This window comes from Rosa rugosa, chromosome 1 (genome assembly GCF_958449725.1).
Source record: "Rosa rugosa chromosome 1, drRosRugo1.1, whole genome shotgun sequence".
Classification (NCBI taxonomy): Eukaryota; Viridiplantae; Streptophyta; class Magnoliopsida; order Rosales; family Rosaceae; genus Rosa; species Rosa rugosa.
The window spans coordinates 11,247,834-11,316,548 of NC_084820.1; the positions used below are offsets into that span (position 1 = coordinate 11,247,834).

At 39.9% G+C, this 68,715-nt stretch overlaps 11 protein-coding genes and 1 pseudogene across 14 annotated transcripts in view; 6 read left to right on the forward strand and 6 right to left on the reverse strand.

Moving 5' to 3' along the window:
- The window catches only part of LOC133727212 (monothiol glutaredoxin-S6), a 1,548-nt gene extending 157 nt beyond the window's left edge, over positions 1-1,391 (reverse strand). The window contains exons 1-4 of the mRNA XM_062154827.1: positions 1,005-1,391; positions 409-482; positions 231-329; positions 1-100 (exon numbers count right to left, since the gene is read on the reverse strand). The exon at positions 1-100 is cut by the window's left edge and continues 157 nt beyond it. Coding sequence (XP_062010811.1) covers positions 45-100; positions 231-329; positions 409-482; positions 1,005-1,156 — 381 coding nt within the window. The 5' untranslated portion in view covers positions 1,157-1,391 and the 3' untranslated portion in view covers positions 1-44. The remainder of the gene's footprint in view (positions 101-230; positions 330-408; positions 483-1,004) is intronic.
- A 2,193-nt stretch (positions 1,392-3,584) lies between these two features.
- LOC133742268 (uncharacterized) lies at positions 3,585-4,796 on the forward strand. The gene has a single exon (XM_062169966.1). The coding sequence runs from the start codon at positions 3,585-3,587 to the stop codon at positions 4,794-4,796; it is 1,212 nt and encodes a 403-aa protein (XP_062025950.1).
- A 20,719-nt stretch (positions 4,797-25,515) lies between these two features.
- Positions 25,516-26,598, forward strand: LOC133742445 (eukaryotic translation initiation factor 5B-like). Its single transcript, XM_062170139.1, has one exon. The coding sequence runs from the start codon at positions 25,516-25,518 to the stop codon at positions 26,596-26,598; it is 1,083 nt and encodes a 360-aa protein (XP_062026123.1).
- A 585-nt stretch (positions 26,599-27,183) lies between these two features.
- On the forward strand, positions 27,184-29,018 carry LOC133717211 (uncharacterized). Its single transcript, XM_062143890.1, has 4 exons — positions 27,184-27,569; positions 27,661-27,843; positions 27,962-28,197; positions 28,626-29,018. Exons 1-4 carry the CDS (start codon positions 27,270-27,272, stop codon positions 28,876-28,878), a joined length of 972 nt encoding a protein of 323 aa, XP_061999874.1. The 5' UTR covers positions 27,184-27,269; the 3' UTR covers positions 28,879-29,018.
- Positions 29,019-29,156: 138 nt separating this feature from the next.
- LOC133717217 (uncharacterized) lies at positions 29,157-37,844 on the forward strand. The gene is made up of 4 exons (XM_062143899.1): positions 29,157-30,115; positions 36,775-36,957; positions 37,164-37,405; positions 37,495-37,844. The coding sequence occupies exons 1-4, from the start codon at positions 29,825-29,827 to the stop codon at positions 37,742-37,744; spliced, it is 966 nt and encodes a 321-aa protein (XP_061999883.1). The 5' UTR covers positions 29,157-29,824; the 3' UTR covers positions 37,745-37,844.
- An 11-nt stretch (positions 37,845-37,855) lies between these two features.
- Positions 37,856-42,214, reverse strand: LOC133717226 (folate transporter 1, chloroplastic). 4 transcript variants are annotated; one of them, XM_062143914.1, is made up of 11 exons: positions 41,884-42,214; positions 41,715-41,791; positions 41,343-41,436; positions 40,766-40,859; positions 40,346-40,419; positions 39,581-39,691; positions 38,838-38,909; positions 38,719-38,739; positions 38,440-38,507; positions 37,983-38,076; positions 37,856-37,902 (listed from the first exon to the last, which is right to left on the reverse strand). In XM_062143914.1, exons 1-11 carry the CDS (start codon positions 42,079-42,081, stop codon positions 37,870-37,872), a joined length of 936 nt encoding a protein of 311 aa, XP_061999898.1. In that variant the 5' UTR covers positions 42,082-42,214; the 3' UTR covers positions 37,856-37,869. The 4 variants fall into 4 exon arrangements, with proteins under 4 accessions (XP_061999898.1, XP_061999891.1, XP_061999915.1 ...); XM_062143907.1 differs by having other exon boundaries at positions 39,581-39,694; XM_062143931.1 differs by having other exon boundaries at positions 37,856-38,076.
- Positions 42,215-42,763: 549 nt separating this feature from the next.
- Positions 42,764-44,712, reverse strand: LOC133727214 (uncharacterized). The gene is made up of 2 exons (XM_062154829.1): positions 44,002-44,712; positions 42,764-43,002 (listed from the first exon to the last, which is right to left on the reverse strand). Exon 1 carries the CDS (start codon positions 44,552-44,554, stop codon positions 44,003-44,005), a length of 552 nt encoding a protein of 183 aa, XP_062010813.1. The 5' UTR covers positions 44,555-44,712; the 3' UTR covers positions 42,764-43,002; position 44,002.
- Positions 44,713-45,562: 850 nt separating this feature from the next.
- LOC133727461 (peroxidase 72-like) lies at positions 45,563-47,071 on the reverse strand (annotated as a pseudogene).
- Positions 47,072-47,667: 596 nt separating this feature from the next.
- On the reverse strand, positions 47,668-49,554 carry LOC133727215 (peroxidase 72-like). Its single transcript, XM_062154830.1, has 4 exons — positions 49,025-49,554; positions 48,743-48,934; positions 48,490-48,655; positions 47,668-48,205 (listed from the first exon to the last, which is right to left on the reverse strand). Exons 1-4 carry the CDS (start codon positions 49,253-49,255, stop codon positions 47,790-47,792), a joined length of 1,005 nt encoding a protein of 334 aa, XP_062010814.1. The 5' UTR covers positions 49,256-49,554; the 3' UTR covers positions 47,668-47,789.
- A 2,900-nt stretch (positions 49,555-52,454) lies between these two features.
- Positions 52,455-54,610, forward strand: LOC133742518 (exopolygalacturonase-like). Its single transcript, XM_062170235.1, has 4 exons — positions 52,455-52,592; positions 52,690-53,004; positions 53,601-54,116; positions 54,248-54,610. The coding sequence occupies exons 1-4, from the start codon at positions 52,455-52,457 to the stop codon at positions 54,608-54,610; spliced, it is 1,332 nt and encodes a 443-aa protein (XP_062026219.1).
- A 210-nt stretch (positions 54,611-54,820) lies between these two features.
- LOC133717250 (uncharacterized) lies at positions 54,821-60,111 on the reverse strand. Its single transcript, XM_062143938.1, has 17 exons — positions 59,966-60,111; positions 59,785-59,876; positions 59,643-59,681; positions 59,472-59,525; positions 59,123-59,197; positions 58,954-59,019; positions 58,757-58,799; positions 58,019-58,064; positions 57,300-57,393; positions 57,157-57,209; positions 56,976-57,060; positions 56,781-56,883; positions 56,611-56,703; positions 56,044-56,110; positions 55,793-55,859; positions 55,638-55,691; positions 54,821-55,277 (listed from the first exon to the last, which is right to left on the reverse strand). The coding sequence occupies exons 1-17, from the start codon at positions 60,039-60,041 to the stop codon at positions 55,137-55,139; spliced, it is 1,248 nt and encodes a 415-aa protein (XP_061999922.1). The 5' UTR covers positions 60,042-60,111; the 3' UTR covers positions 54,821-55,136.
- A 3,823-nt stretch (positions 60,112-63,934) lies between these two features.
- LOC133742608 (zinc finger BED domain-containing protein RICESLEEPER 2-like) lies at positions 63,935-65,545 on the forward strand. The gene is made up of 2 exons (XM_062170322.1): positions 63,935-64,070; positions 64,455-65,545. The coding sequence occupies exons 1-2, from the start codon at positions 63,935-63,937 to the stop codon at positions 65,543-65,545; spliced, it is 1,227 nt and encodes a 408-aa protein (XP_062026306.1).
- Positions 65,546-68,715: the final 3,170 nt, after the last annotated feature.

The window sequence follows — 68,715 nt, forward strand, 5'->3', positions numbered from 1 at the left end:
ATCAGATGCTAGTCTACTTGTGTTTCTTGATTTCCAATGCATTCTCAACTTATACTAAGAAGCTTCTGAAGTTGGCCACTCGCAACAGCGGCTTTGAGATCTGAATTGAAAAAGCGCAAGTTATAAATAGAATGAGGAAATTGTGGCAGATAAATAACTGATCGACTATTAAAGCAAAGAAAGAAGGAAAACATGTTGATTTAAAAAGCACACAGCAGATGAGAGCTAACCATCAGAACCACCGATGTGCTTGCCATTCACAAATACTTGTGGGACAGTGGATCGGCCTACCACATCTAGAAGAACACTCTGAATTTGCCCCCCATCATCTACAACACATAGCTCATTCAGAATCCTTTCCACATGATGGAAAAGCAGCTGAGTAAAACAACCATATCCATTTCTTACCTCGAAGATCAAGTTCTACAACATAAGGTTGCTCATGTAATTCACCGAATATGCGCTTGGCACGCAAGCAATACCTGGAAGCAAAAACATACACAGCTCCTCATTCCACAGGACTTAAATTTAAGTTATTTTCTGAAGTCATGAACAGTACTGTCCACTATGAGATGAATGAAAACAATCCAAGGCATGATTATGTACACAACTACATAGATATACAAAGGCAATTGAATCAACTTTGGATGTATTACGCTTATTATTCATCCCAATGACTTGCCTGTTCGTTCTGTGAGATATTTTCGACAACAACTGATTCAATTCCCTAAACAAGACAAGTTCAATAATTGAGGGAGTCTTGTTCTATTGTTCCTTAAAACTAGATTTTGCTTAAGGGTGACAAAGGGACTTTTAATTGGAAGTAAAAAAAGTACCAAAATTGGAACCCTAAATTGAAAACTCCACACATTTCTCTACCAACAACAACATTAGATTCGGCAATTTGATCGTTCTCAAATCCCAATTTGATTGGTAATAAACTTGAGCTGAAAACCCTAAATACATCAAATTCAGAACCTAAAATTGAAGAAGCGAGAACGTACGGGCAATACGATTTGGAGAAGATGGCAATCTTGTTGGAGTAGATGACGTTCTGCACAAACGCCGATGGTGAGCTCGAAGCCTCAACGACGTCGTTTCCCAACAACAGCAGAACCGCCGCCACCGTAACGATCACAAACTCCGACCCCCCCATATCCTCACCTCACCGATCGAGCTGTCCCTTTTTTTATACCAAAAATCCGCGGGCCAGGCCCATTAACAATTCATCCTTTCTTCTCGGCCCACTAAAAAAACGTCCCCAACATTGAAAAAATCGATTCACACAAATCTAGCTTATATTCATTTCAAATTTTTCAAGAAACAACAGAGGATCTACAAATATCAAATTGAATCCAATCGAAGAACAAAAGCGAATCGAAATTCTAATTTTCTAAGAGGTGGAGGTGGAGGTGGAATCACTTTTGTAGAGCTTGTTATATTCGTCGAGCTCGTCGTAATACACGTCCCAAACGCATCGGACGCAGCCGCTGCCGCAGCAATCCCCGGGCTCCGGCTTCTCCGGCGGCGGCGTGACTTCCTTTTCCGTCTCTTCGTCTTCTTTTTTCCTCGTCGGCGCCTCAATTGGTCGAGTCTCCGTCGTTGCAGCGCCGCCTTCGTCGCCCATGGAGTTGCCGAGGCACAAGGTTGGTGGTCGGTGGCGGTTGATTCTTGTTCTTTTGAGGGGGGTTATTATATTGGAAGGGATTATTAGCTTGAGAGAAAAAGGAGGAGGTCCTCCTCCTCTCATGGCGGTGTGGGCCCCGGGCAGCATTTGTTTGAACATTGAAGGTGGGGGTAATGATTGGGTGTGATGTAGCGCAGGCAATGACGATATATGAGCCATACACGGCTCCTGAAGCCAGATTAATTTGGTGTTTATAAAACGGAAAGGGGCTGGTTTCTTCGTTGACTGTTTTTATGTTTGGTCGAATGCGTTGACTGAATTGACAGCTGGCAGTACATGACGCGTTGGTTATTTTTTTCAAACGATTGTTCATTGGGTGCGACTCAGTTTTCTTTGTTCACCCTACTTGCTCATTACAAATTATATTTTAATTTCAATTATTAAATTTACTTATCTAACACATTTCTTTTTCCAAGAATATTCTTATATGATATATCCAATTGAAAAAAATATTTTTAACGAAAATCTCTCATTTAATTTATACCAATAGAAAAACTAAAATATATTAAAATTTCCTAATAAAATCATAATATATTTCAAAAAATTAAATCATAATCTAATTTACCTTCATTTTTTTAATTTTTTTTTTTTTTCAATTTCAGACTTTCAATGTTCTCTATTTCAATCCATGTAAAAAATTAATACGTTGCTTAAAAAAAAATAAAAAAATTAGTATGTCTAGAACTATGAGCAATGAAGATGAGATTGATTTTATTTTTTTTGTGTTTTAAATTTTTACTTTCGGTGTTCACAAATGGTATTACAAAGATTTTGATAAAGTTAACACTAATGGTTTTGTGAATTGAATAACGAATTAACGATGAGGAGGCAACAAAAGGACAAAAATAAATTCAAATTTGGGTGGAGAAGATAAAAATTAATGTTATCCAATGAGAAATTAAGTAATCTTTGTATTTAATTAATTACTTATGTATTTATTTTTCCTCACATATTTGGATTTTAGAAAATTAGTGTACTTATTAGTCATTTTGCACTTGGGATAATTCAAATATTTGTAGGGTGAACCTTAAATGGTAGGGTGGCAATAGCCGCACCCTTGTTCATTATGTTTCACCAATTTTTGTCTATTTGTTTTCATCTACTCTTTGTAGAGATTACAAAAAAAATATAAAAAAAATTGCTCAAATGAAATAGCTAGATGCATCATATTGCCGTATGACTGTATGAGAATAGTCGTCTTTCCACCATTCATCAATTACATCAGGTTACAAATTTGATTCACCTCCAATAACTGGACTGTCATTTAGAAGATATATACTTGCATCAAAACCTTTTAATCCTACTCTATGACTTTTATTAGTCGAATTTAAAATATAATAAGCCACGTTCGATCTAAACTTCAATATACAGAAGTGTACGTACGAGCATGCTGAAGCAGGTAGTTTGTAAGGTGTTAACTGATCCTCCACAGAGACATTTACATTCAAGTTGGATTTGCAAGTTTTAAATTGCCAATATAAATTTAGATACCTTCTAAAAAAAAAAATTAGTCTTATTTTACTAATTAATGCAGTCAATCTAGGCGAATAATAAGATATATATTGATTTTAATGAGACCCTAAAAAAGTAATGTGAATTAATCAGGAATCCTTTCGGGATTTAGATTGCGGAGCAAGTAAAGAATCCAGATCGAGGAAGGAAACCAGTAATATCACAATTACACATCGTTTCAGGAACACCAACTATTTCCAAGTTGTATAAGGAATACCAGCCTAACAAGGAATTAGACGGTCTCAGTAGCCTATAAATAACCCCAAGGGAAGACCTTCTTTACCATAAATCCTGATTGCAATCTAAGATTGCTATCAAAGTTTCTCTCTGAGATATCTCAATTCTCAGCCATCTCTCTCTGCGTTTCAAAAACCCTTTGCCAACCATGGCTCGTCTCGCCAACGCTTTTGATCTGTTGGGCGAGCAATCATCAGATGTGAGGAGAATGATTGCCATCGTCGATGCGAAAGCAGACGCTGGTTTTCTAGCAGCAGAGAAGAAGAGGAAAGAGGAGGCCAAGGAAGCCGAGAGAAAGAAGGAGGAGGAGAGGCAGCAACAGAAGAAGAAGAATATTCGAGATACCCTACTCAACTCGGTTCTTGCCTTCCCCACTCATCGCCCTTCTTCGTCTAGAAGACGCCCAAATTTTCCTCGAGAATATAATGATGAGCAAAACCAAGGCCAAGGAGTTCATGCCCCTGTCGTTAAAAAAAAGTGGGTGCCAAAGTCGGAGTTGGAGTCAAAATCCGAGAATGGTGCTGCCAAAGCCGCTGCTAGTCCTAGCTCCTCGAATAAAATTCAAGGGACTCAGAAAGAAGAAGCAAAGAATCAGATTCAGAGTCATCAAGGCTATTATCAGCAGAGACGCGGTAGAGGGTTTGGCCACGGTGCTTATCAGAATCGAGGAACAAGGACTGGATCATACTCGGAGCATAGTGACAAGAAGAATGTGCTGGAGTTGGAGAAGGAGAGGGAGACTCAAGGCTGCGATGCTGCTGCGGAAAAGCAACAGACAAAGGAAGCAGTAGATGGAGATAAGCAATCAAAGGAGGAGGGTGTTAATAATGATGGAGATGGTGGTAGCAGCAGCAAGAGTGTTGATGGGAAGAAAAGCCAAAACAAGAATGGAAGCTTGCGAAGAAAACTAAGGAAGCAGAAGGCTGCTGCTGGAGGAGAGAAAAAGGACGGGGAGGACACTAATCAAGAAGGTGATACTAGTAGCGTGCAAAACCAGTCCACTCCTCGTCTGTACACTTTGAAAGAATATGAGGAGATGAAGAAGAGGGAGAGTTTGAACGAGAAAAAAGAAGGTGAGAGTAACTCTGCCCACCCCAAGAGAGTGACTGTTGATGTCAATAAGGAATTTCGAACACCGCAGGTGGATGAGAGGCAACGCGGTTTGGACAATGGAGGGCGGAGATTTAACAATGAAGGGCGGAGATTCAACAACGGAGGGCGCAGGTTTAACAATGAAGGCCGAAGATTTGACAACGGATGGCAGAGTTCTAACAATGAAGGCCGAAGACTTCAATATAGTTTGGACAATGCTGATGAATTTCCTACCCTCGGATTCTCGGAAGAAAATAAAAAAATTTAATGTGTTTGAATTCTACCATTGTATTGCTTTGCTTAATTTGTTAGTTTTCTTGTGCAATTTCTTTCAAAGCCACAGAATTAAATTTTTTTTTTTTTTTTTTTAGGGCAACGGAAGACTAATCCATTGATGAAAATCATGACGACCTCTCCCGGTCAAGCTTGAAGGGTACAAACCACCCCTCATATTACAATGCATGCTCATCAGATAAACTGAAACGCAAAAAATCCAAAAAAGCTAAAATCCAAAACAAAGAAACTGCCAGCAAAAGCAATAAACTAAAAAAACACGAACCCTATGACTTCCAAAGTGTGACACCTTCTTGATTTCTTTGACGCCTAAGACCCTTCTGGTGTACGTCTCCAAAACCAAGAGGCCCCATCACACCCTAGTTGGCATAGAGGATCATCTCCTACTCGGACTGGGAAACAGGTAAAGCTGCCTCTCCCTTAGGCATACTGCCAGAACCCTCCTCGATTGAGGCCATGGAAGAGCTTCTGCTCACAGACACCACCTGCTTAACCTTGTTGCGTTGTCCCCTAGGCTGACCTTTCTTCTTATACACTTTGGGAGGCGATGTCACCTTCACCTCCACCAACCCATCTGAGGAGAATTCCAAACCAAAGTTTTCTGGTTGCAAAGTTGTCGGGACAAGAGCTAGGCCATGTTTAGCTCGCTTACCATCCTCAGTGTCCACCTCCTCCCTAGGGCGCTGCACCCCCACAACTGGACCAGAAGCAGTCGTGCTCTCAGACCCAGGCAAAGCCACTAGCTCCGGGATAGGACGGATATTCACTTGTTTCTTCTTCAGTAAGTTCGGAACTTTGAATGTCGAAGGCAAGGAGAGGGAGGGCTGAGAATTAGCCCGAAACACAATGCCTGGGAGAGCCGTCCCCGAAACCGGCTGCGAGCCTTCCTCCACCACAGTGTCAGTTTCCGAAGCATCCTCCCTAGGACACCGTTGCCCACCGTGGTTCAAAAGGGAGCACAGTCTGCAACGTCCCAACAATCGCTCATACCGGAAGCGCAACGTCAGAACATCAGTGGGAGAAACCCTAACCCTTCGATCCAGACGCACCGGATCGTTGATGAAGAGAACAAGCCTAACCCGAGCTTCTCCACGACGAAGAGCCAATCGATCCACTTCCAAGACCTCTCCAATCGTCCCTCCCACCAAACTGACCGTGGGTTCAGTCAAGATACCCGGTGGGATGCCCTGAAGCACAAACCAGATCCAGACGAAGTCGAGTTTCACCTCAGCAATCTCTGAAAAGCCATCATAGTCATTCAACAAAATCATAGCCCGTTGAAATCCCCATGGACCTCCCTTCTTCACCCTCGCAACATCACGTTCATGAGTGAACGTAAAAAGAAAACGATCACCCCGGGGTTGGACCTCCACCGTCCCCGTCAGCCTCCACATGGATCGAACCGCACTCCGGAACGATTCCAAAACCACCGCCCTACAAGTGTTGAGTTTCCCCACCAAGTAAAACCGGCGAGCAAGAAATTCCTTACCCGGAACCCTAAGGTTCCCCAAGTCCACCGGTTCTTCACCCTCTCTGAGCGACAACTTGGTCGCTAGCCTGGCAGTCATGGAGGCAATAGCAGCAGCCATGAAGCGGGACGCCGCACAACTCAAAATACTCGAAAACCCTAACCCTAGCAGAGCGAGAGAGAGGGGGGAGTAAAAGTCGCGGTATATTAGCTTGTATCTCCAACAGATCGAATCACAGAATTAAATTTCTTATTTACTTGTATGCATCATTTATGTATGAATTCACCAGCATAAGTCGGCCAAAAATGTTACTCCACTTGTACTTGATTTTTGGTTGATTTGGATCCTCTAAAGTTAATTTACATAAATTTCATAAAATCCTAATCCAATGAGTTTAACTGTGCCACATAAGCTAAAAATCTTTCTTGGATTTTTGTTTTTCTCAAATCAATCTTAACGTCGTTAAAATACCACAAGAAGAAGGAAAAAAAAAAACCTAGTCTTCGAACTAAATTCAGATCGAAGTTAGGGATTTCTAGTCATTTTTATTTCTCCTCTGCCTCCAATTCCTTCTTTGTGCTTCATTTGATATTTCTCTTGGCATCCATGGCTGCATTAACCATGAAACTGACTTCTTGCAGTTCTATTAATTGGAAAATTCATCAAGAAATAATGATCCTATGTATGCTATTTAATTTGTTTTCATAAGTACAAATTCGATGTATTCTGTACAACATAAGTTTAGGGCTCCTGAAAATTTTGATTTGAAGATACCCAAATTAAACATAGGAATCAATATATTTGAATAGGAAAAGCATGAAGACGAAAACTGATGGGAAGGTACACATTGAATTTGGCAAGACTGGTTTTCCCTTACTGCACGTTGTCCCTAATATATTGAATTTCCAGTCATGGTTCAAGACTATCAGTCCTCATTGAAGATCCCTTTTTGAAGCTTGGTTTGTTACACTACAAACAATCCTCATGAGGATTGGAGGTCAAAGCCAAATTATGGCGCATGACTACCTTTCTACCAAAGGATGTTATGAACGCAGCAGTGCTTTGGACGCACTGGCTGGAGAAAGATTGACCTGTTAAGAGTTAAACTTTTTTTTTTTTTTTTAAAGACTTAACGACAAGTTAGCGGTGTTTACACAAAATTTTTAAAGATTGGTGATAAGAGTGATGTGTTGAGTGTTAGGACCATTAGATTATATGGGCAGTCAAGATTTTATGAACTTGACATAACTTCACATCCTCCTCACTTTAGAGGAGACGGATCCATTTTTGGTTGCTAATGGGATTGGTGATATTGCTGGTTAATTAAATTTCTCTTTTTTAGCTTGTATTTGAGTACGTGATGGGAGTCTGGTAAATTTGGTAATCAGCACCTGACTTGGGGTTTTGATCCCTTTGCCCTTTGGGTTTTAGCGCGAAAACTTTTCATCAACAAAAATTATCTGCAGTAGCACATTACTTATCCTATTGTAATTAGTTCTAAAATGCTGCAGAAGGTGAGTAAACACAAGTAAGAAAACAGAAAAATATGGAAAATGCCCCTGCCTGCAAGAGAGAGCTAAGCACGTGAAAAGACACCATGATGTCTAACCACGTTGGAACTTATCTTGAAATTTTTTTTCCAAAAATAAAAAATTCACCAGATTTTTCCCACCCCAAATTATGATTTTTAAGCAATTAAAAAAAAAAAACTAGCCAGCTATATAATTAGCTTCATACCACTTATGTGGGAAATATGAGGCATGCATTACGTGCTTTATCTATGCACAAATGTGCAATCATGACAAAATCCAGTTTTCTTAAATTTATAAGAGATGGAAGATCACCTCCAGCACTGTGAATAGTTGGAATCTTTGGCAAACGGTATTGAAATAAATTCATGAAGTATTGGAAGAAACTAATTGCATGTAATTGTGTTAAACAACCTGCTACAATAGGTTATCCCCATCAAAAGAACGCGCCGCGTTTGGTCTAGATTTTTTCTGCTGAAGTTTCTGCTCGTCTGGTGGTGTTTCGGCGTCGGCACTGGCTTAGCCTTGTCGATGTTGTGAAGCTGCTGGACAGGTGTTGATGGTCAAGGGTTTGTTTTAGCTTTTGGATGGCGGTGCTTGGAACTGACAGCGGTGGTAGGCATGGTTTGGTCGAATCTTCTCTGCGGCTTGGATGATTGCGGGCATCGACTCAAAGCTGTCGCGGACAGCGTGGTTGGGGTGATATGGCGGCGATGTTAGCAGCCGTGATGTTTTTCTCCACAGGATTTCGCTTTTGGCGGCTTGGGTGTTGTAGATCTTGGGATTCAAGTTTAGTTGTTGACGATGTCCTATGTTGGTGGTGTCGTGGTAGTGGTGGCGGGCTTTGAGGCAGGACGGCGGTGGTTTTGCTTTCGCTCACGGCAGTGCGGTGGTGGCTTCGTTCACGGCGGCGGTGTTCGCTCGTTGTGTAACCAAGCATAGGGAAAGGGAGGCTGAATTGGGTCGGGCCAAGCTGGTTGGGCTGGGTGTTGTCTTCCATTGGGCCAATGGGCTGCTGCTAGGTTTTTCTAGTAATTCCCTCTTGTGAAGGGAGGTAGTGGGCCCTGACCCGATCTAGGCATTTTCTTGTGTCAGTCTCGGTACCTAGCATTTGATTTTCAGTCTGTTGCTATTTAAGTTTAGTTTCTCTAATTGTACACCGAATGAGGTCTCTAGGCAATTAGGGTTACTCTAGCAAGGATTTAGGTAGATTTGGATTTGTCTTCTTATGGCTAGGTCTAAAATTTATGGTCAAGTTGTTCTCAATGAGGGTTATATGTTATGTGCTTAACAACTTAGACAATCTAGGTTTTATTTAGTGTAAGACATCATATGATGTACGTGCCTTCTGGGCATGGATAAGTAATGAAATTATCTACTTCTCAAAAAACTAATTGTAATTGTGTTGGGTGCGTGTGTTTGGTGGAGTAATAATACACGGCCTTCCTATTTGAGAGGTCATGTGTTCGAGCCTCATCAAGAGCATGGACGGGTGGGGTTAAAAATAAATAAAAATAAACTATAATTGTTTTTAAATTGCCGGAAAGTTATTGTTGAAAGTGATTCGAAGCTTATTATCAATGCCATCAATAAGAGTGCCTTCTGCCTTAGTGTCTTCATACCCTCGTGAAGGACATTCTCAATATTGCTAGCAACTTTGAGGTCTATTTCTCAGATATCCCTCGTGAAGCCAACTATAGAGACGACTCTATTGCTAATATTTATTTTAGGGCATAGTTCGGATACTTCTATCACTTGGTCAAACAAGTTGTCGCTGTCTTCGTCTTCCCTCTTTGATTTTAACTGTGGAGACGATTCTATTGCTAATCTAGGACATAGTTCGGATACTCCTATCACTTGGTCAAACAAGCTATCACTGTCTACCCTCTCTGCCTTTAATTTTGAAAAGTTTAGTTCTGGTTTTTTTATTTTTTTACTTTTTTTTATTTTTATTGGAAACGAAATTTCATTCATCAATAATTGACTACATCAAGGAGTATATAGTGACCTTATTAAACCCACCACAAATCGGTTGGGAAGAGTACCACACTCCACTTAAGACTTCAGTACTAGACTCATCAACTAGAATTGGTAGAAGCCAATGCGGGGCCATTTGCCACCAATATTAAGTGGGAAACGGAAGAGAAAGAGCGGCTTTTGCTACACTATGAGCAGCTTTATTACAATTTCTAGGGATAAAACCCTAACTACAGTACTGAAAACAACTCAACAATTCCTTTGCTTCATCCACTAGGGCTCCCTCCGGGCTGAGGTCTTCAAGGCTGGAATTTAGAGCCAAGAAGACATTTTGTGCGTCACTTTGTATCTCTAAGTGAGTGAAGCCTGCTTGAATGCAGAAGTGTAAACCATTGACCAGAGCCATAAACTCACATGTTTGTGGGTTAACAAACCCCACACATGGTACTGCCAACACTCCAAGGCAGACTCCCCTATCATTCCTAACCACTGCGCCTGTACCATACACTCCTAGATTCCCATTCAAAGCCCCATCAATATTGAGTTTGACAAAGCCTGGCCTTGGTTTCACCCACCCACCTTGCCTACTACTCCTTATGCTACCTAGTCCATTGTCGACACCTTGCTACACATCCCTCCTTCCACTACAAGACACCTGTTGCCTATTACCTGCACCAAGTAGTGCATCACCACCTCCACAACCCCATTGATCATACACCTCCCACCATGCAGCTCCTTATTAATTAAGTCCTCAGCCGTCAACGCCATCTGTCCATGCATCCTATTATTCCTTTCATGCCACAACTGCCAAGCCACCACCCCAAAACCACTCTAAGTCCTTATCCCGAGCAACAGTAGATACATGTAGAAACAGGTCGAAGAAGCTTCTCTCTTTCCAAACATTACAGACTTCACTAAGAAAGGTGAGTTTCCAAACTTTTCGAGCCAGCAGACATTCCCATAAGTCATGTACCACCGATTCAACATCACATCTACAACCTATGCACCTACCATCTTCACTCACTTTCCTTCTTTTTAATTCTGCTGCATGTACAAGGAATGAAGTTATTGCTAGCTCTCCATAAGAAGACTTTAATTTTATTAGGAAGCTTTAGACCATAGAACTTTCCACCCGTTCTGAGACCCAGAACAACCACCCATTGCACTTCCCGAAGCAAGCGCATCCTCTCTTCTTGATTTCTCCTCTGCTGCAACCCAATATCCTAACTTCATCGAATACCCCCCGTTCTTGTTGTAGTGCCACATTAACTTATCTGAAGCACCATTTCTGGGCAACAGAATAGAGAGGATGGTTCTTGCTTCAAACTCAAGAAAGTGACTAAAGATAAAATCCACCCTCCACTCCTGATTAGAATTAATAAGGTCCGACACTTTAGAAGTTGAAAGAGCTAAATTGGGTGAAATTACCTTGAAAGTGGAAGGTTGAGGAATCCGCTTATCAGCTTTAACATTGATCAGAGCCCCATTTCCTACCCTCCAACGCATACCCAGTTCCAAAACCTCCTTACCCCAAATCAGGCTCCTCCAAATTAAAGAGGCTCCTCTGCCCACTCTTGCAGCTAACCAATCTTCATTCGGAAAATATTTCGCTCTTAGCAGTCTGTCTACCAACGAGTGTGGTGTCTGCATGAGACGCCAATAAGTTTTTGCAAGTAAAGCTTGATTGAATAACTCTAAATCCCTGAACCCCAAGCCTCCATCTCATTTACTTCGACAAAGCATCTCCCATTTACACCAATGCATCCCCTTCTTACCTCCACCATTCCCCCACCAAAATCTAGTAATTTTTGACTGAAAAGCTTTTTGCACTCCCTTCGGTAACCTAAAAGTGCTCATAGTATAGGTAGGAATGGCCTAAGCCACAGCTTTAATTAGTATCATCTTACCCGCCTTGGATAAAAATTTACTCTGCCACCCCACCAGATGAAGATCAAGTCTTTCATGCAATTTCTTATACATCTCCTTCTTGTTTCTTCCGGCAACCGTTGGAAGGCCAAGGTGTCTTTCATGGAAAGGAACAACTTGGACCCCCAGTATCTGCTGCACCTCCTGCTTCACGTTATTCCTTACACTAGGACCAAACGCCACAACATATTTTTCAAAATTAATCTTTTGTCCAGCAACTGATTCGTAGAGAAGAAGGATCTGCTTCAAATTAATCACCTCCTGCAACTTGGCTTTGGCAAACATGAGGCTGTCATCTGCAAAAAGTAGATGAGATATAGATAGTGCATAACTACTGGCCTGTACTCCGTGGATGAAACCCATCGTATCAGCATGGGAGAATAAGCTCGATAACCCTTCAGAGCACAAAAGAAAGAGGTAAGGAGATAGTGGATCCCCTTGTCTCAAGCCTCGAGTCAGTCGAAAAAAACCAGTAGGTTGTCCTTCCCAAAGAACCGAGAAGGACGTAGAGCAAACACATCTCATGATCAAACCCACCCACCTATCTGCAAACCCCAGCTTTGACATCATCTTCTCCAGGAATGACCACTCTACCCTGTCATAGGCCTTGCTGATATCCAACTTCAACACTATATAAGACTCACCACTCCCTGCCTTCTTCCAGATAGAGTGCACAGTCTCAAAAGCCGTAATAACGTTGTCATGGATGTGTCGACCTAGAACAAAAGCACTATGTGTGGGAGAGATAACTCTATCTAGCATGCCCTTCATTCTGTTTACGAGTTCCTTCGAAATCAACTTATAAAGTACAATGCATAAACTTATAGGTCGAAAATCAGAAGTTCTGAGCGGCTTCGGAATTTTCGGAATAAGAGTGATCAAAGTATGATTTGCATCACCCAAATCATTACTCTCATTCAAAATACCCAAGCAAAAATTACTAACCTCATCACCCACAATGTCCCAGTACTGCTTATAGAAGAGAGTAGGAAGGCCATCAAAGCCAGGTGATTTTGATGCAACCATCTGTCTAAGAGCGAACTCAATATCCTGTTTCTGAAAAGGAGCTAGAAGTTTCTCATTCATGGAATCACTCACCCTATGTTGCACCTTGTCCAATATTACCTCTTGATGACAACAGCCCCCGGTTGTGAACAATCCAGTAAAAAAGTCAACAAAAAGCCTCTTAATCACATTACTGTCCCTCACCCATTCATCATCTAAATTAAATAAACCGGCCACTCTGTTTCGATTCCCTCTGTTTTTTGCATAGTTGTGAAAGAACTTCGTATTATTGTCTCCTTCCTTCAACCAATTAATCCGGGATCGCTGCCTCCAAATTTCTTCCTCATGTCGTTCCAATTTATGGAGCTCTTTCAGGATAGTTTTCCTCTTCTGTTGAACCTCCAACTGTCTACTATCAAAAGGCAGGCCACCCAAGCTGTCCTTTAATTCTTTAATTCTTCTGGGGATGTTGCCAACTTGTGCCTTGCTTCAGTTGTCCAAACTATCCATGCAATTAACCAACTTTGAACACGCCCCATAGTTGTTAGTTTCAGTACTATCCCAAACCTCCTTCACCACATTCCTACAACCATCCTTCTTGGCCCAAAAACTCTCAAAGAGCTTCATTCTGCATCCACTTTTTTGCCTTAAGTCTTCACCATTCGTCATGATGAAAATTGGGAGGTGGTCAGAAGGGCCATAGTCAACATGGTACACATGCAACCTGTTAAAGAAACCAAATGCAGCACCATTCGCAAAAGCTCTATCAATTCGCTCCAACACTGTACCATTACTCCATGTGAAAGTTGGACCCTCGAAATCCACCTCTTCCAGATTGCAATGAGAAATAGCGTCTCGAAACCGAGATATTTGAGTCACAGACTTCTCTCCACCACCAAATTTCTCATGAACTTGTAGAATTTCATTAAAATCCCCAAACACAACCAGAGGGCCAACAACTCCATAAGTAATTCTCCTAAGTAACTCCCACGAGAAACGTCGTAACTGGATAGAGGGAATACCGTAGAAACCAACAAGCCTTATTTTTTCATTATTATGCTCCAGCACAACATCAATATGACCCTGAGAGTATCCCACAACGTCAATGTGGAGATGGTCCTTCCAAGCTAAGGCTAGTCCCCCACTTTGTTTTCTTTGTCTTTCCACGACAAAACACTTGGAAAAACCTAAAGAATTACAGTCCCGAACCATCTCCATCTCCTTTTTTTTAGTTTCCATTATAAATAGAATATCGGGGTTGCGGAGTCTAAGCAATTTGCTTAGAGCATGGAACTTGTGCAGGTCCCCCAATCCCCGCACATTCCAGCTCAAAATGATCATTGCTCGTGATGGGCTCCGGTGATGGGCCCTGAGACCGGAGCCCATCACGGTTTTCGACACACATGCCTTCCGAAACTTCGACACTTTGCTTGGGGAGTCCAAGGACTTTACAATCCTCGATCTTCTCTGGCTACCAACTACAAACCCCTTCTTCTTTCCCGAATTAGAGCCTGCTTCAAAATGCTTCCCACTAATCGGTGTGCCCAACTTACCCCCATCACATTTCTTATCTAGACACCCATCTCGTTTGGGCTGAAGCTCCCGAGGCCCGTCCTTAATACACTTACGAGGCCCAATAATAGACAGCCTACGTACTCCTGTCTTAATCCTAGATTTTGGAACTTCCAATACGGAAGACTCCCTTATTTTCTCCTTCCCTTTCAAACTCAAAGACTTCCCGTTAAATCCTCCTCCATTGAAAACCTCCGAAATCCTAGGGATTCTATCCTTCTCCTCAGATGCCTCCTCCATTAAGTCATCAATTAAGACTCGCTCACAATCAGCCCCAATCATACCATTCCCAGCTTCTTCCCTTTCTAGGGACCCCGAAAAGTCATCCCCCTTCCTCACCGGAGATCCGACAGCCGCCACCGCAGCTGCAACCCGAGAATCTGGCTCCTCCACCATCCTAAGGCCCTTACACGGTCGAGAATCCTCATCCAACTCAGAATAATTCTCCAGACTCCCTTCCTCTCAACCCCTGACCACTCCAGCATTCGGGAAGTCCGGCACGGAGCATGCCCAACCAGCTTTCAGAGGTTCTCCTCAGAGCCCGTACGACTGGCCCCTAAGCTGCCTGTCCACTCTCACATTGTACACATCCTGGATCACCATCTTCCATCGTCCATAATTAACTTCCAGTTTCTCATTGTGCTTCTTCTTCGGACAGCCAGCACTGAAGTGAGAAAACAATCCACAATAAAAATAAAAGAAAGGCAGCCTTTCGTACTCCAGTTCAAACTTCCTAGCCAATCCCTCATCCACTTTCACCATCACCCACCTGGGAAGAGGTGATGACAGCATGAGCTGGACCCTGATCCGTAGGCAACCCCTAAGAAAATCCCCATTCCTGCCTTCATCCTTCCTGACATACGATCCGATGCTATTCCTAATCCTCAGACCCATAACTTTATTAAGGAAAAGAAGAGGAAGACCTCTAACACGAACCCAGAAAGCAGACTCCTCAAAACCAACCTCTCTTAGATCAGAACGCCCATCAGTCTCCGCCAACACAATCAGAGCATTATCAAAAGTCCAGGGACATCCTTGCATCACCTTTTGCCTGTCTGATTCCGAGTCGAACCCGACCAAGAACCTATCAGACCCATCCACCTCGCACATCGAAAACCTCTCTCTAGTTCGCCACAGATCCTTCAATTTCTTAAACAAAGCCTCCTTGTTCACCGATTTCGTTGTGAGCACCTTCCCAACCATAAAGTGGCGCACACGTCCAAGAACGGGGTTAGTTTCGATCCCCTCAATCACCACTTCTTCTGCCGCCGCAGTCAGACCCGACCGGCCATATCTTCCAAGTTACACAACTTTACTCCTGCCAATAACCACGTCTCCCACAGAAACCGAACCCCTTTAAGGCTTACTTAATTGAGGACGTGGTATATACTCGCCGGCCGCACCATACACCTTGCCGGAATGTCAAACCCTAACTTCTCTCACTGAGAGAGAGAAGAGACTAAGTTCGTGTAACACACATTCAGTTTGTCAAACAAGTTTCATTGCCCGGTGAGAACTGACAAAAACAAACTTTGATAAAAAATAAAAATAAAAATAAAAGAACTGTATTAGAGATTTCAAGTTGTAATTTTCTTTTCATCCTCAATCAAAAAAAAAAGAAAAGAAAGAAAGAACTGTAATTATGTTTGACCAAAAACATGTCTTATTCTATTACTTAAATTGACTTTTGTTGTAGTATACATGAATCATATTGTAGTATATATGAGTCATAGTATAAATGTCTATATCATGTATAAATAGGCACTTGAGTGTATAGATAAGGTACTTGAGTGTATAATATAGGTATAGAGACTTGTGTGACAAGCTTTATGCCAAAGGGCAACAAACATGGCAATTATCATCATCACAGCTATCATGTTGAGCTGCAGCTGTAAATCAAGTTGATACCAAGCTTGATATTATCTTTGAGCTTTCACACTTGTAATGTATTCCTATAAATACCCTCTTGTATGAGATGAATAAACACACATGAATCTCCATTCTCTCTGAATTATTACTCTCTCTATATTTCTGTCAATTTATGCTTGTCCTCAAACACGTTATCAGCACGAAATTGCTCTAGAATTAGAATCGAAATTGTCAAAATAGAGGAAGTTCATAATCCGATTAAAGCCATTTTGCCAAACCTACAAAAAACCTCCAAACCCTAGCACATATCAAAACCCTTGATCCAAGAAGCCCAGAACCGGTTTCAGAAACGACAGAACCGGCCGGAAACAGCCTGAACCGGCCACCGGAAAAATTGAACCGCTGCCGAACCGCTGTCGAAGCCCTGCCGAGAAGCTGCCGAGCGAGCCCTGCCGAGTCCTGCCGAGACCTGCCGAGAAGCTGCCGAGAGCACCTGCCGAAAGCTGCCGAGACCTGCCGAGCGCATCTGCCGAGCAGCTACCGAACAGCTGCCGAAGCACCTGCCGAGCTGCTGCCTAGCAGCTGCCGAGCTGCTGCCTAGCATCTGCCGACAGATTCCGACAACTTTTCCGGCAACTTTCGGAACACTTTTCCGGCAACTTTCGGGACACTTTTCCGACAACTTTCCGGGCACTTTTCCGGCAACTTTCGGGACACTTTTCCGGGCACTTTTCCGGCGACTTTCGGGACACTTTTCCTGCAACTTTTCGGTCATTTCGGACAACACTATTTCGAGGTATTGCTTATTAAAAGTTCTCGTTTTTGAGTTTTTATTCATTTTTCTCCTCTTTCTTTTTATCGGGAACTTACAATCAAAAAGCGGAATTATAGAAATTCACGCTAAACGAACTAAGAGCGTTCGTGACCAATGAACTAAGAGTGTTCATAATATTCGGACTAAGAGCGTCCGCGAGCATCGATTTATGACCCTATTAAACATCATTGTTTAGGTCTAATCCAAATATTCTTGGAAATTGATTTCTTGGTAGCATAGCTCGGAAATCTGATTACTTTAGTTTTCGTGGAAGTTTAAACTCCGAAACTAATATATCTTATCTTCTTATCTTCAGGATGTCGAATGAACCTAGACTCGATTTTCAAATCCTTGACTCAACAGGTTTGGAATACCATAGTTGGAGAACCGACGTTGAGAACCATCTCACATCGAAAGGGATATTGCCCATCATACAGGCACCAATTGCGGGCCTTGTGTTCCAACGAAGATCCATAAAGTATGCACAAGCAATTATCTTGATGCGACGCCATATGGACAAAGCACTCAGATTAGAGTATATGTCCATCAAAGATGCAAGGGACCTATGGGCAGCGCTAGAAGAGCGCTTTGGTAATATCCAAGATTCCCTCCTCCCTGACTTGAAGGTTCAGTGGAACAATATACGCTTCTCAGACTTCAAGTCTGTTTCTGAATACAATTCAGAAGCTCTTCGCCTAAAGGCCATGTTGAAGTTCTGTGGAAAACCTCTCACAGAAGAAGAGCTAATTGAGAAAACTCTCTCCACCTTCCCCGTCTCAGCAATTATACTATCAAAGCAGCATCGCACTGAATTTAATGCTGGACGATTTACAAAGTTAAATGAGCTCATCAATATTTTGTCGGTAGCTGAGAAGCACGACAACATCCTTGTAAAGAATTATAATTCAAGGCCCGTTGGAACCAAAAGCGTTCGTGAGGCGAATTATAATGCACCCAAGAGAGGGCGCAAGGAGCGGTACCCTACTAATAGGGGACATGTGTACCCTAATAACAGGGGACATGAAGGACGAACGGGTCCATATAACCGCCCCAACAAAGAAGGCAGCCGCAACTATAGTGCGGGCACACGTGGTGGTAACTACACACGTGGGAGAGGTGGATATAACAACACCATAGGCCGTAACACTGTGGGCCGTGGAGGTCGCACCATACGCCGTGGTAGTAGCAGTAACAACCCGCCTAGGGAATATCCACAACGTGCACCACCTGCACCTCAAATCAAGGGAGGCAACCACAATGACATGTGTCATCGGTGTGGTTCAATCGAGCATTGGTTTAAGCAATGCCAGGCATGTACTCAACTAGCTGCACGCTACAAGGAGTACAGGGAAACAAGGGAGCAAGAAGCCAACCTTGCTGAAGAAGAAAATGGTGAAGATGTCAATCTCACCATAGAAGACTTCAAAGCTGTAAATGAAGAGCACGAGGATGCCGCAGACTTTGATTAGAATAGTCTTTTCTATTTTCCAATAAAACGGCAAATGTGCCTTAGTCAATAAATGACAATTGTATTAACTCTTTCTCATGTGGCGTACCTAATGAAGTATGATGTCTAGGAAAGTAATTGAGATCGGGGTATTTAAGCGAGCCTCGCTCCACCAACATCTCTCTACTTCCCTGGTCATATTTCATTGGAATTACCAAACGGATTGAGCAATTACAATTTGTATAAGTTTGATTTTATTTTGGAATAGACTTTGGAAACTTTGATGTAATCATTGGCTTTTTCCTTATTAATAAAGTATCGCATTATCATTCAATGTCATGGACATGTGTTAATATTCCGAACTTTATTTTTTCAGTATGTTTTCGGGAGAATTGGAATGCCTTCTTGATAGTGGCACCACACATACTATATTACGACATAGGCAATTATTCTTATGGATGACGCCTAGTCAAACTTCAGTAACTACGATGGCAGGACCATCACAATTGATTCATGGTCGAGGACCAGCTCAATTTTTGTTGCCAAATGGCACAAATATTAATATCACCGAAGCTCTATATGCTCCAAGGGCTAGAAGAACCCTATTGAGTTTTAAAGATATAAGAGCCAATGATTTTCATGTGGAAACACATAGTGAGAATGGACAAGAGTTCCTTTGCATCACCTCTAATAACTACGGAAATACACGAGTATTAGAGAAACTTATGTGTCGCTCTAGTGGATTGCACGCAACCACTATTAGAGTCATTGAATCCAACCATGTCATGAATGAAAATTTATGGGATTCTGACACATACAGGCTTTGGCACGACCGTTTGGGACATCCAGGTCGTGATATGATGATCCGTATATTAAAAACTTCACACGGACATCCATTCTTCAAAACGAAAAGAAGTACGAACCCAAGAGAGGTTCAAAGAATTACTTCTCAAGCATATCATTCGTTTTGCAAAGCTTGCTCTTTAGCAAAAGTAGGATTGAGACCATCCTATGCAAAGGACACTAAAGAAAATATACCATTCTTGCAAAGAATACAAGGTGATATTTGTGGACCTATCCATCCAACTTGCGGACCATTTAGATATTTTATGGTGTTGGTTGATGCATCGACACGTTGGTCACATGTCAAGCATATCATTCGTTTTGCAAAGCTTGCTCTTTAGCAAAAGTAGGATTGAGACCATCCTATGCAAAGGACACTAAAGAAAATATACCATTCTTGCAAAGAATACAAGGTGATATTTGTGGACCTATCCATCCAACTTGCGGACCATTTAGATATTTTATGGTGTTGGTTGATGCATCGACACGTTGGTCACATGTCATGCTCTTATCCACAAGAAATGCTGCATTTGCTAAACTCCTAGCACAAATCATTAAGTTAAGGGCTCACCACCCTGATCACCCTATTAAGTCAATTCGTCTTGACAATGCTGGGGAGTTTACATCAAAGACTTTTGATGATTATTGCATGTCCATTGGGATCGAGGTTGAACACCCTGTCCCTCATGTACATACCCAAAATGGTCTCGCAGAAGCTGCCATTAAAAGACTTCAAATGGTTGCTAGGGCATTGGTTATGCGCACCAATCTCCCTATTTCTGCTTGGGGCTATGCAATATTGCACGCAGCTGTGCTTATTCGTTAAGGCCCACTGCCACACAACCCTTTTCTGCGTCCCAGATGGTAACTGGGTATGAACCAAATGTCTCACACTTACGCATATTTGGGTGTGCAGTCTATGTGCCAATTGCACCGCCACAGCGCACTAAAATGGGTCCTCAAAGACGATTAGGCCTTTATGTTGGCTATGACTCTCCAACCATTATCCGCTACATAGAACCCTTGACAGGTGATCTATTTACCGCTAGATTTGCGGATTGTCACTTTGATGAGACAGTCTTCCCGTCATTAGGGGGAGACATGAACACTGATGTTCAACAAAAAGGACAGGAATTGTCGTGGTTTGTCCCCACTTTGTCTCATCTTGATCCCCGAACCGCACAGTCTGAAATAGAAGTGCGGAGAATTCTCGATCTTCAGAACGTAGCAGAATCGATGCCTGATGCGTTTTCTGATATCGCTAAAGTGACGAGATCACACATACCTGCTGCAAATGTACTTGCAAGGATTGATGTCCCTAAAAGACATAATGTCATCTCAAGAGTACATGAGAATGGCGCCAACATCCCCTCTATGGGTGACACATTGGCTAGGCCCACGGCTCCTGCCAGGAAGCGCGGGAGGCCCATAGGTTCGATGGATTCTCGCCCAAGGAAGAAAGCGAGTTTGGCACAAAATAATCCATTAATCATCGATACAAATAATCCATCTCATGAGAATATTCCGGACTATGGTTATGTCCAAGAGACATCATTGGAGGACGCTCCAATGACAGAACCAAATCCAGAGAATAGAGAGATCTCCATGAATTACACTAGTATACATGTGATGATGGATAGAAATTCTATGACTATTGATGATGCATTTGCATATCATATTGCAAAAGGAATTATAGAATACGATGATATCGAACCTCGCTCCGTTGAAGAATGTCAACGAAGAGCAGATTGGTCTAAATGGAAAGATGCGATCCAGAATGAATTGGATTCACTAACAAAGAGACAGGTATTTGGGTCTATAACGCTGACACCACCAAATATAAAACCTGTTGGCCATAAATGGGTCTTTGTTAGAAAGCGTAATGAGAAAAATGAGGTTGTTAGATACAAAGCCCGCCTTGTGGCGCAAGGTTTCTCACAACGCCCTGGAATCGACTACGAGGAGACATATTCTCCCGTAATGGACGTTATAACGTTCCGCTACCTTGTCAGTTTGGTAGTTTCCGAAAAACTTGACATGCAGCTTATGGATGTGGTTACAGCATATCTCTATGGGGATCTAGATTCAGAGATATATATGAAGGTTCCAGATGGACTTCAATTACCCAAATCAAGTGGCTCTAAACCACGGAGCGCGTTTTCAATAAAATTAAGACGCTCACTATATGGATTGAAACAATCCGGACGGATGTGGTATAACCGTCTAAGTGACTACTTGATTGGGAAGGGATATGTTAACAATGAAATATGCCCTTGCGTGTTCATTAAAAGGACAAGTTCCGGATTTGCAATTGTAGCAGTTTATGTCGATGACATGAACCTAATTGGAACTCTAGATGAGTTAAAGGAAACTGCTAAATATTTGAAATCCGAGTTTGAGATGAAAGATCTTGGGAAAACACGGTTTTGCCTCGGAATAGAACTCGAGCACCGTAGTGATGGGATTATGATCCATCAGTTAGCATATACTCAAAAATTACTAAGGCGCTTTAATGAAGATAAAGCAAAGCCTGTAAGTACTCCCATGATCGGCCGTAGTCTTGAGCCCACAAAAGATCCGTTTCGTCCAAGGGATGAGGACGAAGATTTATTAGAGGCTGAAATACCCTATCTAAGTGCGATAGGCGCATTATTGTATTTAGCTCAATGCACAAGACCGGATATCTCATTCGCAGTGAACTTGTTAGCTCGACATAGTTCTGCGCCAACACGCCGTCATTGGATTGGCATAAAGACAATCTTTCGATACTTAAAAGGTACGATTGATATGGGCTTGTTTTATCCCTACAGAGAGAAAAGAAAAGACGGAAGCATGGGATCAGACCCCAAGAGGCAAAAAGCCATCTTCCGTAATGTAGACGCCGGTGACACTATCCATGGTGACCGACGTTCTCCTCCTCCCATCCATCAAAATGATAATGATGTTTTGATGGGATTTGCTGATGCAGGGTATCTCTCTGACCCTCATAAAGGTCGCTCCCAAACAGGTTATGTCTTTACCATGGGAAGCACGGCGATATCTTGGAGATCTACAAAACAGACCCTTGTTGCTACTTCCTCAAATCATGCAGAGATTATTGCTCTACATGAAGCTGTGCGTGAATGCATATGGTTAAGGTCTATAAATAGACACCTTCGAGGAACTTGTGGTTTGAAGTTTACCACAAATGAGCACACATGCATTTATGAAGATAATGCAGCTTGTATTGAGCAAATGAAATTAGGTTTCATCAAGGGCGACAATACCAAGCATATATCACCGAAATTCTTTTACAATCAGCAACAGCAAACACTTCTAAAAATTGAAGTAAATCAAATCCGATCAGAGGATAATGTAGCGGACTTATTTACTAAGTCGTTACCAAAAACCCCTTTCGAGAAACATGTGAAGAGCATCGGATTAAGAAGGTTATCCGAACTCCCATGATCTTCAAGGGAAGTCTAAATCAGGGGGAGTATCCAGAAACATACTCCACACTCAAACGCGCGTTGTGCTCTTTTTGTCCTTCGACCAAGGTTGTTTTTTCCCACAGGGTTTTATTACTTGGCAAGGTTTTTAACGAGGCAATTTCGAAGCGCACGGCCTAAACAATGCTATTAAACATGAAATATCCAAGGGGGAGTGTTGTAGTATACATGAATCATATTGTAGTATATATGAGTCATAGTATAAATGTCTATATCATGTATAAATAGGCACTTGAGTGTATAGATAAGGTACTTGAGTGTATAATATAGGTATAGAGACTTGTGTGACAAGCTTTATGCCAAAGGGCAACAAACATGGCAATTATCATCATCACAGCTATCATGTTGAGCTGCAGCTGTAAATCAAGTTGATACCAAGCTTGATATTATCTTTGAGCTTTCACACTTGTAATGTATTCCTATAAATACCCTCTTGTATGAGATGAATAAACACACATGAATCTCCATTCTCTCTGAATTATTACTCTCTCTATATTTCTGTCAATTTATGCTTGTCCTCAAACAACTTTTGAATTTTTGAGAAATTTCCTATCCAGCCTATTGATGTTGAGCAGTGCGAAATTGTAAAAAATGTTCTCTTCATTCTAGACTAGATCTATTTTTAGAACATCTCCTTAAAAACATATGAGGAGTCGATATTTTGAGGCAAGATCAATGGCTAATACAATGCTCTTCAAGTTTTAAGGTTTGATGAAGGTATAAACCGTATAATGGAGATACGCCAAACTCCATGTTAATCCATAAAAAGTGTTTAGAGTAATTTGTAGTTTTGTACATAAATGAGACATTTCTTTACTACATTATACTGATAAAATTAATGTTTTACCAGTTAGTTAAATTTGTATATAATATGAATAATTTGTATGTTCTGCCATTATTAATTTCGTACTTTTGACTGTGACTACTGCAACTCAATCTCAAGGCCGCAATCTGATCATGAAATTATACAACTTACGTAGTAGATGTGGAGGAGAGAATTTGAATTTGTCTCCAACTTCGTAATCCATCTTTTTATCAGGAATTCCATTGTTCGCTTGACCGAGATTGAAGACAGAACCATGCTTGCTGTTTGAAGTATATATAAGAGGTTTGGTTTTTACAGCGGTTTCTGTTTTCATGCATGGTATTGAAGACTGAGGGACGGAGGTGGATCTGGTACTTTGATCTGTATAGGAGCTGCATCCACAGATGGGGCTGGAGCTTCACAAATACATAAGGGCATTCCCATGCACACTTACACTCTAAAACTGCTGACACAGGCTGAGACTGTATGGTCGGTTTAGTCTTTGAATCTGCATCCCCACCAATATCCAATCTACAGACTGCAGCTGTAACAGAACCAGTTCCATCGTAAGAAGCTTGTATAAATCGAAATCGATCATTCTCAGTCACAGAGAATTTGGGGATGATCCATTTCGATTTATACAAATCAATTTTCAATTCATTGCTGCCCGATCGTTTAGCAGATCGGAGGAGTCAATGTAAGTCAAAGTAATTGTTCTTTTTTTTTTTTCGAATATGATTTAAAGTAAATGGTTAAATTATTTTGTTTTTCCATGTTTGGATAGAAATTTAGGTGCTGTTCGGTATCGTTTTAGGATACCCTTTTTTGTATTATGAATCCAAAAACAGACGGAATATGCATTTGGTGCATTGAATTTTGAAAACAAGGAGAATTGTTCTCAGAGTACAATTCTGAACCTCCGTGTAAATTGTGGAAACGACTTTTTCTTGTTTTCATTATTTTACGAGTACAATCAGAGCAAACAAAAAACACGCAAGCTTCTCATACTCCCTGCCAAGCTCTCTATGTTCATTCACTTACTCTTTCACTCTCTCCCCCGACCCTTGTTCTCCTGCAGTTCTTCCCCCAATTTCTTCCTCTATCTTTCTTTGCATGCTTTTTGGATCTCTTGGATCTATAGACCTTGTCTATCAAGAGAGAGATAGAGACACCACAAAATTTCATCCTTGTGCCAGTCCTTTTCTAATTGGACTCATTGTAAGTCGAATTGATTATGAGACAGATCTACATAATCCCACAAATCTGAATAGCATGAAAATAGGAACAATGACAGCTTACTTAGGATAGAAAAATATGAATTTGAGTTTGGGATTTGTGTTTGTGCATGCTTGATAAGTTGTTGCAGACACATGGAGGTATTTGGGAGAGAGAGTAGAAGAAAGACCGACAAGTATAAAGACGACGGCGATAAAGATTTATTTATTTATTTTAATTTTATATTTCTTAGTAGTTCATGCTTCAACAAGAAAAGAATTTTACAAAATTTTCTTAAGATGACCATACAAGTTTTACTGTTTTATTTCTCATAAACTGTTTTCGAAACATTTTACCGAACACATTCTCAAGTCACAAAAATGCCAAGTACAATTCATTGTTTTTGTTTTGTGAAACAATTTTCCGAATATCGTTTTGTAGAATGTTACCGAACAGGCCCTTACTTTCTTCTTTGCTTGGGGAGAACGAAAAGATAACAGAAAAGGTAATAAAATCAGGAATTTATTTTGGGTTTGGCTTGGGGAGCAAGTACATTAATCAGCATAGATCAAGGACAACCAAACCAATCGGGAATTGTCGATCACTCTCATGAGGAGCCTATAAATACACCCAAAACGAACACCATCCTCCATCCCTTGTGATCACAAGGCATCACAAACCCTAGCACTCACTCTGTGATCTATCTCAAAAACCCTAGTAAACCCCTCATCAATATGGCTCGCCCGGCTAAGAAGGAGGTGGAGGCTAAGAAGAAGCCGGTTGTGGTGGAGGTGAAAACCCAAGAGAAGCCCTCACCACAACCCTCTCCTGCTCCTCAAAAACCCTTATCGTCGGCTGCCCTGGCCAATGCCTTTGATCTGTTGGATGAGGACTCTTCAGATCTCATCAGCATCGTCGATGCGAAAGAAGATGATGCTTTTGTAGCAGCAGAGATAAAGAGGATCGAGGAGGAGAAGAAGGCAGCGAGGGAATCCAAGATTAAGGCCAGGGAGGAGGAGAAGAAGGCCGCGAGAGAGGCTAAGAAGAGGGCTATCCAAGAGAAGAAGGTTTATGAAGCCTCGATTCTCAGGTTCCACAGCGCTCGTCCTAATCTTAGTTTTTCCAGACCATCTGCTTTGGCTAGTGATGGTGTGCAGTCCCAATTAGCCAAGAACCTGAGCGGGTTGGAGTTGCAGGCGAAGGAGAGTCAAGGTGCTCCTGTGGAACAGGAGGCTGCTAGTGTTGATGGAAGCAGCAGCAAGAGTTCTGATGGGAGGAGGAGAGCAAATATGAATGGAAGCTTGCGGCGAAAACAGAAGAAGAAGAAGGCTGAAGGAGAGAAAAAGGAGGGAAAGGATCAACAGGAAAAGCAAGACAGCAACAATGGTGCTCCTGTTGTGAATAGCAACTATCCTCGTTCTTACACTTTGAAAGAATATGAGGAGAAGAAGAAGAAGAGAGAAGAAGATGAGAAGAACAAAAAAGCCGATGCCATCAATAATGGGATGGATCATAGACAACAGAAGTTTGACAATGGTGGGCCGAGGAGGTTTGCCAATGGTGGACCGAGGAGGTTTAACAATGGAGGGCAAAGATTTGATAAACAGCAAGCCCTTGCAGAAGAAGCTCTTGTAAAAGAAGATGCTTCATTTAGCTTGGAGGATGCTGATTTTCCGGTTCTTGAAAAACAGGTCCCTGCAGTAAAAGCCCCTGCCGAAGAAGTTGTTGCCGGAAAAGCTGTTGTAGCAAAAGCCCCTACAGGAAAAACTGTTGCAGGAAAAGCTGTGGCAAAAAAATCTGGTGCAAAGAAAGCCTAATATCAATCTGCTCACTTTTTGCCATAGTATTTCTAGTTTGAATTTTGACAATTCCTACTGGAATTGAGGTAGCCTAGAGGCGATTTTGGATTGTGACGAAAACTTGTTTGGTTTAGTGAAGATTTTATGCAGTACTTCTGCTTTATTAACTTCTATGTGCAATGTGTTTCCTTTAGCTAGCCAAGTCAGCCACACTTTTCCTATTTACATATGCTAGATCATTGGACTCAGAGAGAAGCAATACAATGTCACTGAAATTCATACTTCCTGATAAGTATGTATGCTGGATCACAGGAAAAAAAATCCTGATTATGTTCCTGATTAAATTTGCTTAATGGCTAGATGTTCTGGGCCGAACTACACAAATTAATCGACTTCTTCACTAAATTTACTAAACAAGTAAAAAGCATTATCAAACCACCGTCCTCGGAAAGATGGTGCCTATTTTGGACTCTAGCTCCAACGAAGGGTGCACATAATTGGACCCTAAAGCTCGAGTTTTTTAAGTACTGGTAAACCAATAACTTTAGGTGCCCAAGTCAAATTTCTCAGCTCTGACCATTCACACCATAATATAAAGTCAATTATGCACACAGCATCATGTTCATTTTTGCCGGCTATTGAACAAAACCTCTTCTCTTCTCTCTACCTGGGATTAGAGAGAAGCAGAGATGAATATGATGATGATGAATTATCAGGTTGATCACCAAAGGATCAAAACCAATGGAATATGGATGCATGTAGCAGAGAAAGGTACGGGTCCTCTTGTTCTATTGATTCATGGCTTCCCAGAATTCTGGTATGCTTGGCGCCACCAGATCAACTTCTTGGCTGACAACGGTTACCATGTCGTGGCTCCTGATTTGAGAGGCTATGGTGACTCTGACTCTCCCCTCAGCCCCAGCTCCTACACCATGATGCACATAGTTGGAGACCTCATCGGCCTAATTGACCATTTTGGTCAACAAAAGGTGAGAGTAAAAATTCACCTTTTTGTAACTGGTTAGCTCTAGAGCGCTAGCTTCTGTATACTTATGTGCATACTTTGTGTGATTTGAGAAGGTGTATGTAGTAGGACATGACTGGGGAGCAGTTGCTGGGTGGTATCTGAGTTTGTTCAGGCCAGACAGAGTTATGGGGTTTGTCGCTCTAAGTGTTCCATACTATCCAAGGTCTCCGAACTGTAAAACTGTCCAATCAATCAAAAAAATCTACGGAGATGGATGTCATGTCATTCAATTCCAGGTACCTCATTTCCCTAGAGCCAACTTAGTCAATGATCAGATCGAATTGATGGTGTGACAAATTGAAATGTGACAAAAAATACTTAAATCAATTTATCCTTGTTTTCTTGCCTGAGAAGGAACCGGGAAGAGCAGAGAAAGCGTTCGCGAGGTATGACTACACGACAGTGATGAAGAAGTTCTTGCTTATAACCGACAAAATGATAGCCCCTCCGGACATGGAGATCATTGATTTCCTGGAGACAAAATGGTCATTGCCACCATGGCTAACAGAAGAGGATATCCAGGTGTATGCTGAGAAATTTGAGGAATCTGGCTTCACTGGTGCTTTCAACTACTACCGTGCAATGGACCTGTAAGTATGCAAAGAATAATCATTTTTGTGCTTATTCCTTTTAGGAGGAAGATGTTAAAAACATCGACAAACCTCACATGCGTTAGGTACAACCATCATATGCACAAGGAATATGGTCCCATTATATATATGTAAGTTAAGGATAAGTATTGCACAGAACTTTAAGGGCATATGAAATTCAGTCCCTAATTTCTGTTCATGGTTAAATGAAAACAGGAAGTCTTTTTCTGTGGGAGAATAATTTTTTCTAACTTGTATTTTGAATGATCCCATGTTCTTACATCATTAATCGACCACATAACGTGACAGTTGATGCATAATCAACAGATTGTTTTAAAGTTTGTTACCAATAATAGAGCCAGAGAAACTGTGCATGAATTTGGTCTTCTGTTGTGACTTGTGACTTTACCTGCTGAAATGATGAACAGGACTTGGGAGCTTCTTGCACCCTGGCAAGGATCAAAAATCACAGTTCCCGTGAAGTTCATAGTCGGTGACAAAGAATTTGGTTTCCAGTCTGGTGGCGCAAACGATTTTGTGGAAGGTGATGAGTTCAAGAGCCTTGTCCCGGACCTGGAAGTGGTTATTATAGACGGACACCATTTTATTCAAGAAGAGAACCCTCAAGAAGTCTCCAACCAAATACTTTCCTTCCTGCGTAAACACCCCATGGATCTGTGAATTTGCATCGTTTTGTATCAGCTTTGAGTGTCTAATTTTATGATATTTGTGTTTTTCTCTATCTTCTTAAGACATGTAGGAAACTCTCTGTTTATAGTCTGATGTGAATATTTGATATGAGGTACAATTAGCATTTTTCATTTGAAAACTCTGGAAGGAACATAGCCACCTATTTTCTTAACTGTACGGTGGCTTCAAAGTTGATTTGGGAGACTTTTCTTTTGGTCAAAAGTTGATTTGGGAGAATGATTCAATGTGGTGAAGGTAAGCAAAACTTTATAATAGCTAGCCATATCAGGTACTCGGACAATTCGATACAAACTTCTTTTCATTTCTTAAGAAGAAGGTGTAAGATAGAATTGACAACTAATAAAATAGTATATATAGTAATGTCAACAAATTGCTTACCCAATTGTCATAAGCAGAGTGTTAAAGCTGAATAGCAGATGAAGTTTCCCTCTGGAGCCATGGGAATAGTTAACAATGTTGATGAGAAGAGTGAAGAATAAGAAATTGAGAAGACTGAAGATTAAATGAGATAATCCAAGTCCAGCAACAACAGATAGGTCTAATCATCAGGAAATTAGCATTATATATAGGGTATTTGTAACGTCTTTGTATTTTGCAAGTAAGCCTGCAATTTCTTATCTCTAGTCTTCTTGGGTCCACTCTCACAAGTGCTAAACAAAATTGTTGGATTTTTCAGGTCAATGATTATTATCTTTCTGCATCATAACTAGTTTTGCAGCATTTGATACGTTACGCTCCTCTGTTCCAATTCAAACTTCAAAGTTATCATCTTTTGACTGTTTGACAATCAGGAATACCTAACTCGCCAAATGCCAAATCCTTTTCCACAAGTTAAAATGTAACAATGGACTATATATGCCAACACACTCGAGCATCAAGCACCCAATCATTCTTTCCACAAATCTGAGAAAAAGGAATGGTGAACATGAGTGAGGTAAGTCACCAAAGGATCAAAACCAATGGAATATGGATGCACATAGCAGAACAAGGGACAGGGCCTCTTGTGCTTCTTCTCCATGGCTTCCCCGAAATATGGTACTCGTGGCGCCATCAAATTGGTTACTTGGCTAAACATGGCTACCATGTGGTTGCACCAGATATGAGAGGCTATGGTGACACTGACTCACCTCTCAGCCCTAGCTCATACTCTCTTCTTCACCTTGTTGGAGACCTTATTGATCTTCTTGACCATTTTGGTCAACAACAGGTACTGATTGTTTAAGGACAATCAAAATTGACAGAGAGAGAGAGAGAGTTTCGATTCAGAGAGAATGAGAATTCATGTGTATTTATTCATCTCATACAATAGGGTATTTATAGGAAAACATTGTAGTGTGAATGCTCAAAGAGAAAACCAAAATGATAACAATCTTCATCATGGCTGCAGCTGCATACTTGTCTTTCAATGATGAAATCTGCCATGCTTGTTGCCTCTTGGTATAAAGCATGTCACACAAGTCTTCATACACTCAAGTACCTATGTATACACTCAAGTACTTATTTACATGATATAGACATTTATACTATGACTCATATATACAACAAGATGAGTCATATATACTACAACACTCCCCCTTGGATATTTCATGTCAATAGTATTGTCTAGGCTGTGCGCTTCGAAGTTGCCTCGTTAAAAACCTTGTCAAGTAATAAAACCCTGTGGGAAAAACAACTTTGGTCGAAGGAGAAAAAGAGCACAACGCGCGTTGAGTGTGGAGTAGTAATATCACAGCTTCGGAGATAAGTGGAGTCTTCTTATCAGCATCATAAGTAGGTAGTATATATGTCTACGAGAGGGATGCATTTAGAGTTGCTGCAACAAAACCTTGCCCGGAAAACCCAGTGGGAAAAAACCGTGGTCGAAGGGAAAAGATGAGCAAAAGCATATATGTTGAATCAAAACATCTTCAGGATGTAGTATAAGTGGGGCGACCATGCTAAAGATGTGCCTCGTTAAAACCTTGCCAGGTAACAAAACCCAGTGGGACAAAATAACCCTGGACGAAGGACAAAAAGAGTACACGATGGTCAAGTGGGTATACTTCTGGATACTCCCCCTGATTTCAACATCTCCTTTGTGTCTCCCAAACGTGGTGTTTCTCTCGTTGCCTCATTAAAAACCTTTGCCGAGTAATAAAAACCCTGTGGGATAAAAATAACCTCGGTCGAAAGGGAAAAAGAGCACAACACACTCTTCACGTTTCGAGACCATATATGTAGACATCTCCCCCTCTGATTGATCTTTGAGGAGAGTCTTTTATTGCTGATTTTATGCTTGATGTTGTCGCTTTTGATGCAGCCTTGCTTCATTTGTTTCAAAATAAGCAGCATTATCTTAAATGCTTGTAGGCTCATCTGTGGTAGACTTCAAACTACAACTGTTCGAACATGCGTAACTATGGATCCAGTCCATATACATTCACGAACTACTTCGTGAAGAGCAATACTCTCTGCATTGTTCGAATATATAGCGACTAAGGTCTATTCTGTAAACCTTCAAGATATCGCGGTCTTACCCATGGTGAACACTTTACCAGTCTGGGAAGGCCTTTGTATGGGTCAACAGATACCCAATATCAGCAAAACCTTCCAAAAACACTTATGTCATTTTGGGGTAGGGATAGAAAACGCAGGCCAGCGTTTGGCGGCGTTTCTGGTGTGTGATGGGTCTGATTCCATCATCTCTTTGTAGGGATAGAATAAGCTCATATCGATCGTACATCTCAAGTATCGAAAGATATCTTTTACACCAATCCAATGGCGTCGCGTTGGCGCAGAGCTATACCTTTTAGCTAACAAGTTTATGTCAAAACGAGATGTCCAGTCTTGTGCATTGAGCTAAGTACAATAATGCGCTTATTCACACTTCTGCCTCTTGCACATCTTTGTCTGATCATCCTTCAGACGAAGATGATCCTTTTTAGGATCAAGACTACGAACGATCATGGGGTGCTTGAAGGCTTGACCTTTGTCAAAATGCCTAAGCATCTATCAACACGGTGCTCAAGTTCCAAACTGAGGCATAATCGTGTTCCCCCAAAATCCTTCATCTCAAACTCAGATTTCAAGTGTTCAGCGGTTTCCCTTAACTCTTTAAGGGCTTCTAATGAAGATCATGTCCAACATGAAAACCGCGATAGAATCCGAAACTTGTTATGGAAACGCGCGGGCATATCCCTTCCCAATCAAGTAGTCACTTTTAGCGAGCGTTTCAACTCTATTGCAAACGCGCTCCGTGGTCTAGAGCCACTTGATTTGGGTAACTAAAGTTTCACTATGAACTTTCATGTATATTCCATATCTAGATCCTCATAGAGATACGTAGTGACCACATTTATAAGCTGCATGTTCAGTTATTTGGAAACTACCAAACTGACAGGGTAGTGGAGTGCAATGACAACCATTACGAGAGAATATGTCTCATCGTAGTCAATTCCAGGGCGTTTTGTGAGGAGCCTTGCGTCATAAGGCGAGATTGCCATCTCTTTTTCTCAACACGCTTTCTAACGAAGACCCATTAGTCAATAGGTTTTATGTAAGAAGGTGTTGGCATCACTGGCTCAACGACCTTCCTCTTCGTTAGAGAATCTTACTTAACCTGGATCGCATCTTTCCATTTAGGCCAAATTTCTCTACGTTGGTATTCATGCTTCAACAGAGCGTGGTTCGATATCATCGATCTCAACAAACTCATGTGCATCAAAATGCTCAAATACATCATCAATTATGATGGAGTTTCTATTCCACGTCTTATGTACACTAGTGTGATTTTCATAGAGCTCTATATTCTCAGAAATAGGTTCTGACGTTGAGGCGTCCCCCAACGATAACCATAATCCGGAAGATACTCATAAGACGGATGTTGAGTGTCGATGATCCAAGGATTGTGCCAAAGTATCCTTCGAATCCACAGGCTTCCCACGCATCTTAGTTGGGGCCTTGGCCTATAACGCCAGAGTGCCACTTTCTATGGCGTTGGCGCCTTGCCTACCTCTGTGTAGGGTGGCGCTACGTCCTATTTGTAGGGACATCCTTCCTTGCAGGCATGTTTGCAGCAAATGTGTGATCTCGTCACTTTTAATAGGGATCTCTCGTCACTTTTAATAGGGATCGAGATGAGACATAGTGGGGACAGACCACGACAATTCCTGTCGTTCCTGCTGAACATTCGAGTTCTTATCTCCCCCTAACGATGGGAAGACTGTCTCATCAAAGTGACATCCGTAAATCAAACGGAAAGGAGATCGCCTTGCAAGGGCATTAAGTGGCGAACGATTGTTGGAGTCTCAAATCCAACTAAGTTGCTCACTTATTGGTAAGGACCTACCATAGGCGCTGTGGCAGCGCAATTGGCACATAAATGGCTCACTCGAATGTGCGTAAGTACAAAATATTTGTACCCAGTCACTAGCTGTAACGCAGATATACATTGAGTGGCGGTAGGTCGTAGAGAAATTTAGCATAGTTGTATGCGATATTGCATCTCCCCAAGCGGATATAAGAAGATTGGTGCGCATCACCAATATCTGAACTACCATCGTAGTTATGTCCGCGAGACCTTTTGGGCGTGTATATGGGAATGTGATGTCTAACATCAGTCCCTTTGCAATAACCATCGAAAGTCTTCGATGTAAACTCTCTAGCATAGTCAAATCTATTTGACTGAAGGATGAATCTGGGGGGTGAGCCCATTGTCATATGATTTGTGCTAGGAGTATAGCATACGTAGCTTTTATAGATGGACAATGGCACAACACGTGATTAGTGTGTTTGCGTGTCAACCAACATCATGAGATATTCAAACGTCCGCAAGTTGGTTGAATAGGTCCATAAATATCACCTTGGATTCTTTGTAAGAATGGTATATTTTCTTTAGTGTCCTTTGTATAGGATGGTCTCGATCCTATCTTTGCTAAAGAGCAAGCTTTGCAAAACGAAGTAACTCTTTGGACCAATCTTTGGTTCATACTTCTTTTCGTTTTGAGGAATGGATGTCCGTGAAGTCTTTAATATACGGAACATCATATCACGACCTGGATATCCCAAACGGTCTTGCCAAAGCCTATATGTGTCAGAATCCCATAAGTCATCTCTTATGACATGGTTTGATTCAATGACTCGAATAGTGGTTGCATGCAACCCACTAGAGCGACACATAAGTTTCTCTAATACTCGTTTATGTCCGTAGTCATTAGAGGCGATGAAAAGGAACTCTTGTCCATTCTTACAATGTGTTTTCACATGAAAATCATTGGCTCTTATATCTTTTAAGTAATAAAGTTCGGAAATTAACACATGTCCATGACATTGAATAATAATGCGACACTTTATTAATAGCCAATTATTACATCAAAGTTTCCAAAATCTATTCCAAAATAAAATCAAACTTATACAAATTGTAATTGCCAATCCGTTTGGTAATTCCAATGAAATATGACCAGGGAAGTAGAGAGATGTTGGTGGAGCGAGGCTCGCTTAAGTACCCCGATCTCAATTACTTTCCTAGACATCATACTTCATTGGGTACGCCACATGAGAAAGAGTCAATACATTTGTCTTTTGTTGACTAAGGCACATTTGCCGTTTTATTGGAAAATAGAAAGGACTATTCTAATCAAAGTCTGCGGCATCCTCGTGCTCTTTACAGCTTTGAAGTCCTCAGTGGTGAGAGTGATATCTTCACCATCTTCATCTTCAGCAAGATTGATTTCTTGCTCTCTCAATTGCCTATACTCCTTGTAGCTTGCAGCTAGTTGGGTACTTGCATGACATTGTTTGAACCAATGCTTCAATTGATCCATATAGCGTCACATCAAGATAATTACTTGAGCAGCATGCTTTGTGGGTGTTCGTTGGAACACAAGGCCCTGGTCAGGTGCCTGTATTATGGGCAATATCCCTCTCGTAGTGAGATGGTTCTCAACGTCGGTTACCCAGCCATGGTATTCCGAGCCTGTTGAGTCAAGCATTGGAAAGTCGAGTCTAGGTTCATTCGACATCCTGAAAAATAGGAAGATAAGATATATTAGTTTCGGAGTTTAAACTTCCACGAAAACTAAGATAATAAGATTTCTGAGCTATGCTACCAAGAAATCAATTTCCAAGAATATTTGGATTAGATGAAAACAATGATGTTTGCGGACGCTCTTAGTCCGATTATTATGAACACTCTTAGTTCATTGATTTACGAACACTCTTAGTTCGTATAGCGCGAATCCCCACGATTCTGGTTTTAGTTGATAAATTGATACTTGCGGACGCTCTTAGTCCGAATATTATGAACACTTTTAGTTCATAGATTACGAATGCTCTTAGTTCGTTTAGCGTGAATTTCTATAATTCCGCTTTTTGATTACAAGTCCCTGAAAAGAAGAGAAAAAGGAATACAAACTCAAAACAGGAACTTTAATCTTTAAAACTTACTTGTTGAAATTCGGAGCAAATTTGCTTCTGAACAGATCGCACTTCAAATGTTATACAGGTCTCAAAACTGCTCCAACAGGGCTGAAATTTGGAGATAAGATATAAGAGACAGAGATTAACAACTTTGAAGAAGAAATGATTTTGATTAGATGTCCCGAAAAGGACGTTTCTTGGCGTGCAAGCAGGTTGATCTGCACAGGAACGATCATACTGAATAGCTCCCACTTTGAATGGTGTACATGTCTCAAAACGACTTCAAAAGGGCTGAAATTTTGAGGTCAGATAGAAAAGACATAAATGAACAACTTTGATGAAGGAATGATTTTGATCTGAGGTCCCTATCAAGATGTTTCGGGCGTACAAACAGGCTGATCTGCACAGGAACGAGCGTGCTGAACAGCTCCCACTTCGAATGGTGTACAGGTCTCAAAACGACTCCAACAGGGCTACAATTTGGAGGACAGATAGAAGAGACATATACGAACAACTTTGATGAAGGAAGTATTTTGATCTGAGGTCCCTATCAAGATGTTTCGGGGCGTGCAAACAGGCTGATCTGCACAGGAAAATCACTTAAAAGTGTTTGGCAGGTGACTCGGCAGCTGCTGCGCTGGTCGCTCGGCAGCTGCTGCGCAGGTCGCTCGGCAGCTGCTGCGCAGGTCGCTCGGCAGCTGCTGCGCAGGTCGCTCGGCAGCTGCTGCGCAGCTTCTCGGCAGCTGCTGCGCAGGTCGCTCGGCAGCTGCTGCGCAGCTTCTCGGCAGCTGCTGCGCAGCTGCTCGGCAGCACTTGGCAGCGGTCTGGTTTCTGTTCAAAAATTCCGGCGGCCGGTTCAGGCCTTTTCCGGCCGGTTCCGGTGATTCTGAGGCCGGTTCTGGGCTTCTGGGATCAATGGCTTTGATATGAGATAGGTTTTGGAGGTTTTTTGTAGTTTTGGAAAAATGACTTCGATTGATGATGAACTCTACTCTTGTCAATCTTCGATTCTAATTCTAGAGCAACTTCGTGCTGATAACGTGTTTAAGGACAATCAAAATTGACAGAGAGAGAGAGAGAGTTTCGATTCAGAGAGAATGAGAATTCATGTGTATTTATTCATCTCATACAATAGGGTATTTATAGGAAAACATTGTAGTGTGAATGCTCAAAGAGAAAACCAAAATGATAACAATCTTCATCATGGCTGCAGCTGCATACTTGTCTTTCAATGATGAAATCTGCCATGCTTGTTGCCTCTTGGTATAAAGCATGTCACACAAGTCTTCATACACTCAAGTACCTATGTATACACTCAAGTACTTATTTACATGATATAGACATTTATACTATGACTCATATATACAACAAGATGAGTCATATATACTACAACACTGATTTATTTTTCTGTCTGCATATTTGGGTTTTTGTACTATGAGGTTTTGATCATTTGTTTGTGTTATTTGAAAGGCATTTGTGGTGGGACATGACTATGGAGCTATTGTTGCTTGGCATCTGAGTCTGTTCCGGCCTGATAGAGTCAAGGCATTGGTTGCACTATCTGCTCCGTACTTTGAACCATCTTCAAGTATCAGGAGTATTGAATCTTTCAGGCAAGGTTTTGGTGAAGGATGTTATGTTTGTCAGTTTCAGGTGCTACTCTAATTCATGCATACTCTCCTGCCAATTATGTTGTCAAAACTGTGAATCAGAATTACATATCCGAACATAATATCACCTGACCAATAGTTCAGATTCATAGTTTGGTAGAACAGCAATGTCATACATTCTGGAAAGTTTAACATATCGGTGTATTAGAAATTGTGTTTTGTATGATTTTATCTTTTACATGGAGGTAGGAACCGGGAAGGGCAGAAAGATCTTTTGCGAGATATGACTATTTGACAGTGATGAAGAAGTTCTTGCTGTATAACAAGACAGATTATCTGGTAGCTCCACCTGGGATGGAGCTTATAGATTATCTGGAGACACCAGCAAAATTGCCACCATGGATAACTGAGGAGGACCTCCAAGTCTATGCTGAAAAGTTTGAGGAATCTGGTTTCACTGGTGCTCTCAATTATTTTCGAACCCTTGAGTCGTACGTTTCCAATGTATATATTTGGGTTTTGAGGGTTTTAATAGATACAACTTTGCTAATCTTACCCGGTTTGTTGGAAATGAAAACAGGTACTGGGAGCTAATGGGACCATGGCGAGGAAAAAGGATTAGTGTTCCAGCAAAGTTCATTCTAGGTGACAAAGATATTGGTTATGATGCTCTGGGCACCGGAGAATATGTGAAAGGAGATGTTTTCAAGAGTCTGGTACCGAACCTGGAAGTCGTAATTTTAGATGGTCACCATTTTATCCAGCAAGAGAAACCTCAGGAAGTCTCCCACGAAATTCTCTCCTTCATAAGCGAATTTTCTACAGAATAGAGTTTCTTTTAGTCTGAATCAGATTTTTCAGTATCAATACAATGTATGAGGATTCTTAATCTGTTTTAGATTGATGAGCATTCCCGACTTACATGTTTTACCCAGAACACCTTCCAATACTTTTTTCATTCCCACATTTTCAACCTCAAATAATGTTTCTGTAAAAAGAATACACATGATTCAGAACCAAGAGAAAAAACCTACTCATTCCTTTTAGCTATTTTAGAAATTTCAGTACATTTTCATATACAATAAATGTTATTGAAGCAGCAGGAACATTTTTTAGAAGGTTTGGTGTAATTCCCCTGTAGAAGCCTCGAACACCCTCAAACCTGCATGACCCAGCAGAGAAAAGAAAGAAGTTAGCATCCTAAAGATAATAAAAAGGAATGAATAGGAATGGAATAACAGCAACTTAAAGTCTCAAAAGAACTTTTTAACTGAAGAGTGATCCCAAATATCTGATATTAACAACATGGGACTTCAACTAGTGAACGTCATGTTGCAACTATAACAACTACAGGTTTATAGCTCAATAGTCTCTCTTTGCATTCATTAGTAATTCAATCAGATGTTAGAAAAAGAAATTCCATTTCCTTAACAAGAGGCATATGCTAGAAAGCTGGTTTTCTATGTTGGTTACTCTTTTTCTCTGACAATATCTACGACATATCAAGGCTGAATTTCATTCTTACCGTGCTGTTTCCCTTATTACATGCCAGCTATCCATATATCTTGGAATTCCCTCAGAACTAGGTCGTTGCTGGAAAAACAAGATATCATAAAGTTCAAATCATCAATAAAGTAACAGCAAAACCTATGAAACAAACAGATTGACAAGGGGCTACTGCAGAAGTTATGCTGAAAGGTTTAGCAATCTTCATGAATTGATCGTGATTAATAAAACCTCAGACAAGGAACTATCAACTGAGACCATATAAAAAGACAAATATTAAAATAATTTATAGATATACCTGCAATCGAGATCGTATAACCTGGGGGGGAAAAATCAACATAACTGCATTAGTGATAAGTAACAAATAAAACGACCACCTACAAAAACTATAAAGGAATGCAAATAATATATGCCCACCTGGAATGGATATGATAGAAGAATGGCAGCGACTTTCGATGATGCCCCTAAGGCTGCATAGTCAAGTGAATTCTGCACGAAAAGCCAGAGTATAAGAAGCTAGTTAATTTGCCAATTGAGTCTCCAACTCTCCATCCAATATGCAGACCCTTAAACTCAATTAGAAGGAACCAAAAGCAATATCCAACAAATGAATGATTTAAATAACAGTAGCTGGCAAAAAAAAAAAGTAATAGAAAGAAACTTAATAAATCATAATATTCCAATTCTTCAAGTACTATAAAAAAATAAAACAGAAGTTCCATATTCATAAAAATAGAAGAAAAGAAATTCAAAGATGGTGGAATTGATAACACAGATTTCCATTTTTTAAGTTTGTAGTACACTTCTTCCAGAATAATCATAAATCACATGGCACAATCAGCATGTTTTGAACGGTAAACAGGTATCCTGAGCAGAAGAGACACACAGTAATCTGATTCCTAGTCTTCCCCAATTGACCACATTTACAAGTGCATAAACAGATATACACAAATTTGTACACCACAAGTTGGGATTTCTTCAACCGGTGCAGTGAATACTAACCAGTGACTAGACATATTTAACAAACAGCCAAAAAGGACCTCTATATTAAAGTCTTTATGAAATGGCAATCAAAATATATAATTCTAGAGCACACAGATCTAGAGAATTTTAAAGGGCCTATTTCATACAGAACAACAAGTATATCGATAGAGAAATACCAATACAGTATCCGAACTTCCAGAATTATTTGTGCCTTGTTTAGACTTCAAGTCAACAATAACTTTACGGAGTTCTTCATATGCAGTGAATTGAATAGCACCATGGGAGACCTGCTGAAACAATACGAAAACCTTTAAGTTGCAGATTGTAAAGTAAGATTGATGTGTGTACATACTATCAGCACAATCTTCACATTCAGTAAGTGCACAAGAATCTCCAGAAGCATTTCCTTCCATCTGCTCAGCAGTGTGAATAAAGATGTCTTCTGGATACCCTCAATATTAACCTTTTATTACCAATCTATACAATTACAACTTCTTCACATGTTTCATTAATTTCTTTTGCATAAATTGACTCGACCATAATTCTTTATAATCTTTACATGACAACACAACCCAATATGCTATTACATAAAGTAATGCTCACAAGGCTGTACACAAAGGCAGTTAGGTATCTGTGGGAAAAGACTAGGGAACCTAAAATCCTATGTAAAAGACTTTCCTATAAATGATTGTGAAAACCCTTTTTTTTTATCAATCAGTTGTTTATATTGAGATGATCTAATATTTCTTCAAAGGAACTTCCAGACCGAGGAATCATAGTCAAAGAAAAAGAAAAAGACACTTTTACTCTTTGCTAAATATCCAAAATCTTCAAAAGGAATACAGTCCTTATTTACGAATCTTGATTAATGTACATTTTTGCAAGGAAACAAAAACGAACAGTTATAGAGGAATACAATAAGCTGGTAGACAACAACGTACCAGAAAAAGACTAGGACCAAGACCCTTATACAGTGCAGCAAATCCTTCCTCTCTCATTATGGTTCTCAAGGCATCTGAAATAGAAATAAAGACATTTTGTGGTTTATAAACAAGAAATAGAAACTACGAACATGAGCACAAAGAATAAAATATCTCTAACAGACACAGTTTATTTAGCAGATGTTCTAGAAACCCACAGCCCATGCTGTGGTGAAATTGAAAAGAAAATTTCTTAATGTTTGGAACCTATTCCATCTTACAAAATAGCTATCTTCAAATTCTAGAAGTCATACATTACTATGGTTTATCTTCAGCACAATCTAACTGCTAAAACAAATAAGAAATCTCTGATATATCAAGCGAGCCAAACAAAGAACCAGACATTGCAGACATCAAGTTAAGGTGAGATGTGAAGCGGACCATAAAAACCAGAATAAGGGCGTGTTTGATGGAGAGGAGTCTGAAGCTGCAGTCTTGTTTTTACAAGCCAAATAGGATTTGTGCACAAAGAAACCTGACAAAACCACAAGTTTGCTATCATCTATAGGTACCACGAGGCAAACCTATGTCTACCTTCCCAAATATTAAAAGGAAACAGAAAATGGTGTGCTACTCATCCAAAAACTTGTCAATCTTAGCTCGAAGCAAAATCAAATAGTATCATTTTCAGAAAAAATGTTCCAAAAGCAACAATATTCAGGAAGGTGCTAACCTTCCAATTAAGAGTTTGAAATATTCAAGTTCTTTTTTACTTAATCAGATAGGTAGTTAGAAAAAAACTAAAGAATTTGACAAAACAATTTGATTTCAAAATCTCTCCCGAACACTCTCGACAGCAAGTCCCTTGACTTCACATTGCTAGATACCAAGGGTTACAGACTATGGGCGCCACTTGGCAGATGTAGGATAAATAGGCAACCAGGATTTGATCAAACTTTTCAGAAGAACAAAACTAAAATTTCATTCTGGCAAAGTTATTTGAAGTCTGCAGACTCACCAGAGCACCAGCTTCTGCTGCAGAAGCAAGATGAAGACCAGGACTCAGCTTCTCATCCCCGTTTTTAGAATACCTCTGTTTGGCTCTTCCATAGCTACAAAGCGCAGAGCTTTCGGTTCATTCTCAACAGAACAGCACACATGTATTCTTTTCTAACAAGCATTTATCACGTAAAAAACCGAAATTTGTACTTGATCTTAAGGCATGTACGCTAAAGCCCTCATAAATTTCTAATATAACTACATACTTCATAGCATAGACATTTTTCTAGCGAAAAAAAATCGAAATGAACTTACTAAACTAAGGTGATCTTTGCTACCGTATGATTATATATCAGAAATTGCATAAGAAAAACAGTACATTGTTACTTACAAGAAGAAATATAAACCCCAGGAAACAGTGGAGCCAATCACAGCAGGAGAGAAACCTGCATAGAGTCCTCTCAGTCCCTGAAACACAAAGCAACACCGAAGCAGTAAATCATCAAAAACCCTAGGGAATTTAATTTTACAGGAGGTGAAAGCTAAGGATCCAACTTTACCTCCAATCGAGCAATGGTGAAGATAGCGTTCGCCGTGTTCTTGTAAGTCGGAAGATTGGAGATTCGGCCGTCGTTGACTTGAAACCTGGTGCGGACGACGTCGAGGGGATGCATAGCGGCAACGGTTGCGAAGCCGGCGACGGCGCCGGCGGTGGCGTTTTCCCACTGCCACTGCGGCGGCGACGACGACGACGACATTTGGATTTCGGAGCGGCGGTGTCAAGGGGATGGTGGTGTGGTTAGGTTAGGGCGATCAGCAGAGGTTTTCTTCTGCATTTCAAATTGAAAAAAGGCGAGCTCTTCAACTAGTAAATACTAATATTGAGCTATGTAGCACTCTAAACCGTTTTGTTCACTCTGCAGGGTCCAAGTATATTTTTAGTCCACTAAAACGGCGCCGTATTTGAGTTGTAATTTTGCATGTCACTTGATAGTGAAATTTAACCTCTGAGATTTGGTGGTAACCAAACCATGATGTGAAAATAGTGGTTAACTAGATTTTGATGATGGCTGTCCAGGTGTGGTGGTGAATTCACAATAATCAGTAAATCAAGAGTGGTCATGTTGCCTAAAGTTGCTTATTCACTATATATGATTAATCATCCAGAGTCCAAGGTTGGGGGACTCGAATCTTTAGTCACCCTGTGAATATTATTGACTGCAACCAAGCCATTCCAACAGTACTATTTTGATGAGACTACAAAAGAAACAGAGACCTAACTTCCAATCCTCTAAGCACTGTCCTTTCAAGTTTATACATGCTTTTGAACAAACATGCAGAGTACACATTGTATGGTTCAACATTCTGACCTCTTATCAAAATTTTAACTCTACAAAAATCAATTGCTGACGGTCATCGAGTGAGAAGAAAATACTCAAATGTATGAAACAGCTAACAAAACTTTGCTCATACTGTGTGTTATTCTAGTACAATGAAAGACAAGCAAAACAGTTCAATAAATGCTTTGCATCATCAAGAAACAAATTTTGATCTCCAGAACATCTACTCATCTAGTAGACTATGTCACCAGTGTGATGAACCACCACTTGCTACTCTACATTTTAACAATCCTTGAGGCTAGTGCGTTGCGCTTCTTTATGTCTCTCCGCCTCGTGAGTCTACACCAAAACATATAAACCCAACATTAATGATTGTAGTTGCATTACTGCCTTGCGACAAGAAAAAAGGCTTTAGTAACAAAGAACGATAATGAGTGCTATGAAAGATCATAGCCAAAAAACATTGACCAATACGGTGGGTGCTTATGTGATACCAGTAAGCATGTAAAATGACGTATTGCCCAGCTGCACACACATTTCAGCGTGCTGCCGCAGAACATCACATCCATGCATTTTACAATCATTGCAAATGTTGCAGATTTGTACCTCACATTGCCATTAGTAATCGGCCACTACCCATCATGCCTATAAACAGGCACAGAACCGGGGGTGGCTGAGGTGTGCTGCAGCCCACCCCATTTTTGAGAGAAATATATGCAGGGTACAGGTTATATAATAGTCTTTCGCCAATATCACCTAAAGGCCTTTCCCTCTCTCTCTCTCATCTCTAATTCATTTTCTTCTATTCTGATTAGTGAATTTGTCATAAAACTGATTAGTGAATTTGTTTTTTCCTTTAAATACATAACTTAGTTTGATTCGGCCCACCTTCTTTTACAATCCTGGTTCCGTCCTTGCCTTTAAACAAAACCAGATGTACTGCTTATTCCTCTTATGGCATTCTCGACCTCATACCTACCAACATCAAGCTACAAAGCCTAGATACTAATCAACGCTACTAGGGAATTGTCGATAACAAGTAAAATTCAAACTCCATACTGCCTAGCAATATAGTGGCCTTTACATAAGACAATCTACCGCGCTAGTGAAGGTTTTTATCAATGTGAAATTCTACAACAGAAATTGTTAAGCTTCCATTGCTAGGTTAGCATTTCCAACTCTTTTACTCACTGAAAAGTACTTTGAGTAACTTCGATTGAAAGTTTTTCACATTTTATAGCTATTACTGCCAAACTCATCAACTAAGCTACACACACTACAATACACAGCCCAGAATCAAATCAAATTCAAATTCACAGTGACAAGAGCACAAATTACCTCACTCCATCGAAACTACAGCACCAACTTCCTTCATCTTCGCCACAATCGACTCCGCCTCCTCCTTCGTAACCCCCTTCTTCAACAGCGTAGGGGCCTTCTCCACCAAGTCCTTAGCCTCCTTCAACCCCAACGCCGTAAACGTCCTCACCTCCTTAATCACTTTAATCTTCGCCGCCGCATCAAAAGAATCAAGCTTCACGTCGAACGCCGTCTTCTCCTTCTTCTCCTCCGCCTTCCCCGCCGCCGCGCCGCCGCCCTTGCCACCGCCCCGGAGCCCGCCGATTCCCATCCCCGGCATCATCATCATCATCGCCGGCATCTCCTTTATCCCCAGTTTCTCTCTCAGCACCTCCGTCAGGTCCGAGACCTCGAGCAGAGTGAGCCCCGAGATCTCGTCCGCGATCGCCGAGACCTTCTCCGGCGCGGCGGCGGTGGTGTAAGTGGCGGCGAAGTGGGAAGAAAGATAGGGTCTTGAGTGGAGATTAGGGTTCTGGGGGAGGGTTTTGTGAATTCGAGAAAGATGTGGGGAAATGAATCGTAAATATCTCATTTTGTTGGGGTTGGGATTGTAATTAACAGAGTGTTATCTGGGCATTGTGGTGGTGGGAGGATCATAAGGTTGGTGTGTTCATGGCTTTGAAGGTGAGAAAGAGAGAGAGAGAGAGAGAGAGAGAGAGAGAGAGAGTGGTGTGCTGGAAGTGACCTCTGGAGCTTTGCAGAGGCATAAACCCTATGGGGGAGGCTTAAGTTGGGCTTGAAGAAGATGAAGAGAAGTGAAATATGATGGTGGGCCGAAATCCATATCTTGGGCCTGGTACATGAATTGTCGAGATAGTTTTTTTTTTTCCTTTTTTTCGAACTCATGATTTTTTTTTCTAACCATCACCTTTGTTAACGTTTTTCTTACCATCTAAGCTAGCTTTGGTAATCTCTGATTAAGATGATCTACAGCATATTCTTTTGTTATAAATGAGTAACAAGATTCGAACTCTAATGTTGATGCCGTGGAGGTATTAGTCCTGCTTAGACCAAACACTATAACCCTTCAAGTCCACTTGGTTATCCGAGAACAGTGAAACGTTGAGGTCACTTCTTGTTAAGGTCAGTTCGTCTTCTGTTGTTGACATCATTTCATCTTCAGAACAAGAGAAAAAGAAAAGAAAAAAGGTTAAAATTTCACGTCTAATGAGTGGATTTCTAATAGGGTTTAGTATTTATACCAAACACCCTAGAATCCTACAGAATCAAGCATGTAATAAAAAGTCGACAAACTTTTGAATACCACCAAATTTGAACCGATATTTTAAAGTCTTGATTGAATATCAAAAAATTTTAAATCTTAATTGATTACCCATAGCCTTTTGAAATACAAATAATCCCACAAACTCTTAAATTGAATACACCCCCTAAGCTACCCCTGTTACTTGTTTCGCAAGGATTATTCATAATGTTCTAATATGGCATTAGAGAAATCATTACATACCAATATTAGGCCAATAGATACATCCATATATTGTGGAGTCCAGAATTGTATCCAGAGAATCACATATAGTGATAATTAAGAGTTGATCTTCCTGCGATTCTGTCTGATCTCTCCCACTGACCCAATAAGTGGTGAAAAGATCGATGGGGTACATCACAATGGACTTGGCATATTGATCAAAGAAAGCCTCATTGTTCTCTGCATATTTCTGCACCAATTGCATTGCTTCTTCACTTTGTGTCAAAAGCTCTTGGTCAGAGCCTAGCAGGCCCCTGTTATACACCAAGTTCTTGAAGTAGTAGTTGTCAAACTTTGCTGGGCTGGTAAAGTCCAAGTAGAACAGCTTCTGGTCTCCGCCAGATTCCGGGCATTGGCTTCTCAGTTTTTTGGCATATGAGTCCTCAATAGGAAGCCCCTTTCCTGTTTTGTTGTAAAGTCTCTGCCTGAAAGAGACGCATCGCGCAAGTCCAATAGTGTGGCTTCCTGCACATCAGTTGAACGTTAGTGTGCATATATTATACATAGCAATTACGCGTCGGTTTTCTAACAGCTTAAGCATTTAGAAAATAGTGGTAAGCGAACAACTTTGTCATGGTGGGAGCAGTGAGCTTAATTATAAAGCTAAAGGATTGAAGCAATAAGTTAACAGAACAAGCATAAATTTGAGCTGATCCATATATATATATTTTCCAGACCAATGTGGATTTAGGTTTATCCGCTCCATATCGGATCTGTTCTGACATGTCTACTTTATTGGATGGTGTTGGACACTTGGACAAAAATTATTGTTATATTGGTAAAGTTACCGGATAATGCAACTAGATCAACAATGTTAAGGTTTTGCTTCTTGAACTTATAGTAGATGGTTTTGAGAGTGTCGTTTGGAGAAGGGATGTAATAACTATTACCACCCAAACTGGCACCTAGAGAATCTCTTCTTCCTAATGGAACTTCCCAGTTTGGTCCTCCAGCCTATAAAATGCAACAAATTATTGATCAGCTTGTGAGTTTAGGCTTATGAGTACACCTTATACCCCACTAGCTAGAACTTACTACATAAACCGAGTATTAAGCAACCATAGCCAAAATGTCAGCACAGGACACTGTGTTGGGGCACTCTTCCTCTAATGCAGATTTGATCTCATCGATTACTTCCAACCATCGAATTGATTTATAGTTCGGGATGGAATTCTGCTCGGTGATGAATCTGTCAGTACTGTTCAACAGAACTGATTCATCACAACCCTGCAACATTAGCAATGTACAAGTGATTCTTAAGTGCTTCATTCAATGATGTTAATACAGCTTAGCTTATGTGCATTACAGTGATTTCGGCATAAGTTTAACTAGGGACCTGTACAAAGCAGTCATGGAAATGCAGCCTGAGCAAAGAAGCAGGCATTCTTCCATCTATTGCAGCAGCCTCGGCAACTACGAACTTTACAATCTCTTGAGCTTGTGGGCAAGTGTCGTCATAGAAGTGTGGGTCGAGACCGCCAAGTTCTTTTTGACATAAACAAGGTTACAAGGAGCATATGAGAGGAAAAAAGGAGCTAGAAAGAAGAGCAGGTTACTGTGAGCCATAAATTTAGTGGTATTAGTATTCTCACTTCAAGACAATTAAGAAGACTTGAAATTGTGAGTTCTTGGGTGGTTTATGTGTATTTAATTATTTATAGAAGAGACTTTGTAGAGAAATATGGAGAGGTGAGGAACAAAAAAGCTAGAGTTGGTAGCTTCCAAAAGACAAGAGAATGTTGGAGTTGGTATGTAGCTTTCAAGCTTTGGGCTAACTAGTTCATCATGATTATGAGTTGAAATCAGAAAATTAGTTACAAGGTATAAGCTAAGCTGATCATAGAAGCATTTTAGTTTACAATCAAAGTATACTTGACATAGGAAAAATTTCATTATAGTTAAATTGTGTCTATTATGTGAAGAAATCTGAGCATCCAACTCATGCCAAAACCAATTGGCTATAGGTGAGATGTCCAAGAACTTGTATTGTGTTCCGTACAGCTTAGATTTTTTCAATGTGGGAGTCTATTCTCATTTCTCCAACATCATGAACCTAAAATTGATGACTCAGTGTGTAAAGATACCAAAGAGCAAGTTTTTCTTTTCGAAAATAGACGATACTTTTATTAATGAGAATAACCAAAGAAGAGTACATCTCTGGCTGATATAAAAGCTAAACACTATAAACAAGAACTTCAAAAACATAGAGAAGGTAATAGAACACCCCATGATGATCATCATGTACTACATGTCAACTTCTAGTGACCCAGAAATCACAGTCTAATCAAGAGTAGTTGACCTTCCTGCAATTCTTTCTGATCTCTCCCCTTGAACCTGTAATTGGTGAAAGATTCCCCATCTTAATCATGGACTTGGCAAATTGGTCAAGGAAAAGCTGGTTGTTCACTGCATATTGCTGAACCAATTGCTTGGCTACTTCACTCTTTGTAACAAGAACTTGGTCAGAGTTAAGCAGGCCCTTGTTAGCCAATAAGTTCTTGAAGTAGCTGTTGTCAAACTTTGTTGGGCTCACAAAGTCCAGGAAGAACAGGTTTTGGTCTCCACCAGATCTTGGGCAATTGTTCCTCAAACTGGCAGCATATGACTGGTCAAGAGTGAAGTCAGCAAGCCCTCTTCCTGTTTGGTTGTAAAGTCTCTGTCTAAAAGTGGTGCACCTGGCATTTCCAATAGTGTGACTTCCTGTATATCAGATGTCACAAAGATAAAATTTAGGTCAAAAAATTCTTTAATATCCTCGAAAGCTTCATTTTTGAGAAGCAACAATATTCGAAAAAAAAAAATATATATATATATATATATATATTGAATAGTGATATCTATGGGTACTGTGACAATTATTTTCGGGCATCATTATTGAATAGTGAAATCTTCATTATAATGGAGAATAATTATGGTGCCCATTAACTATCACCTATTTGTTCACCACTTTGGGACATAAATAAATGTTATGTAGGCAATCTTACCAGATAGTGCAACAAGATCAACAATGTTAAGCTTTTGCCTCTTGAACTTGGTGAGAATGGTTTGGAATGTGTTGTTTGGAGCAGGGATTTCATTGTTGGAGCCGCTTAAACTCGCGACTCTAGAGTCTCTTCTTCCTAGTGGGACTTCCCAGTGTGGTCCTCCAGCCTGCAAAATGCAACAACTTCATGGTCAGATTGTGACTTTAGGGCTTTAGGCCATTTAGTTAAGCCAATATAGCTAGTTAGCACTTACTAAAACAGTGGAGTCTCTAGCAGCTAGAGCCACAATGTCAGCACAAGACACAGTGCTGGGACACTCCTTCTCTATCGCAGATTTGATCTCATCAATTACTTCAAACCCTCGGATTGAATTCAGATTCGGGTTAGACCTCTTCTCGGTGATTATGTTCTTGCTACTGTCCAAAAGGATTGATCCATCACAACCCTGCAACATTAACAACAAGTGGTTTTTAAGTCCCACATCTATAATGCTCATGCTAAAATTAGAGCTACGGGATATGATTTAGATGGAGACCTTTACAAAGCAGTCATGGAAGTGCAGCCTAAGCAAAGAAGCCGCCATTCTTGCTTCTCTTGCAACAGCCTTAGCAACAATGGACTGCACAATCTGTTGAGCTTTGGGACAAGAGTGGTCATAGAACTGTGGGTAGAGATAGCCACCATAATTGTAATTGTTGTGACAGAAACCAAGTGGAGCAAAGGCAAGGAGAGAAAGAGCTAGAAAGAAGAGCAAAGACTTGGCCATAGTGTTCTGTTAATTAATTCTAGACCCTCACTTCAAGGCTAGTCAGACCACTAGAGAAGAAGACTTGAGATTGTGAAGGTGGGAAAAAATTTGGAAGACTTTGCTTTGATAATTGATAGGTTGTGTTGGAGGTATTTATAGAGGAGACTTTGTACACAATGAAGGAAAGTGAGGAACAAAAAAGCTGGAGTTGGTATAGCTTTACTAAGGAGTTGGTGTCCAGCTTAACAGCTTTGAAGCTTTGGGCTGACTAGCACGTTCATCATGAATAACTCATCTTAAAGCAGATGATTAGTTGGGACCAATTGGGAATTAACTCTAAGCTGGTTATAGTGAAGCAAACCTTTGTGGGTTGTAGACCAGGTTTTCTTGTCATGGAAACAATTGTAATCTAGTGGACCTTAATTAGGTAAATTAATTAGAAGATCAATCCCACCTAGATCTTGGTTTCTCAAAAAGCCAATTAGAACTAACATGCATGCTAGCAAGCAAGAGTAAAGTGAAACATGTTGAAACCTCTTTTGTTCCATTCCACTTAGCTTTTGCGTCTTTAGGTACTGTTCATGACAAACCCTTTGCTTAAAATTAGTAAATTGTTGGGATTAAAAATCTCGAGTAATAACACATGGTCCTTCTCAACTCTTAAGTTGAAGAAGTTTCATCTTGTCAAAAAAAAAAAAGTTGAAGAAGTTTCACCATTCCATATGAGACAAGAACTGGTCAAACCTGGAAATGTTCTTGATCCTTTACAGATGATAATAAAATGAGGATAGTAGGAGTAGCTTCACCTGCTCTGTTGATAAGAGCTATAGGAACAACGCGTAGATGACTCAAAAGTTTCTGATATAGTAACTGAGTTTGAAACTTTCATCATTTTTCCTTCCTCCTCTGACCAAAGTTTTATTTTGTTATGTTCAATCACACTGACTTTCAATGGATATCCATTGATCTCATTGACTGTCAATATCAAAGCACTGTATGTACGTCTTTTTCTGTACCCTAATATTCATGGATTGGCATTTGATTCTCTTCCCCCTTTCTTTTTTCTTTTTTCCTGAAAGGGTTTTGAATTTAGACCTCGATCTTCAACAATTATAGAGATAAATATCATCAAACTAATTAGGTTTTTGGTATTTGATTCTCTATACCCTAAGTCCCTAACCCTGATATAGACATCACTTTGCATTAATCCTCAAGCTTTATCAGTGTGGCTTTTTGACTTCAGGATCTATGATAATAGTATATAAGAGAAAATCTTGCGTGGGGCAACCGCACGGCCATGTGGTGGGGCGGACCAATCACTATCCAGCAGGGGGAGTGTTTTGGATATTACACTTTATGGAGCAGGGGCAGTTTCAGAAAAAAAAGAAAATTTTCTTTCTTCCGATTGGTTGGCCCTAAAGCCACATGGTGGGAAACCCCCACTTAAGAATTATCATGACTGGGCATATAGAAAAAGTGAGATTTAACTAAGAATTTAGGTATTTGATTTTCTTTAATCTTCAGTATATAAAATAGAGGTTCTGTTCATCTGAAACAGGTGTCCAGAAAAAGTGAGATTTAACTAATCTATAGCATTTTCCTGGGGAATAGTAGGTTAATATGTGGTTATCTAATAATGTTACAAAGAAATATAGTATAGGGCTATAGGCTAGGCAGGGTTGGAGAACTGCTCCTTTTGTCTCATATTCTTCACTAGCCCAAAAAAGAGAGAGAGCCATGAGCATCATATCAGCATATAGCTCGATCGTTTATTCCTATAGGAATATTTTTCTTTTTCTTTCTTTAATTATATACCCAGCTTGACCAATCTGCCTTGTTCTGATGAGTGAATTCTATTTTCCTTGCTCAACTCAATTTTACACTTTAATTCGCTTCCCGGTATGAAAAAATCATTTAGGAAAAGCTGTATACATGCAATTTGAAAAATTGATTGTTAATCATTGAAATGTCTGTCATTAGTGGCGGAACTCTTTGAGGGCCATAAATGTCCACCCCCAAAAATTTTGTTTGCAAATTTCTTATACGGTCTTAGAAAAATGTATAAACAATTAAACAAAATCATTAATTTTATAATGGCCCCTCCTAATGTAATATACAAGAGTAAATTTAGTAATGAGAATAGGTTCATCCCAATATAGAATTTTTAAAAATCAATTGTCATTTAATAATTTTATATGGTAATTAAGAGCGAAATTTTTGAGTTGATTAATTTCCTTTATTTTCTTCTATATAATGATTATGTTTGCATCCCTTCCTTTATAGTCTATTATCTTAGACTTCAATTCTTTCTTCAATAAATATCAAACAAACTAACTATGAATTAGGATCTAAATTTGTATATTTGCTTGGCCCCCAAGAACAAGTTCCTAGTTCCTCTCTGTTGTCATTGATGATTGTAAATTCGAAATATTGATTATTCTGTCAATAAAACCGACTTTTCCTCTAATACTGTGGTTAAGGCTTGGAGCTACCTATTTACCACATTGTTGGAAAAGAATCAAAAGATTGATGGTGGAGTTTGATGCCGGTTGGGATTATTATCATGTGGTCTCGAATGCTACGTGTTCCTGATTTGACTACTATGGTGCACCGGCCATATAATATATATTAACCAATTACCATTAAAGTACGGCAGTACTGACCAATTAATAAATCTAATTTGCATATGGTGCACCATATGCACATATATTAAGTAATTGCACATATATTAAGTAATTACCATCAAAATATGGCCGCATTGACCAATTAATCAATCTAATATTCCGATTTTCCCTTTTTTGTCAAGATACAAGTGCGTAATTTTTGTTCTTTTTCTTCTTCTAACAAAAAAAAAGCGTAATTTTAGCTTTTTCCTATTATTTTTGGATAATTAATTTGAGATTGACACCTACAAATACACATTATTACTCTACAGTATATACACAATAATCAGATCCACATTAGTCCATGCGGACTCCAGTCATGCAAAAAAAAAAAATATTAATTAATAAATAAATTACAAAACCAATCTAATACGGAAGAATATATTAACAAGATTGGAATGTATTTAAATATCTTCATCATATTAGTTCAATAACGTTCTTTTGTCATAAAAATTTACCTTCCTTTGATTATGGATTAAAAAAAATCTCATCATTCATTTTCTATATAAACCCTAACAACAATGTACATAATAAACTTGAATCAAACACTAAAAATGGGCTTAAGCTTTTTCATCCAATGCGCTTGCTTAGTGTCGTTGCTTGTATCCCTTACCCTAGTTCATGCTCAGAGAAGGGTTTTTGATGTGACAAATTACGGTGCTCGTGGAGATGGAAGAACAGATAACAGCAAGGTAATACTAACGACAATCTTATTTTTAATCCAAGAGATAAAGATGATGAGGTAATTCGATTGTTTATGGGATTTTTTTTTTTTTGTTTAATTTCTAGGCCTTCATTAATGCATGGAATGGAGCTTGTCAGAACATTGGAGGAGGTATGGTGCTGTTTCCAAGAGGCACATTTGTGGTGGCTCCGGTGGTTCTTAAAGGTCGATGCAAGGGACCAATGGAGTTTGAAATTCAGGGTACCCTACAGGCTTCTAAGGAGGTCAAAGATTTCATTGATATTGACCATTGGATCACCATACAATACGTTGACGGCTTGAACATTAGTGGTGGTGGAACCCTAGATGGCCTCGGAGCCGATGGTTGGGGATATAATGACTGCCTAAAAAACCCAGGCCGTTGCAAGCAACTCCCTGCTGTAAGTGCTTCTTACACTGCTGGCTTCAATGTTTCCTTATTCTTTTTGCATATTGGGGGCTCATCACATATCTATATCTCAACCGTTTAGTTTTTAGGTCTATTTGAGTAAATTACTTCTACATATTTTCAACTAAATTGATAATTGTTAAGCCATTCATAATTGTGATTTACAATTATAAACATGAATGGTTCAGTATTTGGTTCGTTCATTGATTTAATCTAGTTTGATAACTTAACGGTCATCAATTTTGGATGACAATTTGCGTAAGTGATCTATTCATAGAGTCCTAAGAATTGAACGGTCAAGACGCTGATAAGTGATCAAAAAGTAAGTCCCACAAATGATCCCTTAGGATGAGAAAACTTGAGCAAATACTCAGGGGCGGGCCTTGGTTCAACTAGCTGCTTATGAGATCCATTTGCGCAAATGTCTTGGTATACATTAATATGGTACCTCGAGCATTACTTCAAATTATGGATGACAAAAACGCTGATGTCAGCAGTACTTGTTGATAATGTGATTGCTATATGTTTGTTTACTTGTGATTTTAACATTTATGTTATTTTTAATGATTGTTTGTTCATCTTGTTTAGACACTGCGGTTGGATTTTGTCACCAAAGGTTACATAAGCAACATAACATCGATCAACAGCAAAAACACCCACATCAATCTTTTTGCATGCAAGGACGTACTTATTCGCAACGTCAAGATATCAGCTCCCGATGAGAGTCCCAACACCGATGGAATCCACATTGGCACCTCACAGAACATCTATATCGTAGACTCGCAGATATCCACCGGTGACGATTGTGTCTCCGTCCTCCCCGGATCACAATACATCAATGTCACCGGTGTCCAGTGCGGTCCAGGCCATGGAATTAGCATTGGAAGTCTCGGCAGAGGTGATGGTGACTCCGTTAATGACATGTATGTATCTAACTGCAGATTTGAGAGTACTCAAAATGGTGTGAGAATCAAAACATGGGCTGTGGATTCTAAACCTGGAACTGTATCACGTGTTGCCTTTGAGAACATTGAAATGGATAATGTGGAGAATCCCATCATTATTGATCAAGAATATTGCCCTGGTGGTGGTTGTAATACACAGGTTCGTAACTATACATGTTGTTCGACTCCTTCGATGTAGAGTCATTTTGCGCCTTCTGAGCAAAATCAGTTTTACTTGACTGTTAAAACTTTGATTACAACTTTTGGATAAACTATTTCATGTGTGTGCAGTCATCCTCCGAAGTTCAGATTAGTGATGTAAAGTTTAATGGCATTAGAGGCACTTCCGCTACAAAGGAAGCAATTATTCTCAAATGCAGCCGAAGTAAACCTTGCCAAAATATCGAGCTGAAGGACATTGACCTAACCTTCCGAGGACCTGGAGGACCGGCGGTTTCATTGTGCAATAATGTAGAAGGCAGAGCTTACGGCCTACAAAAGCCCACATCTAAATTGGATACACCGCGAGTAGCTGCTTACAATGAAATAGAGTATGATAACTTAGAAGGCAGAGCTTATGGTCTACAGAACCCCTCCTGGAATCTAAACACGGTGCAGGTATCCCCTGACGGCGAAATAGAGGATCCTATATAGTAACTTGGATAGCTTCACCTAAGCCTACTCCTTCTTTTTAGCCACACTGCAGATACGAACCACTACCATGTTCTCTGATCACATGCAATAGAATAGTATCGAACCATGTCGTTTCTCTGTGTAAATTACATCAAATAATTTGATTATGGAGGAATAATTTGAGTTATATGTCATATGATGTTATGAAATCTCGTATACAACTCGATCTGATTTACAAACTGGCAACGTTACATGCCATACCAGATTGTATGACAATTGAAAATTACTATAGATTGTTATCTTGTATTCAGTGAATTACAAGTCAAAACATTTGCTAACAGCTCACCAAGTTGCCGAACCAAGTTTCACATTACCAAGGAACGACCAAATAGGAGTATGCATTGATTTCAGTTGGTAACTTGATATTACAACATACCTTACATCATCGTGCTATGAGATTTCGTTTCGGAAAGACAAACAGATTCTAGAACTTGAAAACCCTCGCATGTCATACTAGTACAAGTTGGCTGAAATTCACTGTCACAACTCAAATTGCACCATATTTTCTTTCAGTTGCTGGCCTCTGCGTTCCTTGATAAGAAGCAGGAGGGTGTTCCCAAGAAGCTTCACTGGCAAAGGAACTATTAAGATCTTCTGCTCGGCTGTAGCTTTGCCCTGCTCCACTCACCTATATTTGTATCCCAAAACACCATTAGAAAATCTAGATATGATGTGCCAAACCCTATTGCAGATTGCTACAGAATTGGGTCCTGACTGGAGCTCAGTTCCCCTTGCCTGGCAAGGTTAATTTGTCCAAGGATTGGAGCCTCGTCGAAAGAATTTCCATCTTGCAATTTCAAGAAATATGATATAGAATTTATATGCTGATCTCTTAGGTACAACTACAGGTAAGGATGCCCAACATGTCTATGATGAGCCAACTTAAGCTCATTAATCTCGCATCCATAAGCAATTAGGTAATATACAAGCCATAAGGCAATAATCACTAGTACTTGCTATGTAAATTATGTTGGTAATGTATACTCACAGTTTCTAAGCAAGCAGATACAATTGTCATGCCAGGCAATGCATCAATACCACGCTGCACATGATCAAATAGAGAGAGATTATAGAGCCATGGAAAAAGTGAGAGTATTTTAAAAAGCTGAAAAAAAACTTTGAAGGTAACAGAAAACTGCCTACCTTTCCCATAACTTGAGTCTTGTAAATAAACCCTCCACAACAAAACAGAGTTGATGACACAATGAATCTGATCCAATCGATTCATTCAAACATCAAGCTTCAGATAAAAGGTACAATGATATAACATTTACATTAATCGGGTACTTCATTTATAATATTGAATGGAGTTAAATCAATGCTATCAGTATCAGGTACCACACATCCAGGACATGTACATGACATGTATATATTCAGTGTAGGAACTGCCTTACATGCAGGACAACACTCCAAATATAGCCCATCCTTTTGTACTGTCGCCATCTTGATCCTGCCTATATTCTGCAAAATTGAACGAAACAAGCTATGGTTTTAATTGAAAATGGAGCTAAATTGAAGTAGAGCAGTCTTTCAGTTAATATTATTTCAAACCATACTCCAACAGATAAAGACCATGTTTCCACCTTCCCTTATTGACCATTTAACTTGACCCTAATGATTCCTGAAAGAGTAGATGTCATTATCTAGGGACTCATTCCTAGTCTGTCAATATCACATTTCACCAGCAAGATGCAGTAAGAAGAATTGCTTTAACATGACATACTACATTACATCTCCAAAACTTATTCTACTAAGATTGGTTGAAACAAAAAGGCAGACCCAGATAAGTACTGGCCAGGCAGAGCCATGGAGCTTAAAAGGCCCTGAGGATGGAATCACGAATTCAAAAGATAACAGTATATGCATTAATGTAACATGGTATTATCCATTTTAGGGTTTAGGGTGCCCCTTCATGATTTGAAACAGAGGGAAGATCCTCAGTGACAGCAATATAAGCTTACCACACATTTTGGCAAGAATAAACTGGACAGGCTCATAACCCTCGATTGGGATAGTCACATTAACTTCATATGGAGTATCACGAGTTCTTTTACCTGAAAATTGAGATTAGATATTTAGAACATTTATCATAAAGGATATCAGTACGCACTGCAGTAAAGAATAACCCTACATCTCCAATCAATATTCAACATTGTGGGTGACAAAGTTGTAGGAGGGCTCCCTGTTACTCCTGACCCTGATAACCTAACCTCCAGGCCATTTTCTGGTAAGACCTGCAATTGTTACATCAAACGAAGGCGATGAACTTAGACCAAATTATTCAATACTGAAAGGCCTCTCATGCATCAAAGTGTAAGTTAAGTACCTTGACAATAGGTTTTTGCACCAAAGTGGACTGGGAAGCAATTGCAGTCATATAAAGGGTTACATGTATTTGTTGAGTCCCGAAGCTGCAAAATGCAAACTTCATTGGTTATCTGATGGACAGTATATTTTCGGTTGGGGCAGAATAAATGAAGCAAAGCAACTCATGGTAAATTGCATGCCTAAATTCATGGTGAGGCTTTTCAAAGCCCAATTGAGTCATGCCATCATAAACCTGCAAGTTCAAGAAAACTGATTCTTCAGTAAACAATTTAGGCTTACATGCAAGCTAATTTGCATCAGTAAGAACCAAAAAGATTCTTACAAGTTCCCATGACCGGGGGTGGAAACCAACAGTGAATCCCTTAAAGACTCGAGGACCTGGTTTCTCGCATGGAATCGCAAGTTCAAGGAAGACTCTGCAACATGTAGAAATAGCATTAGAATTGTGGAAATATGATTCTCTCATAATAAGTTAATGTTGGAAATATTTAACTTATAACCCTCTCCGTGTGTAAGACGCATCATAAACCCAGTAATTATTGAATTAAATGCAAGAGTTTCTAGTGGTACTAAACAAAAGACTTGATGGGCAACCTAGCTCTGATAATCTAATCCCAAATTATTAAACTAAAATGAAATTGGACAACAATGTTTATTACACTGTATACAACACACAATATGCCATCCTTAAAATTCTATAGAAAAGGACAAAAGAATATCTTGGTTGTTAAGACACACGGGTGTTTTCACCCTGGAAAGCTCCTATGCTGATAGCATGCAACATGTATTGAATAACTTGGTGCTATATTTCACTTTGCATTAACCATACTATGTTCCAGTAACTTTACGGCTTTCTGCACACAAAGCTCTCATGATTCAATTTAAGAGGGACTTCATATTCCACCCTATTTGTCTTCAGAAAGTAACTCCAAAGATCAGACCGTAGACGGAATGGCAGAGAGCTTTGTTTATTTTTCTTTAGCTGATTTGAGAAATTGTAATGCAACACAAAGTAGAATTTCAAGGTTCTATTTAAAAGACCTGCAAGTAGACTCATATGTGATGTTGCAGATGCACCCAAGTCCACCTGAAAAAGTAATAACCAGTCTGACTTACTGCAATACAGAATTGATGGTACTCATAGATGCAATTTAAGGAGCAGCAAAATTGTAGGAGAGAAGCTTTTGGAGAAAGGGTGTGGCAGTGAAACCTAAACTCCTGTTAATGGTTTAATGTATAAAAAACAGAGGTTTGTAAAATTTATGAGGAGTTTCATCTTCCCTATTGCTTGCTTCCTATGCCTCTCTAGTCTTCTTTCTTAATGAAACTTTGAAGAAACTGTTCCCCGTTCTGTTGAAAGTGTCTGAAACTATTTCCAGTCACATCTTATATGTTATTCCTAAACACTCAGATGCTTTCCTCATTCTGCTGAAATAGTAAGAAACTCTTCCTGTCATGTCTTATATAGTTATATTTCATTCCTGTTCACTTAGCTTCTTTCCCCTCTCCCAATTCACCTAAACTTCTAGTTCTCTCCACCTTTCTTGTAAGCATCCATTTGAACACAAGGGCTCCAATTTGTTAATGGTATCCGTAGACTTCTCTAGTATTATCTATTGAGCTTTTAACCAAAAACAGAGTTCAACCATTGGCAAGAGTACATTTCTCCATGTATTTGAAAGGACCATATCAATTCCTAGTGTAAATAACAAGGGACTATATCAATTCCTAGTATAAAGAACAACTGCACATTAACTTTGAAATGAAAGGTTCACAAACCTGTGCATTGTCCATTTAAACAATTTCCACATATAACGTTTACCTGAGTTTATAGAAGGAAGAAGAAATAAAAAAAGATAATGAGAGAAGTACAATAGCCGGGATTGCTAAACAAATAATCCCCTTTCAAATGTTCACCTCTTAGGAAATAAAATCAGGGTGTTGAAGGGGGAATAGTTTTTCCAGCATAAACCAACCTGAGCTGTTCGCCCCATTTTATCATAACTTCGTTCACAATTCACCAGGTCACCATTGTAAAACCCCTACACATCAAGTAACTGATATAGCTATGACAATACAATTTCCTATTCACTTGAAAGTCTACATGAATAGACATGTTGAAGAGTTTGAAACCAGAAAACTCACTTGAACAAAGTCTACATGCCCTGAACCAGAAACAAAGTGGTTGAACTTGTCAAATCGACCAAAATCAACATACCCCTGCATCACAAGGAGCATTCAGTACACAAATAAAAACATCCAAATGTCCGCTTACCAACTCAAAAAAGAATCATTTTTGGTGCATGTGGCAACTTTATACCAAATGCAGACGCAGCTTTAAAGCTTATTAAAACTATGATTAACTGGACAATTACATGAAGCATTTCGCAACGTCTCGTATTCATGTGTACTAAGCAATACAATCACTAAAACAATGAAATAAAATTGAAAGAAAATTTTAAAAAAAAGTACTTGAGAACATGTAATGGACTACCGTTTGTGATCTGCTCTCCACATCTTTGCAAAATCGAACCACCAAGTCGGCATCCTGCATCGAAACGAACTACAATTCACACCTTTTTGCTTCTGGATTACATTGATAATTACACTCAAACTTCCAGAGGAAAATTATTACACTAAATATAATGAAAAACACTGAAATTACCGTCCGCTCATACTCAAAATGATGTCCAATCCAGCTACTCTGATCATAAACTTAAGAGAAAAACAACTTGAAACAAAATCAAATCCCAAACTTTGAAGCATTACTAACTATTAAGCTAAACCAATCGTTTCCGAAAGGATACAAAATCGACGAGGCGGCTAGAGTTATCGAAGGCATAGCAGTTGGATCTCGGCGCCAAAACCGAGGCGGCCGGAAGAGCGTTTAACACGAGAACTGAAAAGAGAAGAATCGGAAGGCTATGTGAGTGAAGGAACGGCGAGGCCGCCGTGGATTATCGGAAATATGAGGGAATGAGAACGGACCTGTAGCTAGTGCGGAGAGAATGCGATGTGAGGAACACGAAGAAGGCGAGGTGAAACGACGTCGCAGGGTCAGCATTGTAGTGACTCTCAGTGACCGGCGACGAGGTGAAGAAAGACCCGGTTCATATTAGAATAAGAGACCCACGCCCGTCACATATTATAGAATAATTTAGTTTAATTAAGGGGTGTGTATTCATTTAAAAGAGTCTACAAGATTTTTTTGTATTTTAAAAGTTTATGGGTATTCAATTGAGATTTTAAACCATCCTTTCAAATCTTGATGTATTTAATTAAGATTTAAAATTATCCATTCAAATTTGCAAATATTCAAAAGTATACAAATTTTTAAATATTTTATTAAATGCTAGATTTTGGAGGATTTTATAGTGTTTTTTATACATATCAAAACTAAAAAACAATCCAACCACTCCCCAAGAGATTTTAATGGATTCTTTCTCACTCAAAAAATGAAGAAGCTCTTCACAAAAAAAAAAAAAAAAACTCTCAATAGGTGACACTGATCCATTTTGTCTTAGACCTATCTTCCCACTATCATCCTCTCTCATCTAATAATTTTTTATTTATTTTTATCAATATAGCTCTGAAAGCTTTAATCATTCTAGCTAATTAAGCTCATTTTCAATGGTATTGTTAAGATGATACATACTCACATGTTTTTTTTTTTAATTAAACCCTATTTATTTTTATCAATATAGCTCTGAAAGCTTTAATCATTCTAGCTAATTAAGCTCATTTTCAATGGTATTGTTAAGATGATACATACTCACATGTTTTTTTTTTTAATTAAACCCGAAGCCGGATGACGAAAGCCAGAATAGTATGTTACATACACACATGTTTATTTTGTAAATTAGATATGAAATAAATTATGTCATTAATTTACTACTTTACTTTTTGTGTAACATTTTGGTTGATTTTTTTTTTTTTAGCGCAAGACGACCGACTATATTAATGAAACCAAGAGAATTACATTAGGTACAGAGGAGTTCCTCCAGTATTATGGGAACAGATCCACACCACGAGAGAGCCAAACCTGTGCCTAGAGCACACTTGGCCAGCTTATGAGCTAATACATTAGCTTCCCTACCTACATGAGTAAAGCTGCAATTCTGAAAGATAGAAAGAGCATGAGAGATATCATCTGCCAACCTACCAAACTCCGAAGTATCTTCCCCATCAGCTTGAATGACATTAACTAGCTGAAGGCAGTCGGTTTCAAACACAACCGGAGCCAAACTAAACTGCTCCACCAAACTACAGGTAAGCCGCCCAGCAAAAGCTTCAACCAAAGCAGCGGAGAGAGCTACACCTATCCTGGCACAAGCCCCAGCAACAATCCGGCCCTCAGCATCCCGGACCACTACCCCCATACCACCCCTGTGAGCAACTGCATCATAAACGCCATCCATATTAACTTTAAGCCAACCTGCTGGAGGAGGAGTCCACGGTCTAGAACGACGCCCTGCTCTCAGAGCAACTCCAACAGCTTCTCTATAATTTCTGTATAATAAGGAAGCAAAAGTTAAAGCTTTAGCATCTTTTTCTTCTCCAACTCCAACAGATTCCCTATTTTACAACAATCTCTAAAATCTCCATATTCTTCCTTAAAATTTTAGAGATTGCTGTAAATATAGGGAATTTGGTTTTCTCTTTCCTCACTTTCCCTAAAATAGGGATAGTTATAGGGAATCTGTTGGAGCAAAAGAGACTCATTTTTCCCTAAAGTGGAGAAAAATCAAAATATGGGGAAGCTGTTGGAGTTGCTCTCAGAGTTTTAACAGGGAAAGACGATTTCATCAACTGAACAAGATTCATAGCTTGAAAGTACACCTGAGAGATGGAATGAAATTTGTTGTTCCATACTCTCTTATTCCTCTCTTTCCACACTGACCAAAGTAGGATCAATAGAAGAGAAAAGTTCTCACGAGAAAGGGAAGAATTACATGCCTTCAGCCAAAGCAATAGTGAATCCGAGGACATTATCGAGAGCACCCCATGCAACGAGGGCACCATCATGAACAAATCCCATACAAAAGGGCATTCCGCCATAATATGCGCGATAGACTCTCTTCCTCATTACAGAAATAGCAACCACCCACCAAAGGCACTCTCTTACCACGAAGCTGAGATAAGGTAGGTAAAATGGATTGACAAACCTTCCATGCATGCACTTTGTCCTTTCCAGGTACCTTTGTAGTCCAAACACACTTCCAAAAGTTAGAAGGTTCAGATGAACTAGAGGCCTCTACCAAAGCAGAATGTAGTGAGCCAAAAGCCAAATGATATGCACTTTTAGTCGTAAATCGACCTTTAGGATCATAATGCCAGATAACTCGATCAACCACCCTATGGTTACTTAAAGGCAAAGAAAGAACTAACAAGGCATCTTCAGGATTGAAAATAGTCTGCACCAAATCTCTGTCCCACTCCCCATTCCGAATCAACTCACTAACCTGAGAGTGAGGTACATCCTGTAACCGTAAAAGCCTGAAAAGGTGAGGCCGTGGGATCCATGGATCCTCCCAGATTTGAACAGAAGAACCATCCCCTATCTGCCACCGTATACCCTTCCTTATAACCTCAATAGCGCCAAAAATCCCACGCCAGCAAGCAGAAGGAGAACGTGGTCTCGGAGCCTGTAAAAAAGAGGTATTAGGAAAGTATTGTGCTTTGTACAAACGACTCACTAGAAAATTCGGATTCTTGATTATGCGCCAGCCTTGCTTAGCAAGTAATGCCAGATTGTGAGCATACAAATCTTGAAAACCCATTCCACCTTCACCTTTAGGCAAGCAAAGCTTCTCCCAAGACAACCAATGAATTTTCCGATTTTCATCCTTACTACCCCACCAAAATCTAGCACACATTTGATGCAAAGAATCACAGAAATCTTTAGGAAGCATGAAACAAATCATGGAGTAGGATGGGAGAGACTGCGCCACCACCCTAATCAATAAGTCATTTCCAGCTCCACTAAGGAGCTTACCTTGCCAACCAGCGAGTTTCTTACTCAGTCGCTCTTTGATATAGGCAAAAGACTCCGTCTTCTGTCTACCCAAATAAGTGGGTAGCCCTAAGTACTTCTCGTGCTTTCCTTCTATCATTACACCGAACAAAGCTGCAATAGCCAGTTTATCATCCTCAGGGACTTTCTTACTGAAAACAATGCTGCTCTTAGCAAAATTAATTTGTAGACCCGACGCCAATGCATAATCCTCCAACGCCTCTTTTATGTGATTACAATCAGCAGAGTTTGCTTTACCAAAAAGCAGACTATCATCAGTAGGGGTGGGCTCGCGAAACCGAAAACCGAAAACCGAAAAAAACCGCACCGATACCCGAACCGAAGCCTAAAAAACCCGCACCGAATAGCAAAAAACCGTATCGCACTGTATATGTTGAATCGGAAACCCTAAAAACCTAAAAATCTCATTCCGCCTCTCTCACTCAGACTATTGAATATCGACTCCTCTCTCTCTCTCTCTCAGTCTCAGACTCGTCCCGATCGCGATTCGACCTTAGCCCCGACCCCGAGTCTCGACCTTTCCCTCTCTCTCTGACCTCTGTCTTGATCACGCTTCGACCTCAGTCCCCAGTCTCGACCTCTCCCTCTCTCTTTGACCTCAGTCCCCAGTCGGTGGTCTCGTCTCCCTCGATACTTCGCCGGAAGTCGAAGCTCTCTCCGGTAAGCATATTGGTAATTCCCTTCTTTATTGTGCGTTAATTTCACTGTAGTCTCTGATTGCTTTTCCTCTTCAGCAAAACCCCATCAATCTGGGCTTTTTGACGTCTCTATGGATCGGAGCCCGGCGATAACCTCATCAGGTTTTGCTGGTCGTCTTTGCTGGTCGTCGTCTCCCTCGCACCTTCGCCGAAACCGAAGCTTGGTTTCAGGTACACCTCTTTGATAACCGAAGCTTGCTCTCTGTTGTGGTGGTTTGTTTCAACATGCAAGTCATTATGCTTATACCTTTGACAAATTTGGGATATGGGTTTCAGGTACTCTGCATTTGTTTTGGCCGAGTAGTTCTAAACTTGAGATTGCTGAAAATGAAGAGGCAAATGGAGAAATCTAAGTCATGTGGTACAAGTTCTGCCTCAGCCCCGAAGAATAAATCATCTTCATCATCTCAGGTAGCATTTTTTTGTTTAAAATCTGTAATATGTTTGTTGATGTGGATAATTGTACCCTAGTTTGTTGATGTGGATAATCTGTTTGTTGATGTGGAATTGTGGATTATCTGTAATATGTTTGTTGATGTTAAAAGAAAAAGACGTGAAAATGAAAAAATGAAAAACTTAAAAACTGAGTTCAATATGGCCTTTCCGAATTCATCATCGTAAATTTATCTCTACTAAAGTACTAATGGACTCATCAACTGAGAAGACTAGACAAGAGAATAATGTAATGAGAAGGGAGAGGCTATAGCTAAGCTATTAGAGGATTGTTTGTTGGAATGAGGTATAGAGAAGATTCTCACAGTCACCGTTGATAATGCTTCGTCAAATGATGTTGCATTGAAGGAGTTGAGTAAGAGGATAGGTGATTGGGGTGTCCCTAATGCACTTTTGCATGGAGGGAAGAATTTACAAATGAGGTGTGTCGCCCATATTCTTAACTTGATTGTCAATGATGGGTTGAGTGTGATGAAGATATTCATTGGTGCCATTCGCAATGCGGTGAGGTATGTTAGATCATCCCCACAAAGGCTTGATTTTTTTAAGGGATGTGTTGAAAGGGTGAAACTAGAGTGCAAAGGGCTTGTGATTTTGGATGTCCCTACTAGGTGGAATTCCACATTCTTGATGTTGGAACGAGCTTTGACCTTCCAAAAAGCTTTTGATAGAATGGTGGAAGAAGATGCGGGTAATTTTTGGGCATGGCTCCAAGGTGACAAGGGTGAAAAGCCAAAAGAAGGGCCACCGGCAAGTGTTGATTGGCAATATGGGGAGCAATTTGTGGATTTCTTGAGACCATTTTATGAAATCACTTTGAAGGTATGTTGTTCTAATTCTCCTACCGTTCATAGTACTTTTGGTGATATACTCTCTATTTATGGTCTCTTGCAAGAACAAAAAAATCCATGTTTGTCTGAGATTGCATCACCCATGCAAGACAAGTTTCTCAAGTATTGGGGTAGCTTTGATAAGTTGAATCATTATCTATTCATTGCTATTGTTCTTGATCCACGTCATTTTGTTGACTATTTTGAGATTCTTGATGATGGGGATATGGATGAAAATGTGGAAGCTAACACAAAGAGTGTGAAGGATCTTTTGTATGACCTTTACAAGGTGTATGAGGAAGAGGGAAGGGAAAGTGGTGTTGGTGAGGTTGGTGGTTCTCAAGTATCAAGTGAGGCTCAATCTAGTTCAACTAAGGGTCTAACGGAGTTAGAAAAGAGATTGAAAGAGAAGGAGCAAAGGAGAAGAGCAAAGAAAGCCGAGATCGTAAACAACGATGTGGATAAATATCTTAGATATCCTATTGAAAGAGATGGTGTGTCACACCCCAACTCAGGGATTTTTTATTTTATTTTTATTGAGTTGAAGGTATGACTTGTACTAAAGAATAGAAACATAATAAAGAAAATTCATAGTCCATTTGAATCAGATTTGAAGTACTGAAAGAAATAACCAAGTTGCCCTTCCAGCAGAATTACTAATACAACAGACCTGTAACTTTGAAAAATCATAACTAATTCTAGAAAAATCATTTTTAAGAGATTCCAATTTTGAAATGATCTTTAAGATGTCTACTGTAACTTTTATGAAGACACCCACTTTAAATACCCAACCGAAATGTACAGTTTTCAACAAAAAGGCAACTGCATCAAAAGCTCAGAAACACAAATGCAGATTTGCAGATCTCTGTTCTACCTTGAATTTAACCAATGAATTTTAAACATAAGAGCTGGAAAATAATGAAACCAATCAAAGAACTTAGAATCAATTAAAAGACATAACCGATTCAATGAACATAGCATGGATTATGGAAAAAGAAGAAATTTATAATGCAGCAAACATAATTATATAGATTACAGTACAAACTTTCTTGATAGTTCATTATTCCCACAGAAAATTCAAACCTATACTTCAAAGGCAAACTACAAACTGGCAGCCTTTGCTCTTATTCTAGGAAACTAAACAAAACAAGTCTCACACTTCCTTCACATTAATCACAAGCTCTTCAAAAGGGAAAACTAAACTTCATGTTCAGTACCTGCAATATTTGATAGGGGTGAGCATCAATAGCTCAGTAGGAGGCTAAGCCTCTTTAAATAAACAACACAAACTAGTGACAATCAAAACAGTAATACATGGATGTATGCAATGCTATTTTCATCTATTACCTGTTAACTCACATGCCAAGACACCAAGAGTCTACATGTCCCATACCATGTAATTTACCTTTTTGAGGTGACTCCAGATGAAATAACACATGAATTAACCTCATAACCCAAACCATGATTCCCTTTTTGCTAGTCATCTTACTTAATCTCAATCACCAAAATCGTACAGCTCTATTAGCCCACCTGAAATTTGGTCCTTACGGATTAAGCTCAACTACACAAAAGAATACTCCCACATATTTCATTCCCGTTCTATTCTATCAAAACCATGCCTCAAACTTCATGAACATGCTAATGAAACAATATGATAAACAACAGATAACACCCATTAACTCAACCATCAATCAAATTTCATAACTGAAATCACATATAGCAACACAGCAACCAAACAAATTAAATAGAGGTTTCCCCAGATCCCCCTACCTCGTTTCGGAAGTTAGCTTATACTTCTCAGGTTCCTCCTTAGTCTCAAAATTTCTCCTTCCCTCACTCCTTTTTTTGTAAACAAATATAGGGGAACTCAATAAAGAAAGTAGAACAAACCTGGATATTTATAGTGGATGGCAAAGAGGTCAGATTTTAATTCTAGATAAGCACAAGAGAGAGTAGATTTGGATGCCAACACTATCGGCTTCCTCTATGTTTCGATAAGGACTGCCACCTCCTGGTTCTAGGTCTCCACCACATGCTTCTAGGGATCCACCTCCTGCTTCTAGTTTTGATGACTCACAACTCTGGTAACTGACTCTCCAAGGCTCTTCAGCAACATCGACACCTCCAGCTTCTAAGATTATTCTTATCCGGGTAGTCTATCGTAGTGGTACTGATCCTTTGGTTTAGGTGGAGTGGTGCTTGCAAAGAGAATCAAAATAGGGGAGGAAGACGATGAAGATAGCAGACGAGGGTTTTGAGATTGGTTTGTCGTTTAAACGACATCCAACAGAAGTATAAATCAATTGGTCTTGGGCTTTTAAAATTGACTTGGGTTTTTTTTTTAAAAATAAATAAATAAAACAAATAATGGGCTGGTCTAAAAATATAGAGATAGCATATATACTTATATATATCTAAACAACACGTCTTGGTGATGTGTGTGTGTGTATATTTATATATATCACACCATAAAACAATTATACATATACACACGCCCATAATTAAGAATATAAATTAACAGTCATGATCACCTGGTCACCTACTGACCAAATATTATTTGGTCAGTCACCGTTCGATTGACATCGGACGGTTGACAGCTAAGTGATGAAATCTGAGATGAGAGCTGTCAACCGTCTGATCTCAATCGAACGGTGACTGACCAAATGATATTTGGTCAGTAGGTGACCATGTGAACGGGGCCGTATAAATTAATACTCAAGCAAAAATAATAATATTCACTATATCTTACTTTCTTAATATTATTAAAAGTATAGGTCGTTACATGGTGAATGCTTTGACTTGTTGAATTGGTGGAGGGTGAATGGAGTTTGCAAATATCCTATATTGGCCCGCATTGCAAAGGATGTTCTAGCTATTCCGGTGTCAACCATAGCTTCGGAATCTTCCTTTAGCACGAGTGAGAGGATTATTGATCCATACCATAGCTCCCTAAGTCCTAGAATGGTGGATGCTTTGATATGCACACAAAATTGGCTTAGGAGTGAAAATGTGTATCTACGTCATATGCCTACTGTTGAAGAGATGGAGTTGTGTGAAGAAGCAGAAAGAGGTAATAGTTTCTATTTTCTTAGTTAAAAGTTTTTTGGGTTAATGAAGTTGTAATATTTATGTTATATATGATTGTATGTATTTCTTTTCTAATGTTGTTCTTTTTATTATTCTCTTATATTAATGTAGAGATGCTTAAGATGCCGTGTGGAGCTGCAGTGGGGAGTAGTCGGAGCGGAATGTTACCTCCAAAGTCGAAGACTTCATCTTTCCGAGCTTGAGATCATGCCATTGCTCTCCTTCATATGTAGATGTTGGTTCATTCTTTTTGTGATGTTTAATCATTTAGTGAACTTACACATTATATTAATTTGTGAGGTTAGTGACTTAGTGTTGATGTAATGATGGACTGTTATAAACTTTGGACTCTATATTTTTTGACCATTTCATATGTTGATGACTTGATGCTAGAACTTGAATACTTGATGGACTATTAGATTATATTTTCTCTCTGCTCTCTTGTCTCGGCGAGATCTTCTCCTCTTTTCTATTCTTCTTTTCTGTCTTTTCTCTCCTTTTGCTTTTTTTGATCTTGATCTAAGTGGCTGAGTTCCAAACCCGACAGTTATCGGCCAGATCTTCCCCTCTCTTCGATTCTTCTTTTCCTTCTTTTCTCTTCTTTTGCTTTTTTCTTTCTTGATCCGAGTGGCTGAA

Coding starts and splice junctions, on each gene's coding strand:
- LOC133742518 (XM_062170235.1), top strand. CDS start 52,455: ATGGGCTTAAGCTTTTTCATCCAATGCGCTTGCTTAGTGTCGTTGCTT. Junction 52,593..52,689: donor GAAGAACAGATAACAGCAAG/GTAATACTAACG, acceptor TTTAATTTCTAG/GCCTTCATTAATGCATGGAA. Junction 54,117..54,247: donor GTGGTGGTTGTAATACACAG/GTTCGTAACTAT, acceptor ATGTGTGTGCAG/TCATCCTCCGAAGTTCAGAT.
- LOC133727214 (XM_062154829.1), bottom strand. CDS start 44,554: ATGAGATATTTACGATTCATTTCCCCACATCTTTCTCGAATTCACAAA.
- LOC133727215 (XM_062154830.1), bottom strand. CDS start 49,255: ATGGCCAAGTCTTTGCTCTTCTTTCTAGCTCTTTCTCTCCTTGCCTTT. Junction 48,935..49,024: donor TCCATGACTGCTTTGTAAAG/GTCTCCATCTAA, acceptor TTAATGTTGCAG/GGTTGTGATGGATCAATCCT. Junction 48,206..48,489: donor TGATCTTGTTGCACTATCTG/GTAAGATTGCCT, acceptor TCTGATATACAG/GAAGTCACACTATTGGAAAT.
- LOC133742445 (XM_062170139.1), top strand. CDS start 25,516: ATGGCTCGCCCGGCTAAGAAGGAGGTGGAGGCTAAGAAGAAGCCGGTT.
- LOC133742268 (XM_062169966.1), top strand. CDS start 3,585: ATGGCTCGTCTCGCCAACGCTTTTGATCTGTTGGGCGAGCAATCATCA.
- LOC133717250 (XM_062143938.1), bottom strand. CDS start 60,041: ATGCTGACCCTGCGACGTCGTTTCACCTCGCCTTCTTCGTGTTCCTCA. Junction 58,065..58,756: donor TTTAAATGGACAATGCACAG/GTTTGTGAACCT, acceptor TTACTTTTTCAG/GTGGACTTGGGTGCATCTGC. Junction 56,111..56,610: donor TATTCTTGCCAAAATGTGTG/GTAAGCTTATAT, acceptor TCAATTTTGCAG/AATATAGGCAGGATCAAGAT.
- LOC133717211 (XM_062143890.1), top strand. CDS start 27,270: ATGAATATGATGATGATGAATTATCAGGTTGATCACCAAAGGATCAAA. Junction 27,570..27,660: donor ACCATTTTGGTCAACAAAAG/GTGAGAGTAAAA, acceptor TGATTTGAGAAG/GTGTATGTAGTAGGACATGA. Junction 27,844..27,961: donor GTCATGTCATTCAATTCCAG/GTACCTCATTTC, acceptor TTGCCTGAGAAG/GAACCGGGAAGAGCAGAGAA.
- LOC133717217 (XM_062143899.1), top strand. CDS start 29,825: ATGGTGAACATGAGTGAGGTAAGTCACCAAAGGATCAAAACCAATGGA. Junction 30,116..36,774: donor ACCATTTTGGTCAACAACAG/GTACTGATTGTT, acceptor GTTATTTGAAAG/GCATTTGTGGTGGGACATGA. Junction 36,958..37,163: donor GTTATGTTTGTCAGTTTCAG/GTGCTACTCTAA, acceptor ACATGGAGGTAG/GAACCGGGAAGGGCAGAAAG.
- LOC133717226 (XM_062143907.1), bottom strand. CDS start 42,081: ATGTCGTCGTCGTCGTCGCCGCCGCAGTGGCAGTGGGAAAACGCCACC. Junction 39,695..40,345: donor TTGGTCCTAGTCTTTTTCTG/GTACGTTGTTGT, acceptor GTATTGTTTCAG/CAGGTCTCCCATGGTGCTAT. Junction 38,077..38,439: donor GTAATAAGGGAAACAGCACG/GTAAGAATGAAA, acceptor TGGGTCATGCAG/GTTTGAGGGTGTTCGAGGCT.
- LOC133742608 (XM_062170322.1), top strand. CDS start 63,935: ATGCAAGTCATTATGCTTATACCTTTGACAAATTTGGGATATGGGTTT. Junction 64,071..64,454: donor GGAGAAATCTAAGTCATGTG/GTACAAGTTCTG, acceptor AATGAGGTATAG/AGAAGATTCTCACAGTCACC.